This window comes from Coptis chinensis, chromosome 5 (assembly GCF_015680905.1).
Source record: "Coptis chinensis isolate HL-2020 chromosome 5, ASM1568090v1, whole genome shotgun sequence".
Classification (NCBI taxonomy): domain Eukaryota; kingdom Viridiplantae; phylum Streptophyta; class Magnoliopsida; order Ranunculales; family Ranunculaceae; genus Coptis; species Coptis chinensis.
In genome coordinates this window covers 59,294,231-59,366,319 of record NC_141460.1, presented here as the reverse complement: position 1 = coordinate 59,366,319, position 72,089 = coordinate 59,294,231, and the positions used below count along the sequence as shown (strand labels likewise).

Below are 72,089 nucleotides of genomic sequence, written 5' to 3'. Positions count from 1 at the left end.
TTTATTAAATTTAACTAAACAATAATTGAAATCTAAATTAGCAACTAAAAAATCATTCAATAACATGAATCGAAATTAATCTAAACAATAATTGAAATATAAATTAACAACTAAGAAATCATTCAATAATAAGAATCGAAATTAATCTAAACAATCATTAAATAACAAAGATCGAATTTAACAAGAACTAACTATTTTATTTATCTAATGAATGATAAACAATTATTCAAATAACTAATCTAAAACAAGGAATGGAAACTAATTAATTAATTGAAAAGCTAGATCTAGAACTAAGCTTTAATGGCTACCTTCTATCCTAATCTAATTGATACTTAAGAGCTAAGTCTTGTGTGTGGAAATGGAGGAGACCAGATCCACATTTTCGTGCATGGGCTGAGGGTCCATGTTTTGGGCCGGAAAATCGAGTCCAAAACCCAATTTCTTCAGTCCACAGGGTCCTTTTCAGCTGGCTTTGACTTCAATAGGCTTTTCATCCACTTTTGCACCTCTGATAGGCTCAAGGTTCAGACCATTGGAAAGCTCTTTCCGAGCCGGTCGTTTTGACATAAGGTACGCCCAATTCCGAGGCCTGAGTCCAAAGATACGATCTTCGGAAGTTCTGCTGACTTTTGTGTGCTATTTCTACCCGTCTTAGCTTTTAATCACAGAACTTCTTAGCAACCAACCCTTGCTCTTTTATATCGCCAAAGTGGTACATTTCTACACATAGTTTACTTTAATGCCTGAAATACATAAAAGCATGTAATTAGCATTAACTCTTATTTATTACTCGCATAATTGGTCTAAAAGTATTATTGTTAAGGGGTTAAAACTACATTTTTAGGCTCTTATCAGTACGCACAACAGGTGGGGTAACTATAGGCATAGTTACTTTGTTATCAATCACTCTCCCAGAATGGAGAGTGGTGATGGCATTTAGCTCACCTACGTTTGTATTTTCTGTACTAGTATTACCATTCACCTCAAAGGCTGTGTTTGTTGTTTTAGGATTAGCTATCGCTTGACCTGGAAACACACCTTTGGGTTGTACTTTCTCTTGAGTTAATTGTTGTAAGGAAATTTGGATGGCTTGTAAAATCTGTTGTTGAGATTGTATAAAGGTATCGAAATGATACAGTTGTGGAGGAGTGTTAGCTATAGGTTGTGTGACAGGAACTATGTCACGTTGATTATTAATTGGTGGATTTTGATAGTTATTATTATTAATCGAAACGATATCTCTATTAGCATTTTAATTATTATTGTTATAATTATTATAATTACCCTGACCTTGTTCTTGTTGTGGTTGAGCCTGGTTGTTATAATTATAATTACCCTGACCTTGTCCTTGACCTTGTCGTGGTTGGCCTTGGTTATAATTGTTTGCTGGCCTAACATTTTGATTATTAAACCCTGGAGGTGTTACTTGTTGATTATTTCTCCAACTGAAGTTGGGATGTTGTCTCCAAGGGGCATTAGGAATAGTATAGCTATTAATTGAGCAAACGTTATCTTGTTGTAATGTTTGTTATTCGTAAACGAGAGGACAATAAGAGTCGGGATGCTCTGGACTCAAACAGAAATTACATGGATTGGTGTTGACATTCATGACGGGAATAGGCTATTGTTGAACAAAAATAGCCTCTACCTTTTTAGTGAGAGATTCAATTAAATTTTTAAGTTCCGGATCGGGTTTCATCTCAAACATACCGGCGGCCTTAACTGTTGTAGAAGAATAGCGGAACGGGAGATATCGTCACTACCCCCCCCCCCCCCCAGTTATTATTACGCTTAGTTTGACCTTCTAAAAATTTATAAGCCTCTGAGGCTCCCTTACTGAGGAAACTACCTCCATTCATTATGTCAAGCACCTCCTTGTGGTGGTGTAACAATCCCTTGAAAAAGGCACGAACTAGCGTGTCTTTCGCGAGGTTATGGTGTAGACACTCTATAAGTAGATCGGTGAAACGATTCCAAGCCTCTGAAAATGATTCATGAGGATTCTGTCGAAAGAAATGAATCTTGGGAAGCATTTCATCGGTCTTCAGTGGTGGGTAAAAATGTTCCATAAACAGTTGAACAAGTTTAGCCCACGAGTCCATAGAATTAGGCGCTTGGGTAGTTAACCACGACGCCGACTTGTTGGCTAAAGTGAAGGGAAATACCCTCAGTTTAATTTGTTCAACACCAACCGTAGGATGGTGGAATGTAGTAAGGACTTGGTCAATCCTACGCATGTGCTGATAAGGATTTTCATGGTGTAATCCATGAAAAACGGGTAACAAATTAAATATATTTGGGGGGATTCGAAAATCCCCCACTTGGTCAGATAGAACGATGCAAGATTTAGGGCTATTGTTCAAGGCTTTGTAAAAGTCAGAGAGAGGAGAATCTCTTTCTTCAGCCATTATTTCAGATGGTGTGTGTGGTATATTAGCTAGAGGTGTAATGAGTGGTATACTAGAAAGACGTGTTTGTTGACGTTGCCGGTTGATTTCGTTAGGCGTTTTTCTTCGGCCTGACCTTAATCTCATACAAGGCTAAGCCAATCTTAACGAAACACAACAACACTCCAAACAATCCTGATATGCTAGAATGAACCTCTAACAGGAGATGCGAGGTGTGGAAGAAAAGATTACCTGAATGCCTCTTTGCTTCACTTATGAATATCATCTTGTTTACGCGTGCTCAGTGTGTATAACAAGTTAGAATACTGAAAACCTTGAAAGAAATGGAAGTTTGAAACAAACCTGTGGAAATCGGACAGTTTCAGCAGAGGGCGCCGGTTGTGCTCAGAATAGGCCTAGGTAGGGCGCAGGTCGAGCTCAGGTCAAGCTGGAGTTCCAGGCGTTTGGGCTCGGGTCGCGCTCAGGGAAAAACTCAAGGTCCAGGTGCTTTAGCACGGGGGGCGCTCGTGTTTTGCCTTGGCAAGGCGCGTGTCGCGCTCAGCCAAAAAGTGGAGTTCCAAGCGTTTGGGCGCGAGTCGCGCTCCGTGTAATTTTGCGAGGAAAATTTTCAGTGCTGAAACGGACAACCACAGTGAGAATCAAACAAAAGTGGGTGGGTTATGGGACTTTGGAAAACTAACAATTCTAAAGAAAACAATACTAAAGGGAACTAAGATGGCAGCGGCGCCATTTGATAACCCGTAAAAACTCAATTAGATTACTCTAACCTTATTCTTACGATATCAATTATTTTTTTCCTACTCTCACATATATATTCATGCAATATATAGAGTACGGAATCGTTCCACTCCTAAACTACCAAGACATAAAGAAATCAATTAATCAACACAAGGGAACAATGGTGAGAGCAATATTTATAGAGATGAATTTACACTATGAAACTAATTATATGAATTTACTTATAATAATTTAACTAACCAATTGAATAAAATGTAGAGAAGAATATGGAGAAAAGATTAGGGGGATTTGATTTCACTAAAATAAATTCCAAATATGCTAGTGTAGATTATTCCAATCATAACCAATCAAGATTAATTGTGATCCCTAATTATTCATGGCAATCTCTGCCAACTAATAATTAGCATGTGAGGAAGTTCAACCAATTCTCATGGCGAATCAATTAACCTACTAGAGTGAACTCTTAAATGCAATAATTCTAACTAACATATCAAGTCTTCATCCAAGCTTCCTCAAACCCCTCTAATGAAGGTTTAGCCTAGAATCATTATGCTATCATTTCCATATGAAATTGAATTACACATAATATAAAGATTCTAACTTTATTAAATTCAACTAAACAATAATTGAAATCTAAATTAACAACTAAGAAATCATTAAATATCAAGAATTGAAATTAGATCTAAGCAATTTTAAATAACAAAATCGAAATTATCAAGAACTAACTATTTTATTTATCTAATGAATGATAAACAATGATAAACAATAACTAATCTAAAACAAGGAATGAAACTAATTAATTAACTAATTCAAAAACTCAAAACTAGATCTAGCTATTCTCTAATGGCTACCTTCTATCCTAAGCTAATTGATACTTAAGAGCTAAGTCTTGTGTGTTGAAATGGAAGAGACCAGATCCACATTTTCGTACATGGGCTGAGGAGCCATGTTTTGGGTCGGGAAATCGAGCCCAAAGCCCAATTTCTTCAGTCCACAGATCCCTTTTCAGCTGGCTATGACTTCAATAGGTTTTCTGTCCACTTCAGCTCCTTTGATTGGGTCAAGGTTTGAAACATTGGAAAGCTCTTTCTGAGCAGGTCGTTTTGACATAAAGTACGCCCAATTCTGAGGCCTGAGTCCAAAGACACAGTCTTCGGAAGTTCTGCTGACTTTTGTGTGCTGTTTCTGCCCGCGTTGACTTTGACTTTTCAGCTTTTAACCGGGCTTTACAAAGGTTTTTTCTCCTTGAATCTTGGCCTTTAATCACAAAACTTCTTAGCAACCAACCCTTTTTCATTTATCTTGCCAAAGTGGCATATTTTTGCACATAATTGACTTCAATGTCTGAAATACATAAAAACACGTAATTAGCATTAACTCTTATTTATTACTCGCATAATTGGTCTAAAAGTATTATTGTTAAGGGGTTAAAACTACAATTTTGGGATCTTATCAAACCACCCCCAAACAAGCTAGATTGCCTAGAAATTAACGACATGCAGATCTGACCTTGGTAGAAGGAGATATGCTTATTTTACTAAGATGTGTAAAAACAAGCTAGATTGCTAGTGTCCCACCTGTGCACTTAAATATCTGAATTTCTATACCACTTTAATAAGAACGGTACTTTCTCCCATGTACTATTGGAAAGATGCTTGAATCTGATTTCTAAAACAATTAATGGCTTGCAAACCCGATCTGCGTGGAGAAAGATATGCCCGTTCTTGTGATATGTATCAAACTGGCTATCGAAGTTCTGAGTTCAGCCCACATTCACAGAAAAGATTCAACACCTCAAGGGAGGGCATCATACTGGTTTGTTTCTCCACATGTGTTAAAACTAACTAATTTCTCTGCCTTCGAAAGACTTGTATAACTAAAATAATTAAAGAAGTAATAGGTGCAGTGCCATTAGGAAGACAACTGAATGTAGTTTTTGGCACAAGAAACGGCTTCTACAACTGACCCCTAGAGAGAAAGTTATACCCATTTTTATGACTTGCACCACAAAAACCAATTTTCTAACCTTCTTACAAAGATGTATGTTACTGAATCAAATATTGGAAAAACAAGTGTGGTGCCTCATGTCTTCAGAAAGCCACTGTAACCTAGTTTCCAGCACAAGAAACGGCGTGCATAACCGACCTCCAGATAGAAAGATAAGCTTGTTTCTCTATCGCGTGCTGAAACTGTCAAGATTATGACTTCAGTCTGCAGTGCCCAAAGATTAGTGCTCCTGTGCAAACTGGTAGAGAAGTGGACACTGTACCATATACCATGAGGGAGCTAGCAAAATCTTCTCCCAATCCTGAAAAACCACTAGCAAAACCGAGATTTCTACAAAACAATATCGTACTTTTGCTAGCGCTTGTCGAAACTAAGTGCATGAATGGACCATTTCAATCAAGAAATTCCAAAGTTCATCATGAGCTCTTAACTGAATAGAGTGGCTGCACCACCCCCTGAGTGATATAATGCTCTTGGTGTTATACTAATGCATGGCAAAGATGACAAACCTGCATGATCATCTTTAGAAACCCTTTTCTGGCAGTGCCTTACAACGTCTCACTTTCGACCCCATCACTGAAATCTCAAATTTCATAGGTCATTGACGAATCACCATACTGAATCAAATACCATGTTGGCATGGCGGGACTGCACCAGTCTCCCGCCAAACAATGAAGTAAAGATGTCTCCAAGATTGGAAGTGGCCGAACGACCACCCTTATTGTTGCAAGACCAGCGAACTAGCTAGAGTCATCGTAGCATACTGCTCCAAGTTGTCATCACAATTGAAGCTAATATAAACATACTATTGGGGCGTGGATGGACAACGGGTGCCCCTCTCCCTACCAATTAATGATGTCCAGAAACCAAGTTGTAGCCAATGTTGGAAGTGATTGGACTACCATGCCCATTATGACAATACCACTAAACCAAATTCCACACAAGAAGTTTTTCTTTGTATAAACACAGCAATGCCATGTGCTGTACAAGCTCAAAGTTCAATTTGTCTTGGACGTCACCATTCCTTTTCCAAACTGAATACGAACTTATTAAGTTGTTATATTAATCTCCATCATCACATGTGCAATAGACATCTATTTATTATGTGCACTGATTTCCATGGGTCATGACATCCTAGCAATGAGAAGAACTTGTCCCTTGCTAGAATCGAAAGCGGTCGAACAACCATCCTCGGTGTTGCATAGAGCTAGAAAGTCAATACATCTCTGAAACTGGTAGAAACACTTCCTGATCAGAAGAGATGACTTCAACCACGATCTCAATCTCATGAAAGCTATTATGTTTTGATTTTTCATGTTGCTGAAAGATAATGAAGTAGATAATAACAGAAATAATCTACCAAAAATCTAGCCCAAATCGGACTCAGATTTACTTCCGAAATGGTAAAAATGAAAGAAAATCTAAAAATGTTAAATTTGGAAGGAAAAACAGTGGATTTTGACCTCAAAAACACCGACCACGAAGCATAACAGCGTATGCGCTACTGAGATCTTTCCGAATTGGGGTCACATGCGTTATTCTGACAACCGTAGCCTAAGTTATGGCCAAAATACCAAAACTCGTCCTAACGTACCCCAATTAGGAAAATATCACGATTATTTGCCATCTTTGGGCTGATCCACTAACTCATGATACTTTAGTGCCATCAATGTGCAACCTGTCAACTCAGCATCATCTGAGTCGGATCCTCCTGCATCAGAAGTGGATGCTACACCATACACCATGAGAAAACTTACTGAGTCATCTTTCAATCACGACAAACCATTTGCAAAACCGATCTTTGTACAAAAGATATCTCACTTGTACTATCATGTGTTGAAATAGAAAACTGGTTGGCATTAGTGAATTGCACACGCCCACTAAATAGATAGTGGTTGCACCACCCCCTTGTGTAGTAATTTTACCAAACTAAATTCTTCACAATACATGGACTGATATAATGCTCTTAGTGTCATACTAAAACATAGAAAAGATGACAAACTTGCATTATCATCTATTCATCTTAGAACCCCTTTTCTGGCGGGTCCTAACAACATCTCGCTTTCAATGAGGTGAGGATCACTAAAAGTTCGAATTTCATGTAAGCGTGTCTGGACTGCACCAGTCCCCCACCAAACAGTGGATAGAACTTGAGTTACCGCAAGATAGGCAGTGGTCTGGCAACCACCCCCTTGTGTTGTAGTACTACTCAATCAGCTTTTATACATGATAATTGTCCATATCCATATTAACTAAACAACCATTCCTTGTTGAAGCATGAACACTGTACAAAACAAGATTTGACAATAAACTTAAGAGAAGCTTGGCAGGCTTCTTCAGCACATGTCACCTTCATCACCAAGTTGTACAAACCATGAGGTTAGGAAAGGCTCACTTCCATTTCCACTCCATTCTCTAGCGTCACCACAAGTCAGAACTGTTCACAAATGAACCAAGCTTCCTCTAGTAGATCAACTCGATACTTTTACTCTGAAGAATTGATACCAACCAAAAGGTGAAGCTCGACTTTAAACCAATCGAGTGTTAAACCCCTCGATGGCTGACGAGTCACTTTTACCAGATTGATGTACCATATAGGTGTGACTGGACTTCAGGCATCTTTCACCAATCGATGAATATAAACCAAGTTGTCGTCTGGTTTGGAAGTGGTCGAACAACTAACCCTGGTACAGTTCGAAGATATTCAAAGAGCTGGTAAGTTTATCCATCTCTGAAACTGGTAGAAATATTCCCCAAAAGAAACGACTTCAACCATGAACTTGACTTTATGATAGAAGAGACAAAAAGTTGTAGCTTCTTTAGCATACATCTTCTAAGTCGGATTGCATCTCCCATGCGTACAAATCGTTAACTACAAAGGGTTCACAATATTACGCATATAGGAAACTCCATCCTTATGTAATTAGATGTCCCATGGAACGAACAAGTTCCTACCAACAAAACTGAAAGTTGCTAAAGAACTTATTGGTATAACTTAATCAATAGAATACTCAAGAAAGAAAGTGTTCCGTTTGCACAGCAACATACTTTCCAATTAACATGGATTGAATTCTCCAAGAGAATCTTCAATCCCGTTAGTCGTACATGAATTACGATCACTGAATCGATATCCTATTAAGATTATTGACAACTAATGAAATCTAGAAGTTCACATTATTACCAAAACTGAGGTCCTCAAAAGAGACGACCACCCCCAGCATAACACTTGGACTGCCCCGACTTCTATACTGATAAGACAAACTTCTTACTTATGACCTTGATCGCCATGTGATTTCAAAGATTTGTGATGATCTTTGATACCAATACACGATGTAACAGAGAAATTTTCAAATTGTAGATCATAGATTATTAAACCTAAGCAGATCTAACGCAGCACCATAAATAACCAAAAGGTGAAACTTCATCCAGCAAGATTTGGAATTTCCGATCACAATTATTTTTTACGTTGGGATCAGACAAAGAAAATTTAAATCAAGCATACAGATTTCTGACTTCTCACATCAAGAATTTAAATCTCATGCTCAGCTATAGCAAATAATAGCAAGAAGATGTGGCTGGACAATCAGCGTCCACCACCAAACTACTGCCTAAAGAAAGCGAATAAGCTTACCTCCGGTACGTGTTTTCTCTGTCAAGTGCAACACCAACAGGTACAGAGCAAGCAAAAGCCTTACTGCAGAGAAAGAGCGTGACCATGGCTACTGTAAGGGGGATTTCCCGTCATTGAACAGATGACACGTGTATGGAAAATAACCTAAGACTATAGATGTCCAGAATAAGACGAGGACCATCGGATTAGTTCTGTGAGTAAGTGATCTCGTGCTTAGCACGAGTGTTTAGTAGACATTTGCCACGAGTGTTTAGTAGACATGTGCTAGGCACGTGGCTGACCGCCTCTAAGTATGACAACTCTCCAAGTCATTAAGAACTGATACAAACAATTCCTGAACAGAAGAAAACTGAAGTGGGCGATCTCTGATGATAAAGAAAGAATCGTGATGACATATCTTAGGAGTTACCTTTTAGATATAATCTTCCCATACACGATAGGACATTACGATCAACAAGGAAACTTACCTCTCATAAGATATGGTCTAGATTCAGACTTCCATAAGGAGAGGAATCTTAAAAGGAAGGCAGAGTCCAATAATGGAAGGGAACTCACAAGCGGTGAGGACAGTCCTAACCCTAGGACTCTCGTAGCTCTTCCTATATAAACCAGAGGGATTCGCTCTTAGGAACTATGCAAAATAGGGTTTGATTCTCCTAAATAAACAAGGAGATACGTAGGCAGCCGCCAGGTGGTTCAACCCTGAACTCACAATCATCTTAGCTCTTCTCCACTGAGTAAAAGCTTCTAGATCACAAGGCACAGAGGAAGATCAGGGGATACTCGAAAACTCCCCTACATCTTTTGGCGCCGTCTGTGGGGATGAAAGCAGGTAAACATTCGTTCCAAATGACCTATGAAAACCATTACCATTGTGATGGCGGCGAGCAAAGAAAACAAAAGTGGTGTGCCACGGCGCCGTTGCCGGAGAGAAGAAACGCACAAGATACCCGCGTCAAGATGGTGAGAATGTTGTCCTCAACTAACCAACTCCCCGGTCCGCTTCAAGCATGCCGGTGAGAATAATGTTGTCCCTTAACCCGGCTACGGAATAGCAAAGAAGCAATCTTGAACGAGAAGTACAGCTGCTGAGGCATTTTTATCTATCTGACACAGGGAAGGTGCCACTCATCGATCTCGATGATGACGACCTTCCAAAAGGTGGTCGTGCAAGGAACCCAAGGCATGGGGGTTCAACTCGACACGAGACATCTGAGTCAAAATACAACAACTCAAATGAGAACTCAGACACTACATCTGAACAAGAGTCAACAGACCAAGATCGTGACGTCAACCCTCGACATGGGAAAATAGCTCAGACCAAGAAGCATTCTACCAAAGAAGCTACATGGGAAACTGAGAAGAATGACATGATTCGTTAGATGCATCGGATGACAGGCAAGGGGAGAAAAATGCAACACTCCCTTGTTCAATCCCCCATAATTGGGGCAGGTGATAAAACGATAAAATTTGAATAATTCTACTCACGAATAAACGATTAAATTTAAACGTAAGTAAAACTAAACCATTTACGAATACAATTCTTATCAAAGATTTCTACTCTCGATATTATTGAAATAGAGTTGAAATAGAAGATTTGTTCCACTCCTAGTTCTTTAGCATTCAATGTTTTCTAATATTGCAAATTTATCCAAAGTCTAATGAGAGTAATGGTGGGATTATACTACGATGCAAATTCAAATAACAAGATACTAACTATAATGATTCAACTACGAAATGCTACGGAATACTAAGGTTTGAATCTAGATAAAAAATTAGGGGGGATTGAATCCACCTTAACTCGACTTAATCAACTAACAAGATACGTCGTGATACAAATTTCAATGTTTTGCATGTCAAAATAGTAATTCTAATCCCTAATTATACATGACATCTCTACCAATTAATAACTAGCATATGAAGCAACCAAACCCATTCTCATGGTGAACTAATTACTTTCTAGAATTGAATAGATTATCACGACGATTTCTATGTTAACAAAGATCAAGCTTCATCAAGGCTTCTCTAATGGAGGTTTAGCCTAGAATCATTATGCTATCATTTCCATATGAAATTGAATTACACATAATATAAATATTCTAACTTTATTAAATTCAACTAAACAATAATTAAAATCTAAATTAACAACTAAGAAATCATTAAATTATATCTAAGCAATTTTAAATAACAAAATCGAAATGATCAAGAACTAACAATTTTATTTATCGAATAAATGATAAACAATGATTCCAATAACTAATCTAAAATAAGGAATGAAAACTAATTAATTAACTAATTCAAAAACTCAAAACTAGATCTAGCTATTCTCTAATGGCTACCTTCTATCCTAAGCTAATTGATACTGAAGAGCTAAGTCTTGTGTGTGGAAATGGAGGATACCAGATCCACATTTTCGTGCATGGGCTGAGGAGCCTTATTTTGGGCTGGAAAATCGAGCCCAAAGCCCAATTTCTTCAGTAAACAGGGCCTTTTTCAACTGGCTTTGACTTCAACAGGCTTTTTATCTACTTCTGCTTCTCTAATTGGGTTAAGGTTTAGGCCATTGTAAAGCTCTTTCCGAGCCAGTCATTTTGACATAATGTACGCCTAATTCCGAGCCCTGAGTCCAAAGATACGGTCTTCGGAAGTTCTGCTAACTTTTGTGTGCTGTTTCTGCCCGCGTTAACTTTGACTTTTCAGCTTTTGACCGGGCTTTACAAAGGCTCTTTCTCCTTGAATCTTTGCATTTAATCACATAACTTCTTATCAACCAACCCTTGCTCATTTATCTCGCCAAAGTGGCACATTTCTGCACATAATTGACTTCAATGCCTGAAATACATAAAAGCACGTAATTAGCATTAACTCTTATTTAGTACTCACATAATTGGTCTAAAAGTATTATTGTTAAAGGGTTAAAACTACAGTTTTGGGGTCTTATTAGCAGGCAAATCTCCTTTCACATCTCGAATAATGAGAAAGCCTTACCCCTACGGTTACCAACAACCAAAGTTTAGTGTCTTCAATGGCAAGTCAAATCCGGTGGATCACGTGTTCTGATATCGAGCTACTATGGGATTATATGAAAGGTATGACCACGTCATGTGTCAAGAGTTCAAAGCTTCCCTGTCTAGATCTACGCCCTAGTGGTACCACAGGTTACTTGAAGCGCGGTCAGGTCCTCAGAAGAAATGTTTAGGACCTTCATAGACAGGTACTCATGCAACAAGCATCAGTCAAAGTGGATCGATGCATTGGTCAACATAAAAAAAAGGACGGAGAAGCATTGAGGTCCTAACATGCAACAATTCATGGAGATTTCAATCCAGATAGAGTCTTGCAATGAACAGACTGCCATAATAACTTTTAAACAAAGGTTGGATAAAAACAACTCCTTATTCGAATCCCTCTGCAGGAAGCCACCCCGTGATTTAGAGGAACTCCTAGACAGGGTTGAGACTCGTGTAGGGTGGGAGGAGGATGTCCTAAACAGACGTCAGGAAACAAAAAAGGCTAGTCGGACAGCTCCTGTGGCCCCTCGAGAAGGGAACTTTTCCCCTAAAAAACCAAAAGGAGAACGTCATGGTGGCCGCCAAAGGGCTGAATCCCCATCAAATAGACGGATGCCCAGAGGACCGTAGGTACAAGAATGTAGCCAGTAGTGCAGATGGAAAACCACAGAAGAAGCCACGTGTGGAAGGAGTTGAAGAAGCTCTTCCCTCGATGGACAGAAACTTTGCCCCTTTGAACAAAATGCCAGATGAGGTTCTGGACTCGATCAAGAATCAGAGTTACCTCAAATGGCCAACTCCACTTAAGCCAGGCTCCTTGGGTACCAGAGACCAAAGTGTTAGTAGTATAGTAAAAAGCAATGTTTTAAGTATAAGTGGGAGATTGATAGGGTTATATACTAAAAGAATTACTTTTGTATTAACTCTAATTCTTTATATTTTGAATGAGAATCATATGGGCAAATGTTATCCATAGTATATATGTTATTAGTTATATGCATGCGTCTAATACTTTATGTTGTAGATGATATGGTGTGCGGTGACACACAGAAGATCATATCATCAGTACCTTATAATGTATAAGTAAACGTTCACAACCTAGATGGATTTGGACAAACCATTGGTACGGTTGTAGTATAATCTGGTATTAGTTTATCTTGACTACAGGATTACACTAGTACACTTTGTGTGTATTGAACAGGACCAAGTGAGGTTGTTTCTCTTTATACTTACTATAAAAGAGAACAAACACCTCTGCTATTATGGATGCTTGTCCTCTTAATCTGGATATAATAACGGGCACTTACGTGCATTGTACATTGCTTTAAATCATCAATGAGTGAGATTCATTTGTGAATCAACAAACTCGATGGATTGGGTAATGACATTGTATGTAAGGTGTGATGTTGATTATAGAAGGAATCTGTGATCCGTAGGAAGTCGGGCTGATGATGTCCCCTTGAGGAGCTCATAAAGATTGTCATGTAAACCCTGCAGGTGGATGTAAAAAAGATTATTCATGAAGATGCCACGGGCAAACAGTATGTAAGAATGTAACCAAGACATATGATTATTTTCTAATAAAATAGGGGTAAGGGACCTCTCAAACACCCTGCTTGCCTTTCAAAAAAAAAAAAAAACTTAGATTATAATGAATGCAAAACACATGATTGATTGAATGAACGTACCTACAAGCGAGCTTGCGTTAGAAAGAATGCAAAACACTTGGTTGAATGTACCTACGTGTGAGCTTGTATTATAATGAATGCAAAACACCTGATTGATTGATTGATTGTAGAAAACTCATGTTCTTATCGCTTTTTCAGGATACATCCCTATTCTGGAACAAATACCTCAAAAGACGTGTTATAGATCCAAAATGAGACAAAAGGACCCTAAAAGGGACCTCTTAGAACAATTGGGAAAAACTGCCAAAAAGTCAAGCTGTCAAAAGTCAACAGTCAACGATCAAAGCCATAGTCAACGGTCAAAGTGAACTCAAGGGTCCAAAAACTCAAAAGCTCAGGAAACACTCCAAGGTTTCAAGAATCAATGACTAAAACCTTTGTAAGACAAGGACTAAGCCTTTAAACCCTAAACCCTAGCCTAGATGTTATAAGTTATATCTAAGATGAACAACTTCCAAACCCAAACCCCCCCCCCCCCCACTATCAACACCAATAGAATGCGAAACACTTGATAAAAAGCATCTATATGTGAGTTTGCATTAGAATGAATGCAAAACACTTGACTGATTACACTTACGTGTGAGCTTGCATTACAATGAATGCAAAACACTTGATTAATTGAATGAACGTACCTACAAGCGAGCTTGCATTAAAAAGAATGCAAAACACTTGATTGAATGTACCTTCGCATGAGCTTGCATTATAATGAATGCAAAACACCTGATTGATTGATTGATTGTAAAAAGCTCATGTTCTTATCGCTTTTTCAGGATACAACACTATTCTGGAAAAATACCTCAAAAGACGAGTTATAGAGCCAAAATGAGACAAAAGGCCCTAAAAGGGACCCCAAGAACAACTGGGAAAAACTACCAAAAAGTCCAACTATCAAAAGTTAACAGTCAACAATCAACGCCATAGTCAACGGTCAAAGTGAACTCAAGGGTCAAAAACCTCAAAATCTCAGGAAACACTCCAAGGCTTCAAGAATCAATGACTAAACCCTTTGTAAGACAACGACTAAACCTCTAAACCCTAAACCCTCATCTAGATGTTATAAGTTATATCTAAGATGAACAACTTCCAAACCAAAAACCACACTATCTACACCAATAGGATGCAAAACACTTGATAAAATGCATCTACATGTGAGTTTGCATTAGAATGAATGCAAAGCACTTGACTGAATACACTTACGTGTGAGCTTGGATTATATTGAATGCAAAACACTTGATTGATTGAATGAACATACCTACAAGCGAGCTTGGATTATAATGAATGCAAAACACTTGATTGAATACACTTATGTACAAGTGTGAGCTTGCATTATTATGAATGGAAAACACTTGATGGATTGAATGAACGCACCTATGAGCGAGCTTGTGTTAGAAAGAATGCAAAACACTTGATGGAATGTACCTACGTGTGAGCTTGCATTATAATGAATGCGAAACACCTGATTGATTAATTGATTGTAGAAAACTCATATTCTTATCGCTTTTTCAGGATACAGCTCTATTCTGGAACTAATACCTAAAAATACCTGTTATATAACCAAAATGAGACAAAAGGATCCTAAAAGGGACCTCATGGAACAACTGGGAAAAAGTGCCAAAAAGTCAAACAGTCAAAAGTCAACAATTAGCGATCAAAGCCATAGTCAACGGTCAAAGTGAACTCAATGGTCCAAAAACTTAAAAGCTAAGGAAACACTCCAAAACATCAAGAATCAATGACTAAACCCGTTGTATGAAAACGACTAAGCTTCTAAACGCTAAACCCTAGCCAAGATCGTATAAGTTAGATCTAAGATGAACAACTTCCAAACCCCATAATCCCACTATCTACACCAATAGAATGCAAAACACTTGATAAAATTCATCTATGTGTGAGTTTGCATTAAAATGAATGCAAAATACTTGACTGATTGAATGAATGCAAAACACTTGACTGAATACACTTACGTGTGAGCTTGGATTATAATGAATGCAAAACACTTGATTGATTGAATGAACGTACCTACAAGCGAGCTTGCGTTAGAAAGAATGCAAAACACTTGGTTGAATGTACCTACGTGTGAGCTTGCATTATAATGAATGAAAAACACCTGATTGATCGATTGATTGCAAAAAACTCATGTTCTTATCACTTTTTCAGGATACAACCATATTCTGGAACAAATACCTCAAAAGGCGTGTTATAGAGCCAAAATGAGACAAAAGAACCCTCAAAGGGACCTCATGGAACAAGTGGGATAAACTGCCAAAAAGTCAAACTGTCAAAAGTCAACAGTCAACGATCAAAGCCATACTCAACGGACAAAGTGAACTCAAGGGTCCAAAAACTCAGAAGCTCAGGAAACACTCCAAGGCTTTAAGAATCACTGACTAAACCCTTTGTAAGACAAGGACTAAGCCTATAAACCCTAAATCCTAGCCTAGATGTTATAAGTGATATCTAAGATGAACAAGTTCCCAACCCAAAAACCCCACTATCTACACCAATAGAATGTTAAACACTTGATAAAATGCATCTACGTGTGAGTTTGCATTAGAATAAATATAAAACACTTGACTGAATACAGTTACGTGTCATCTTGCATTATAATGAATGTAAAATACTTGATTGATTGAATGAACGTACCTACAAGCGAGCTTGCGTTAGAAAGATTGCAAAACAATTGATTGAATGTAACTTCGCATGAGCTTAGATTATAACGAATGCAAAACACCTGATTGATTGATTGATTGTAGAAAACTCATGTTCTTATCGCCTTTTCAGGATACAGCCTTATTTTGGAACATATACCTCAAAAGACGTGTTATAGAGAAATAATGAGACAAAAGGACCCTGAAAGGGACCACATAGAACAACTGAGAAAAATTGCCGAAAAGTCAAACTTTCAAAAGTCAACAGTCAACGATCATAGCCATAGTCAACGGCCAAAGTGAAGTTAGAGGTCCAAAAACTCAAAAGCTAAGGAAATACTCCAAGGCTTCAAGAATCAATGACTAAATCCTTTGTAAGACAAGGACTAAGACTCTAAACCATATACCCTAGCCTAGATCATATAAGTTAGATCAAAGATGAACAACTTAAAAACCCCAAAACCCAACTATCTACACCAAATGAATGAAAAACACTTGATTAAATGCATCTACGGTTGAGTTTGCATTAGAATGAATGTAAAACACTTGATTGATTGAATGAATGCAAAACACTTGACTGAATACACTTACATACGAGTGTGACCTTGCATTATATGCAAAACACTTGATGGATTGAATGAACATACCTACTAGCGAACTTCCGTTAGAAAGAATGCAAAACACTTGATGGAATGTACCTACGTGTGATCTTACATTATAATGAATGCAAAACACCTCATTAATTGATTGCTTGTAGAAAACTCATGTTCTTATCGCTTTTTCAGGATACAACTCTATTATGGAACAAATACCTAAAAAGACGTGTTATAGAGCTAAAATGAGACAAAAGGACCCTAAAAGGGACATCATGGAACAACTGGGAAAAAGTGCCAAAAAGTCAAACAATCAAAAGTCAACAGTCAACGATCGAAGCCATAATCAACGGTCAAAGTGAACTCAAAGGTCCAAAAACTCAAAAGCTCAGGACACAGTCCAAGACTTCAAGAATCAATGAATAAATCATTTGTAAGATAAGGACTAAGCCTCTAAACCCTAAACCCTAGCCTAGATGTTATAAGTTATATCTAATATGAACAACTTCCAAACCCAAAATTAAAAGCCCACTATCTGCACCAATAGAATGCGAAACAGTTGATAAAATGCATCTACGTGTGAGTTTGCATTAGAGTGAATGCAAAAAACTTGACTGAATACATTTCCGTGTGAGCTTGCATTATAATGAATGCAAAACACTTGATTGATTGAATAAACATACCTACAAGTGAGCTTGCGTTAGAAAGAACGCAAATCACTTGGTTGAATGTACCTACGTGTGAGCTTGCATTCTAATGAATGCAAAACACCTGATTAATTGATTGAATGAATGAATGCAAAACACTTGATTGATTGAATGAATGCAAAACAGTTGACTGAAGACACTTACGTGTGAGCTTGGATTATAATGAATGCAAAACACTTGATTGATTGAATGAACGTACCTACAAGCGAGCTTGCGTTAGAAAGAATGCAAAACACTTTATGGAATGTACCTATGCGTGAGCTTGCATTATAGTGAATTCAAAATACCTGATTGATTGATTGATTGTGGAAAGCTCATGTTCTTATTGCTTTTTCAGGATACAACTCTATTATGGAACTAGTACCTCAAAAGACGTGTTATAGATCCAAAATGAGACAAAAGGACCCTCAAAGGGACCTCATGGAACAACTGGGAAAAAGTGCCAAAAAGTCAAACTGTCAAAAGTCAACAGTCAACGATCAAAGCCATAGTCAACGGTAAAAGTGAACTCAAGGGTCCAAAAACTCAAAAGCTCAGGAAACACTCCAAAGGCTTCAAGAATGAAAAAATAAACCCTTTGTAAAAAAAGGACTAAACCTCTAAACCCTAAACCCTATCCTAGATCAAATAAGTTCGATCTAAGATGAACAACTTCCAAACCCCAAAACCTCATTATCTACCCCCAATAGAATGCAAAACACTTGATTAATTGCATCTACCTTTGAGTTTGCATTAGAATGAATGCAAAACACTTGATTGACTAAATGAATGCAGAACACTTGACTGAATACACTTACGTACTAGTGTGAGCTTGCATTATTATGAATGCAAAACACTTGATGGATTGAATGAACGTACCTACAAGCGAGCTTGCGTTATAAAGAATGCAAAACACTTGATTTAATGTACCTACGCGTGAGCTTGCATTATAGTGAATGCAAAACACGATTGATTGATTGATTGATTGTAAAAAACTCAGGTTCTTATCACTTTTTCAGGATACAACTCTATTCTGGAACTAATACCACAAAAGACGTGTTATAGAGCCAAAATGAGACAAAAGGACCCTAAAAGGGACTTCATAAAATAACTGGGAAAAATTCCGAAAAAGTCAAACTATCAAAAGTCAACAGTCAACGACCAAGGCCATAGTCAACGGTCAAAGTGAATTCAAGGCTCCAAAAACTCAAAAGCTCAGGAAACACTCCTAGGCTTTCAGAATCAATGACAAAACCCTTTATAAGACAAGGACCAAGCCTCTAAACGCTAAACCCTAGCCAAGATCATATAAGTTAAATCTAAGATGAACAACTTCCAAACCCCATAACCCCACTATCTACACCAATAGAATGCAAAACACTTTATAAAATGCATCTACGTGTGAGTTTGCATTCGAATGAATGCAAAACACTTGATTGATTAAATGAATGTAAAACCCTAGACTGAAGACACTTACGTGTGAGCTTGGATTATAATGAATGCAAAACACATGATTGATTGAATGAACGTACCTACAATCGAGCTTGCGTTAGAAAGAATGCAAAACACTTGGTAGAATGTACCTACGTGTGAGCTTATCTTATAATGAATGCAAAACACCTGATTGATTGATTGATTGTGGAAAACTCATGTTCTTATTGCTTTTTCGGGATACAGCCCTATTCCGGAACAAATACCTCAAAAGACATGTTATAGAGCCTAAATGAGACAAAAGGACCCTAAAAGGGACCTCATGGAACAACTGGGAAAAAGTGCCAAAAAGACAAACTGTCAAAAATCAACTGTCAACAATCAACGATCAAAGCCATAGTCAATGGTGAAAGTGAACTCAAGGGTCCAAAAACTCAAAAGCTCAGGAAACACTCCAAGGCTTTAAGAATCAATGACTAAACCCGTTGTAATACAAGGACTAAGCCTCTAAAGGCTAAACCCTAGCCAAGATCATATAAGTTAGATCTAAGATTAACAACTTCCAACCCCCATAACCCCACTATCTACACCAATACAATGCAAAACACTTGATAAAATACATCTAAGTGTGAGTTTGCATTAGAATGAATGCAAAACACTTGATTGATTGAATGAATAAAAAACACTTGATTGATTGAATGAATGCAAAACACTTGACTGAAGACACTTACGTGTTAGCTTGGATTATAATGAATGCAAAACACTTGATTAATTGAATGAACGTACCTACAAACGAGCTTGTGTTAGAAAGAATGCAAAACACTTGGTTGAATGTACCTATGTGTGAGCTTGCTTTATAATGAATGCAAAACACCTGATTGATTGATTGATTGTGGAAAACTCATGTTCTTATCGCTTTTTCAAGATACAGCCCTATTCTGGAACAAATACCTCAAAAGACGTGCTATAGAGCCAAAATGAGACAAAAGGACCCAAAAAGGGCCATCAGGGAACAACTGGGAAAAAGTGCCAAAAAGTCAAACTGTCAAAACTCAACTGTCAACGATCAAAGCCATAGTCAATGGTGAAAGTGAACTCAAGGGTCCAAAAACTCAAAAGCTCAGGAAACACTCCATGGCTTCAAAAAATCAATGACTAAACCCTTTGTAAGAAAAGGACTAAGCCTCTAAACCCTAAACCCTAGCATAAATCAAATAAGTTCAATCTAAGATGAACAACTTCCAAACCCCAAAACCTAACTATCTACACCAATAGAATGCAAAACACTTGATTAAATCCATCTACCTTTGAGTTTGCATTAAAATGATTGCAAAACACTTGATTGACTGAAAGAATGCAAAACAGTTGACTGAATACACTTACGTACGAGTGTGAGCTTGCATTATTATGAATGCAAAACACTTGATGGATTGAATGAATGCACCTACAAGCGAGCTTGCGTTAGAAAGAATGCAAAACACTTGATGGAATGTACCTACGTGTGAGCATGCATTATAGTGAATGCAAAACACCTGATTGATTGATTGATTGTAGAAATCTCATGTCCTTATCGCTTTTTAAGGATACAACTCTATTCTGGAACTAATACCTAAAAATAGGTGTTATAGAGCCAAAATGAGACAAAAGGACCCTAAAAGGGACCTCATGGAACAACTGGGAAAAAGTGCCAAAAAGTCAAACAGTCAAAAGTTAACAGTCAACGATCAACTCAATGGTCAAAGTGAACTCAAGGGTCCAAAAACTCAAAAGCTCAGGAAACAGTCCAAGGCTTCAAGAATCAATGACTAAACAATTTGTAAGACAAGGACTAAGCCTGTAAACCCTAAACCCTAGCCTAGATCAAATAAGTTCGATCTAAGATGAACAACTTCCAAACCCCTATTTCCACTATCTATACCAATAGAATGCAAAACACTTGATTAAATGCATCTACCTTTGAGTTTGCATTTGAATTAATGAAAAAACACTTGATTGATTGAATAAATGCAAAACACTTGACTGAATACACTTACGTACCTGTGTGAGCTTGCATTATTATGAATGCAAAACACTTGATAGATTGAATGAACGTACCTACAAGCGAGCTTGTGTTAGAAAGAATGCAAAACACTTAATGGAATGTACCTATGCGTGAGCTTGCATTATAATGAATGCAAAACACCTGATTGATTGATTGATTGTAAAAAACTCATGTTCTTATCGCTTTTTCAGGATACAGATCTATTCTTGAACTAATACCTAAAAATACGTGTTATAGAGCCAAAATTAGACAAAAGGACCCTAAAAGAGATCTCATGGAACAACTAGAACAACTGGGAAAAATTGTCAAAAAGACAAACAGTCCAAAGTCAACAGTCAACGATGAAAGACATAGCCAATGGTCAAAGTTAACTCAAGGGTCTAAGAACTCAAAAGCTCAGGAAACACTCTTAGGCTTCAAGAATCAATGACTAAACCCTTTGTAAGACAAGGACTAAGCCTCTAAACCCTAAACCCTAGCCTAGATGTTATAAGTTATATCTAAGATGAACAACTTCCAAACCCAAAAACCCCACTATCTACACCAATAGAATACAAAACACTTGATATAATGCACATGTGAGTTTGCATTAGAATGAAGGCAAAACACTTGACTGAATACACTTACGTGTGAGCTTGCATTATAATGAATGCAAAACACTTGATTGACTGAATGAACGTACCTACAAGTGAGCTTGCATTAAAAAGAACGCAAAACACTTGATTGAATGTACCTCCGAATAAGCTTGCATTATAATTAATGCAAAACACCTGATTGATTGATTGATTGTAGAAATCTCATGTTCTTATCGCTTTTTCAGAATACAGCCTATTCTGGAAAAATACCTTAAAAGACGTGTTATAGAGCCAAAATGAGACAAAAGGACCCTAAAAGGGACCTCATGGAACAACTTAGAAAAACTGCCAAAAAGTCAAATTGTCAAAAGTCAACAGTCAACGATCAAAGCCATAGTCAATGGTCAAAGTGAACTCAAGGGTCCAAAAACTCAAAAGCTCAGGAAACACTCCTAGGCTTAAAGAATCAATGACTAAACTCTTTGTAAGACAAGGACTAAGCCTATAAACCCCAAACCCTAGCCTAGATGTTATAAGTTATATCTAAGATGAACAACTTCAAAACCCAAAAACCCCACTATATTCACCAATAGAATGTTAAACACTTGATAAAATGCTTCTACGTGTGAGTTTGCATTTGAATAAATGCAAAACACTTGAATGAATACACTTACGTGTGAGCTTGCATTATAATGAATGTAAAACACTTGATTGATTGAATGAACGTACCTACAAGCGAGCTTGTTTTAGAAAGAATGCAGAACACTTGATTGAATGTACCTTCGCATGAGCTTGCATTATAATGAATGCAAAATACCCGATTGATTGATTAATTGTAGAAAACTCATGTTCTTATCGCCTTTTCAGGTTACAGCCCTATTCTGGAACAAATACCTAAAAAGACGTGTTATAGAGAAAAAATGAGACAAAAGGATCCTGAAAGGGACCTCATGGAACAACTGGGAAAAACTGCCGAAAAGTCAAACTATCAAAAGTTAACAGTCAACGATCAAAGCCATAGTCAACGGCCAAAGTAAACTTAAAGGTCCAAAAACTCAAAAGCTAAGGAAACACTCCAAGGCTTCAAGAATCAATGGCTGAATACACTTACGTACGAGTGTGAGCTGGCATTATTATGAATGCAACACACTTGATGGATTGAATGAACGTACCTACAAGCGAGCATGCGTTAGAAAGAATGCAAAACACTTGATGGAATGTACCTACGCGTGAGCTTCCATTATTATTATTTTTTGGATGGCAAGCAGGGTTTTTGAGAGGTCCCTTACCCCTATTGTATAAATAAGATAAATTGGCTTTGTTACATTCTTATATGATTTTTGCCCGTAGCATCATCATATATGATTTTCTTTACATCTTCTGAAAAAGAGCTTGGAATCAGCTCTATAAAACTAACACTTGGAATATTAGATGCTAAGATATCTGCTAACTTATTTGACTCCCTATATACTTGCACTAAATTAAAATTTTCTATTTCGCTAATGAGTGCTTATATTTCGCTAATGGGTGCTGCCTCAGTTCTTTGAAATAACTGACTACAGTAGTTGAATACGTTTGGGCCCTTATCTTTTTGAATCCGTATCTTACCGCTAATCGCAGCCCATTCTCAAGCCCATTTAACTCGATCAAGTCTATTGTTTTATACCACGTCTTCCCGCATGTTGCTGCTAGTACAGTTCCTCTGCCATCGCGTATTGCCGCTGCCCATCCCCCTTCAGCTCCTTGCATCGTGCCATCAATATTTAACTTATGACTTCCCTCTTCCGCACTCTCCCATTTGCAAAGCTTCAGAGTCTTCATTTTTATTTTGATGTTTAAGCTCCAGAGTTGCATAAACCTCTCTCTCTCAGGCCCATCTTCCATCTTAATCGCCATAGCCTAGATCATATAAGTCAGATCTAAGATGAACAACTTAAAAACCCCAAACCCCAACTATCTACACCAAATGAATGCAAAACACTTGATTAAATGCATCTACGGTTGAGTTTGCATTAGAACGAATGGAAAACACTTGATTGATTGAATGAATGCAAAACACTTGATTGAATACACTTACGTACGAGTGTGAGCTTGCATTATAATGAATGCAAAACACTTGATGGATTGAATGAACGTACCTACTAGCGAGCTTCCGTTAGAAAGAATGCAAAACACTTGAAAGAATGTACCTACGCGTGAGCTTACATTATAATGAATGCAAAACACCTGATTAATTGATTGATTGTAGAAAACTCATGTTCTTATCGCTTTTTCAGGATACAACTCTATTCTGGAACTAATACCTAAAAATACAACTTATAGAGCCAAAATGAGACAAAAGGACCCTAAAAGGGACCTCATAAAACAACTGGGAAAAAGTGCCGAAAAGTCAAACTGTCCAAAGTCAACAGTCAACGATTAAAGCCATAGTCAACGGTCAAAGTGGACTCAATGGTCCAAAAACTCAAAAGCCCAGGAAACATTACAAGGCTTTAAGACTCATTGACTAAACCCGTTGTAAGACAAGGACTAAGCCACTAAACGCTATACCCTAGCCAAGATCATATAAGTTAGATCTAAGATGAACAACTTCCAAACCCCATAACCCCACTATCTACACTAATAGAATGCAAAACACTTGGTAAAATGCATCTACGTGTGAGTATGTATTAGAATGAATGCAAAACACTTAATTGATTGAATGAATGCAAAACACTTGACTGAATACAGTTACGTGTGAGCTTAGATTATAATGAATGCAAAACACTTGACTGAATACAGTTACGTGTGAGCTTAGATTATAATGAATGCAAAACACTTGATTGATTGAATAAATGTACCTACAAGCGAGCTTGCATTTGAAAGAATGCAAAACACTTGGTAGAATGTACCTACGTGTGAGCTTGCCTTATAATGAATGCAAAACACCTGATTGATTGATTGATTGTGGAAAACTCATGTTCTTATCGCTTTTTCAGGATACATCCCTATTATGGAACTAATACCTCAAAAGACGTGTTATAGAGCCTAAATGAGACAAAAGGACCCTAAAAGGGACCTCATGGAACAACTGGGAAAAAGTGCCAAAAAGACAAACTGTCAAAAGTTAACAGTCAATGATCAAAGCCATAGTCAATGGTGAAAGTGATCTCAAGGGTCCAAAAACTCAAAAGCTCAGGAAACACTCCAAGGCTTTAAGAATCAATGACTAAACCCGTTGTAATACAAGGACTAAACCTCTAAACGCTAAACCCTAGCCAAGATCATATAAGTTAGATCTAAGATGAACAACTTCCAAACCCCATAACCACACTATCTACACCAATACAATGCAAAACACTTGATAAAATACATATAAGTGTGAGTTTGCATTAGAATGAATGCAAAACACTTGATTGATTGAATGAATGAAAAACACTTGATTGATTGAATGAATGCAAAACACTTGAATGAAGACACTTACGTGTTAGCTTGGATTATAATGAATGCAAAACACTTGATTAATTGAATGAACGTACCTACAAGCGAGCTTGCATTAGAAAGAATGCAAAACACTTGGTTGAATATACCTACGTGTGAGCTTGCTTTATAATGAATGCAAAACACCTGATTGATTGATTGATTGTGGAAAACTCATGTTCTTATCGCTTTTTCAAGATACAGCCCTATTCTGGAACTAATACCTCAAAAGACGTATTATAGAGCCAAAATGAGACAAAAGGACCCTAAAAGGGCCCTTATGGAACAACTGGGAAAAAGAGCCAAAAAGTCAAACTGTCAAAACTCAATAGTCAACGATCAAATCCATAGTCAATGGTGAAAGTGAACTCAAGGGTCCAAAAACTCAAAAGCTCAGGAAACACTACATGGCTTCAAGAATCAATGAATAAACCCTTTGTAAGAAAAGGACTAAGCCTATAAACCCTAAACCCTAGCATAGATCAAATAAGTTCGATCTAAGATGAACAACTTCCAAACCCCAAACCTCATTATCTACACCAATAGAATGCAAAACACTTGATTAAATCCATCTAACTTTGAGTTTGCATTAGAATGAATGCAAAACACTTGATTGACTGAAAGAATGCAAAACACTTGACTGAATACACTTACGTACGAGTGTGAGCTTGTTTTATTATGAATGCAAAACACTTGATGGATTGAATGAAGGCACCTACAAGCGAGCTTGTGTTAGAAAGAATGTGAAACACTTGATATAATGTACCTACGTGTGAGCTTGCGTTATAGTGAATGCAAAACACCTGATTGATTGATTGATTGTAGAAAACTCATGTCCTTATTGCTTTTTCAGGATACAACTCTATTCTGGAACTAATACCTAAAAATATGTGTTATAGAGCCAAAATGAGACAAAAGGACCCTAAAAGGGACTTCATGGAACAACTGGGAAAAAGTGCCAAAAATTCAAACTGTCAAAAGTCAACAGTCAACGATCAAAGCCATAGTCAATGGTCAAAGTGAACTCAAGGGTCCAAAAACACAAAAGCTCAAGAAACAATCCAAGGCTTCAAAAATCAATGACTAAACAATTTGTAAGACAAGGACTAAGCCTCTAAACCCTAAACCCTAGCCTAGATCAAATAAGTTAGATCTAAGATGAACAACTTCCAAACCCCAATTTCCACTATCTATACCAATAGAATGCAAAACACTTGATTAAATGCATCTACCTTTGAGTTTGCATTTGAATTAATGAAAAAACACTTGATTGATTGAATAAATGCAAAACACTTGACTGAATACACTTACGTACGTGTGTGAGCTTGTATTATTATGAATGCAAAACACTTTATAGATTGAATGAACGTACCTACAAGCGAGCTTGCGTTAGAAAGAATGCAAAACACTTGATGGAATGTACCTACGCGCGAGCTTGCATTATAATGAATGCAAAACACCTGATTGATTGATTGATTGTAAAAAAACTCATGTTCTTATCGCTTTTTCATAATACAGTTCTATTCTTGAACTAATACGTCAAAAGAGGTGTTATAGAGCCAACGGTGAAAGTGAACTCAAATGTCCAAAAACTCAAAAGCTCAGGAAACACTCCAAGGCTTCAAGAATCAATGATTAAACCCTTTGTAAGACAAGGACTAAGCCTCTAAACCCTAAACCCTAGCCTAGATCAAATAAGTTCGATCTAATATAAACAACTTCCAAACCCCAAAACCTCACTATCTACACCAATAGAATGCAAAACACTTAATTAAATGCATCTACCTTTGAGTTTGCATTATAATGAATGCAAAACTCTTGATTGATTGAATGAATGACAAACACTTGACTGAATACACTTACGTACGTGTGTGAGCTTGCATTATTATGAATGCAAAACACTTGATGGATTGAATGAGCGTACCTACAAGCGAGCTTCCATTAGAAAGAATACAAAACACTTGGTTGAATGTACCTACGTGTGAGCTTGCATTATAATGAATGCAAAACACATGATTGATTGATTGATTGTTGAAAACTCATATTTTTACTGCTTTTTCAGGATACAACCCTATTCTGGAACTAATACCTCAAAAGACGTGTTATAGAGCCAAAATGAGACAAAATGACCCTAAAAGGGACCTCATGGAACAACTGAGAAAAATTGCCAAAAAGTCAAACTGTCAAAAGTCAATAGTCAACGACCAAAGCCATAGTCAACGGTCAAAGTGAACAAAAGGGTCCAAAAACTTAAAAGCTCAGGAAACACTCTAAGGCTTCAAGAATCAATGACTAAACCCGTTGTAAGACAACGATAAGTGCCCAAAACTATAGTTTTAACCCCTTAACAATATAGCTGTTAGACCAATTATGTGATTAATAATATAGGTTTATCACTAATTACGTGTTTTTGGGTATTTCAGGCTTTGGAGTTGAATAAATGTAAATTTGTTACTAATTATGTGCTAAAAGGAGCTAAAGGGATTGCTATGAAAGTTCTATGAAGAAAGCCCAAATTTAATGGAGAAAAAGCTCTTAAAAAGCCCAAGTCAAAGCTATTAAGTAAAAGTCAAACCGGATTAGAAAGTTGAAGAAAAGTCAACAGAATTTCAAATGGCCATATCTTTGGACTCATACCTCAAATTTGGGCCCATTTTATTTCAAAATGACCGTCTCAAAAAGCTCTTTCCAATGGTCCAGACCTTGACTCGATCATAGCAATATAAATTGGTGAAAACTCGTGCTACAGTAACACGACCAGAATGGGAAGTCTTGGATTCACCAAATTGGGTTTTGGGCTCAATTTTTCGGCCCAAAACATGACTCCTCAGCCCTTGCACGAATTTGGGGATCTATCTCTTCTATATCAAGAGACAAAAGCTTAGCTCTTAAGCTATCTAGATCTAAACCTAGTTCTAGTTCATAAAATTTAGTTTTTTGTAAAATAGAATTAGTTTTAATTCATTAAATTAGTTTATATAGATTAATCTAGTTTGCTGTCAATTTTATTAGTTGTTAGAACAAGTTTTGAATCTTATAATAAAATACTTAGTTTATATTTCAATCTTAAATTTCAAATTCAATCTTGCATTCATGGATTTAGTTGTTTTAAATTGATAATTAGTATTCATAATCTTAATTCTAAATTAGTTTAAATTTCAATTGTAATCCATTTTTGAATCTTAGATTATTGTTAATTTAGATTAAGAAAGTTTAATTAATTATTCAATAATGACTTGTTTTTACTGTTCTTCGTTTAGAAATGATAGTATGATGATTCAAGGCTAAAACCTCCATTAGAGGTGAGGAAGCCTTGATGAAAACTTGATTTTGTTAACTTAAAATCGTCGTGATAATCAATTCAATTCTAGAAAGTAATTAGTTCACCATGAAAATGGGTTTGATTGCTTCACATGCTAGTTATTATTTGGTAGAGATTGCCATGAATAACTAGGGATTAGAATACCAGTTGTTATGCGAAAGCATTGTCATTTGGATTACGACATTTCTTTGTTAGTTGATTAAGTCGAATCAAGGTGGAATCGAATTCCCCTAATTAATTTTCTATTGTCAAGTTAGTATTTGAATTCCATCATTTTGTTATTTGCTTATTGTTTTTTAGTTTTCCATCATAGTATAAATCCACATCTATAAATATTGCTCTCACCATTGTTCATTTGTGTTGATCAATTGATTTTTTTATGTCTTGGTAGTTTAGGAGTGGAACGATTCTGTACTCTATATATTGCATAAATCTATATGTGAGAGTAGGAAATAAATAATTGATACCCTAAGAGTAAGGTTAGAGTAAATCTAATTGAGTATTTACGGGTTATCAGACAAGGACTAAGCATCTAAACACTAAACCTTAGCGAAGATCATATAAGTTATATCAAAGATGAACAACTTCCAAACCCCATAACCCCACTATCTACAGCAATAGAATGCAAAACACCTGATAAAATGCATCTACGTGTGAGTTTGCATTAGAATTAATGCAAAACACTTGACTGAATACACTTACGTATGAGCTTGCATTATAATGAATGCAAAACACTTGATTGATTCAATGAACGTACCTACAAGCGAGCTTGCGTTAGAAATAATGCAAAACACTTGATTGAATGTACCTTCGCATCAGCTTGCATTATAATGAATGCAAAACACCTAATTGATTGATTGATTGAATGCAAATACGAGGGCCACGTACCAGCGTTCGGTGAACAAAATGTTTGAAAGATTGATAGGTGACATTGTGGAAGACTCTATTAAACGTGCATTTTACGTTCTCCGAGAGTATCGCATGAAACTCAACCCTGCGAAATGTGCTTTCGCTCTCTCATCATGGAAGTTTTTAGGGTATCTGGTTACTAAGCGAGGAATTGAGGAAAACCCAAATCAAATTCGGGGGCTCATAGAAATGCCTTCACCTAAAAATATGAAAGAGGTTCAAAAATTTAGAGGCAGGCTAGCAGCTCTGAACAAGTTCATCTCCAAGAGTCTAGATAAGTGCAAACCTTTGTTTAAGTTACTGCGAAAGAATACCTCATTTTACATGGACAAAAGAATGCCAAAAAGCATTCGATCAGCTCAAAACGTACTTGGGAGCACCCCCAATCCTTTCCAAACCAATTGAGGGAGAAGTTTTGGGTCTTTATCTCTGTTCATTTGACTACAGTATCAGTTATGTATTGATACGTGTGGATGAAAAGAAGGTTGAAAAACCTGTCTATTCCTTGAGTCGAACATTTCTACCAGTAAAAACAAGATATCCTAAACTAGAAATAGTCACTTTAGCCCTTGTTTTTACAGCAGAGAAGTTACGATCGTACTTCCAGTCCCACACTATTTGGGTAATCACAGAATACCAATTAAGATCAGTTCTGGAAAGGCCGAACCAGTCAGGGAGGTTAGCTAAATGGTCCGTGCAACTGTCAGAGTATGACATTATCTATGTCCCACAAATCTCATAAAAGGGTCAGGCACTAGTAGAATTCTTGGGAGATTTCCCAATAACCTACACTGGGTACGACTCAACCACCCCCAGTTCAGATGATGGCATCCTGCCTGAATCTCCAAATACCAGTCCAAACCTATGGGAGTCGAGCTCTGGGTGGGCGACTGTTAATCGCTGTGGATGGATCTTCAAATAATAGAGGCGCCAGAGTGGGAGCTATGTTAGTTACTCCTGACAATATGCGGCTGGAGAAGTCCATCCGATTAAGTTGGAACACCTCTAACTATGAGGCAGAGTATGAGGCGACACTTGCTGGTCTCACAATGGCTCTCGACTTAGGCCTAACACACCTCATAGTTTTTAGTGACTCACAGCTAGTTGTGTTCCAAATTGATGGAGGAAATGAGGCCAGGGACGAGCGAATGGCCAAATATCTAGAACTAGTGAGGGGTATTCAGGACAAGTTTGAGAACATTCAGTTTTATCAGCTGCCTCGATCCGAAAATTGGCACGCAGACGCTTTAGTGTATGTTGCCTCAATGTTGGGCAATAGCGAGTCTCGCTCCATCCCTATAGAGTTCCAAGAGAAATCCATCATCCAAGCACTCACAGTTACAACAGTTTGTGTTATTCCAGCCACCACTCCAAATTGAATGGATCCATACAAGTCCTACCTTAAAGACAGGACACTCCCTCAGGATAAGAATATAGCCAGGTGTCTGCTTGCAAAGATACATAGATTCACCCTCCTTGAAGATGATTTGTACAAGAAGTCCTTTTTGGGACCTCATCTCAGATGTCTCTCCCTAGACCTCGCTAAACAGGTTATGCGAGAGGTTCATGAATGAATTTGTGGCAACCACGTTGGGGGCAGAATACTAGCTCTCAAGATCCTAAGGCAAGGATACTTTTGGCATTACATGCAAAAGGATGCACAAGTTTTTGCCCACAAATGTGAAAAGTGACAAAGATATACGCCGCTTATCCATGCTCCGACAATAGAGTTGCACCCATTAGCCAGCCCATAATCATTTGCACAGTGGGGAACTGACATTGTAGGACCTTTACCACCCGCTCCTGGTAATGTTAGATTTTTACTGGTTGCAACAGATTCCTTCACCAAATGGATAGAAGCAATTCCCCTTATCTTCATTCAAGAACTGGACGTCAGAAAGTTCATTTGGAACAACATTGTATGCAGGTTTAGCATACTGACACGCGCTCTTTTTGTGTGTGAGATGGTATATGGATGATGTAGATAGATGATGGTTGTTGAACAAAATAGAAGCGTATCAAAACCTAATTATCCCTCAATAAGTAAAGGATGAGTAGGGTATCGTTCCACTTTTAAGTGTATGTTTATATGAAGGACATGACTAGAAAGGGGGTTTGAGGGATTAAAAATTATTATTATAGATTTTAGATTCTAATGTTAAACTAAACTACCTAAATTATTGAGAATTTATAAGAGAGGGAATTCAAGATATTAGAATCCACCAATACTTTTGATTCAATGATCTTTTGCTTCATGGTTGTTCTCACAAATAGACTACAATTAGACAATCGAGCGAGTGTCGATGCCCTCTTGGACGAAACATTGTTAACGAATAACTCTACTTAAGGCTATTCCTATGTTTATGCTATTAATTTCTTCTTTCCTTTTATGTGAGCCTGGGCAGCTATTCAATGAATCACCATTTAAGGCAAACACAAGAAATACTTTCCTTACTCTAAAACACTACACAACTAGAATAAAAGTAAAGAATAATAGTATAATATTCAATTACAATAAATAAAACTATATTCTAGCATTATATTTAATTGCAATAAATAAAAGCATGTCACTAGCAAATATTCAATTGCAATAAATAAAACCCTAAACTAGCATGATATTCGATTGCAATAAATAAAAACCTTAATCTATACTTCTATCCCCTGGTCTGGGCAATGGAACTAATAACTAAAGACATAAATAACTAACCTGATTAGAGAATAACATGAACCAGAAGAATCAACGAACCCTAAGCACCGGCTTCATCTTCTCCCTTGAAGGAGAAGATTACTCTTCCATAAAGAAGGAAGAACACGAAGAACGAGAAGAAAAAGAGTCGAATAACATAAGACTAGAAAAACTAATTTATTAAGACTCGACTAGTTAAAACCGAATCTTTTATTATTAATCTCTCTCTGCCTCAAGTTCTGGAGACAAGAGTATAAGTGAATTGTCAAATTACATGAGGCACTTAGGTCCTTTATTTATAGGGGTCACAATGAGTTCTAGAAGCATTCCAAACCGCCATTTGTTTCCTAATACAAATCAACTTCTTTCAAAGTCCAACTTCGTCTCCAAAACTGAGAAGGAAGTGGCTACAGTATCGGTTCATGCGACTGGACGCACGATCCTTGCGTCTCAGACGCGAGCATTGCGTCTGGATGCACGATCCTTGTGTCCCAGACGCGGAAGTCTATTTTTCCTCTTTTGCTCTATCCTTCTTTTCTCTTTTGCAGGCTTTGGTTCAAGCAACGAATCTTTTTGCCTTGGGCTTCCAAATAGGCTTTAAAATAGGTCCAAGTCGCATCTTTCATAGCTTCAATTCCTTGGCCTTCTCCATGATTGTGCACATGCTTCCCATGTGATCCTTAATCTCCGAATTGCTCAGTTTTACCCCTTTTTCTCTAATATTCTACAAAACTCTCTTTTTCACCTGTAGAATCATAAAACAAAGCAACCGATAAAACCAATCGCTCACCCCTTTCCTTCAAACTTGCAGAAAAAAGCATACACCACAGACCATTGAATTTTTCTTCTTGCCATAATGCCAATTGTTTATGAAAGTGCTTGATTGAGGTGGTGTATTGGGTCTCTTACTTGTAGATTTGGTTCCTTCTCCACTTCCTTTCCATTTTCATGCTGCCACGGTTCCTCTTTTAAATCCTCTTCTTCCGACCCTTCTTCCACCTCATTTTCTTCTCTCTTTACCCCTACCTCCTCTTTCTTTCTTCTAAATCTTTCACTTGGTCTCTTCTCTTAATCAATCCATCTCAACCTCCATCTCCCTCATCTTGTCCGCCGCTATCAAATCTGCATCCCCTTCTACTATGTCCACTTGATCTACTTCTTCTCCTAAGTCTGCCGCTATGACCTCCGTTTCTGCTTCTCCTCATATCTTGACTTTTGGTGGTGCCATCTCTTCTCTTATACGGTTATACCACGTTGGTCGTGGGTTCAATCTCGTTGAACGACGCCAATTGTTATGACCTAAATTTCTCGTGTTATCTGTGTTATCTATGTGACTACCCTCCCCCTTTTCTAGGGTTCTCATCTATTTATATTTGGTTCCTCCACGATACACGCTCAGCCCTCGATTTGTTTTCTCATCCATCCATTCTGTTATATACCCACGTGTTAATCAATTAACTGCATTTAACCTTTTATCTTATATATACACCCACTAATAGCCCACTTCTATATCACAGACGTGCCACATGCATATCACTGCCCCTCTCAATTATTACGTGCATCTCTGCCTTATACCCTTGCACTCCTGGTCCATGGACTTCGATCTCTTGACCATAACATATTTTGCCTACTCCAGCTCCGTGGACTCCCTTAGGCCTAAAATGTGCTATAACAAATTAACAATGGTAATAATGATTTTTTATTTATTAACTCATTAATTCCATTTCCAAATCTTATCAAATTCAAAATCTTCTGAAAAGTGACGGCCAATATAAACCAAAGTACCAAACTAAATTGAAGCAAATTGAGAGTATGTGGTACTAATATGCGAGAAAAAAAAGTCAAGAAATGAGGCTCAAATTTTGGTTCTAACTTCGGTTGAGTATAAACTCCCTCCCATCGACCCATATCACATAACCTCCCTATTATTTAGGTCTCGTTAAATAACCTCCCTATTTTCCAAAAAAGAGATAAAATTTGGTCTGTTTTTATTTCTCATTTTATTTTATTTCCTTTTTTATCCTATTGGGATTGAAAATTTCCCGACTATATGTAAATGTATTTTTACATAGTCATATATATATATATATATATATATATATATATATATATATATATATATATATATATATATATATATATATATATGTAAAACTATATTTGCATAGTCATTGGAGCGATAAAAACTTAAATTTACATAGTAACTTTTGGGATTGAAAATTTCTCCCGACACCTGACATAATATATGTAAATGTATTTTTACATGGTCATATATATGTACAACTATATTTATATAGTCATTGGAGCTATGAAAACTTAAATTCACATAATAACTTTTGGAATTGAAAATTTTCCGACACCTGACAAAATATATGTAAATGTATTTTTACAGTCATATATATGTAAAACTATATTTACATAGTTACTAGAGCTATGAAAACTTATATTTTACATAGTAACTTGATCTATGAAAATTTAAATTTAGAAGAGTGTGTTTACAAGTCTGCAAAAAAATAAAAAATTATGCATGATAAATTGTTTTCACATAACATTTCTTTGAAATTGACCAATCTAACATCTGACATAACGAACTCATGTAATTTTATACGACCTGTTAAAATATATTTTTATACAGTAGATTACTACAACTGATATCCACATAATTGATCTATGTAAATTTAAATTTACACAGTAACTTTACCTATAAAAATTAAATTTTCATAGAGAAATTAGGTCGATCATAACTTATGCAAAATTATTTGAAATGAACAACAGCCCAAAAAGATTTCATCTTTAAATTGAAAAAAACTTGACTTTCATATTCAAAATATTCAAAGAGATTTCATCTTTGAATTGAAAAAGTAGACAATTATCAGATCCGATTTTGAATGGAAGAAACAAAATTTCCAAGTCTTGATATTGTTTCTCAAATCTAATTTGTTTGGTTGGAGAACAACAAATTTCAAGAAAAATTGATTGAGAGAAAGAAAAGAAGAATTTCGTATTTGAAAAAAATGAAAGAATGAGAGAAAGTGAGAAAGGAAAAAGAAAGAGGGTAGTGGAGAAAGAGGAGAAGAATAAGAGTTTGTTTTCTGCCATTAAAGCAGTTTCGGGGGCATTTTCGTCCATATTGTGGGGTTTTCAAAAACAGGGAGTTTTAGTGGGTTGGTCCATTGAGAGGGAGGTTTTATGAACCGAAAATTGGATTAGTGAGATTTTTCCCAAAACCTAGAAAAAAAAGTACAGGTACCATTTAGGGAAAAAAAAATAAAAGTTTGTGGTACTAAATAGTTACAAACTCATCCACTTTTTTATCTGTAATTTGTTTTGTTTATTTAAATTTTTATTGTAAGAGTTCATCCCCCTTGGATGTAATGTTTTAATGATATGAAGAATTTCATAAAAAAAAATTTCATAATAACATTTGATCATATATATATATATATATAAGTAATTCTCTAAAAAGTAACTACTTAAGTTAACGTAAAATAAGTCCGTATGTAAAACTTTACCTACAAAGTGAGTTCAAATATAATTTTTTGTGGTTATAAAGCACTCATCATAATGATTATTTTCCCAAAATTTCAGCTCATTTGGAAACCTCTAACATAGATAAAATTTGTTGGCATCTTTATGCATTCATATTGAGATACGCACATTCAATGTTCGTACTTATTCCGGTATGCACATAGTTAGCAATTCTTAATGCCCAAAAATTTGATACGAAAAGTATTCGAATAAATTTGGAGCCTCGACAAGAATTCATTTTTTCAATTCGGATTAAAAAAAAACATAAACGACAAAAGTTCAGTTCGTGAGTAACTCAAGTATAATACGAAGCTAAAAGTAAAAAAAAATACAAAAAAAATTCGACAGTAGAGTTACAGTGAAAATTCGACAAATGGCACCCATTGTTGTGCCAAATTGACATGGAAAGGCAGTAATCAAATCAAAATTATCAATTACATACATAATTGAAATCCACTAGCTAGAATCAACACATAAGAAAATGTCATTCAAATTCAAAGAAAAAGAGAAAAGACAAATTCTAACTTCTAAACAAAAAACTTCCCATGCAATTATCACATGGACCAAGTAGGTCGTCAAACATCAGGAGTAGGAGCACTTGCACTTTGGTTCTTCTTCAATGTTGGTGGGAACGATTTTTTCAATCAATAAATATAAAAATTGTTGGCATCTTTAAAAAAAGGAAATTAAAAATATTTTCTATGGCGTTCTCTGATTTCTCTCGACTGATTGATCTTTTCAATCTATAAATGTAAAGTTTCTCATCCGATGTTCCCACGCACCATATTTAGTTTGCCCACTTTTTGACCTTCCTTTTTAGTTCCACTTATTTCTTCATCTTTAATTCTTTTATAATGAATCTCTTTTTTAAGGATTTCAATTAATGCGGGATTATTATTCGAGAGAATACTTAATGCACGACTGAATTCACGAATTAATCCATATTTTTGAAAAATTCCACCATATTAAACGTTTGTTGATTTAACGATAGATTCGCAAATTATTCGCCGAAGTGCTAACTATGGGTATACACAATAATTATTTTGAATACCTAAAATAAATAACCTGTGTGCATACCTACTGTTTGAATACCTAAAATAGGTAATCAGTGTGCATACTTGTTTAAGTATGTACATTCACATACCATGTATATACAATAATTAGTTTGAATACCTAAAATAGGTAATCAGTGTGCATACCTGTTTAAGTATGTACATTCACGCAGAGTACAAAATATCCCGATATATCGCGATATTTGGGGATATCTATCCAGATTTCAGATTTCAGATATATAAATATCACGATATATTTAGAGATATATATGACTGCAAATATCGGTGATATTTCGATGATATTTGCGATATTTGCAATATTTAGGGGTATTTTGTGATATTTGGTAATATTTTGTGTATATAACAATTTTATTTAATATTTACCATTATATTTCAAATAAATATAAATAATGTATCATTATATATCAAGAAATATCCACAATATCCATGATATTTGTCGATATTTTGGATATATCCACGATATTTACATGTGAAACAATGTCAAATATCCCCAAAGAGGGGATATATCCACGATACATATCCGAAAATATCGAAAATACCCATATCCCGATCTTGACTATAAATATGCACATATATCTTGTTATGTTTATTAAATTGATATCCCATGGAATCCAATTCAAAACCGGTATGTGATTTTAACCCGAAAATTGGCCATTATACTAATTTATTGTGCTTTAAAAATATATAAAGATAAGATGGTAATAATAATAATTTTGGATACCTCTTTAATCCCATTTCCAAATCTGGTAAAATTCAAAATCTAAAAAATAACTTTTTATTTTAACCTTTTCATCTTAATAACTAAAATAAAACCGCCCATTTTTTCCCATCAGTTAAAAATTTATCTCTTTCTCTCTCTCTCTCTCTTTGACATCTGTTAAAAAAAAAATTCCTTTTCCTTTTTTCTCCCATTTTCAATCATCATCACTTTCAAGTCTGAAGCTCCAACACCCAATTAGCCGTTACTTTCATTTAAGGTAAATAATTTGTTTACATTTTACTTTATTGACTTGATTTTGTTTAGTTGAATTTACAGTTAATAAACCCTAAATTGAAATGGTTCAAATCGAAGCCCACTTGTGATCCAATAATAAAAGCCCAAACCGCGTGATTCATCATTTCATCACACCAAGTCAGACGTGTTTGCGGGGTAAAGAAAAGTAGCGCGAACGGCATGGCTTCATCATCATCAATGTTGTTGAATGGAGAAAGAGGCGTTGTATTTGTCTTCATAACTCGCGTTCTCTTCTCCGTCCCAATTTCTCTTCTCTACGAAGCACTCTCTCTCTCTCTCCTCTCTTTCGCCGGCCTCTTGGTTGAAATCTTCCTCGAAAATTCCAAATCCCATTTCAAAGCCAGACCTGCCGCTTCTTCTGGGATACTACTCGGAAGTGTTACACTTCCTACCGTTATGTTATCCCGGTTAATTCAGTTATCAAGAGCACCCATTTCTCCTCCCCAAGGTATTTTTTTTATTCATTTTCTTTTCTTTTTTTGGTTTTGAAAATAAAATGTTTTTGGACAGATGTCGGGTATCTAGTTGTGCAGTATTGGGTTGTATCAGCTAGCTGTTTCAGTGTTCTTGTGTTCCTTACTTTGGCATTAAGACGACATTCAGTGAACAGAAGAATACTTGGTGGCTTATTATCATATGTAGTTTTGTACACGTCGCTGTGTTTTTTATCTCTTGCTACAAATGATCAAGGATGGGAAGTTGCTGTTGTAGTGAAGTTGTTTTGGATATTCTCTCATGGATTGGCTGCGGTGAAACTAATTCAGCATATTCTTTCTACTTTTCCTTCATGTGCTTCAATAGGTGTGTCTGTGTGTGATATGATACAACACTAATTCTACTTACTCCTTTGTCTAATATATAACACTCATCTCAGGTGAAGCACTTCTTGTTACAGCTGGTATTATTCTCTATCTAGGTGACATGTTAGCTTATACACTTTTGAAGGTCAGTGGTTATCGTTTTAAATCATCTGCTTTATTTGTATTCTTCGTTTTAAGTACAACAGGATTAAATAATTTTGGTGATGTCCTTGTTTTTACAGATCAATACGTCTTTCAGCTCACCCAAGTTGGTTTCTTCACCATATGGAATGTCAACAACTGAAATTAGTACCACTATTCAGGTATGAACTTGTAAACAAGGAAATGAGGTTTTTTGTGGCTCCAGTGTTATAACTATTCTATTTCATATAGGGGTTCCTGGTTGGCCTTCTCCTTTTTCCCATGTGCTACAAATTTATTCTTCAAATTCGGGGCCACTTAACAAATTCAATTCGACGTGAAGATTTTGCAACTGATGAGAATACATCCCAAGGAATACAAACATCTCTTGTTTTCTATGGTTCGTTGGTTATCATTTTGATTGTGATCGTTCCAGCATGGATGCAATTTGTTCATGATTTTCACATGCACCCTTTTTTATGGTAGGAGTTCTTTTTAAATTCTTTTAGTTATTTGTTGTGTATTTTTTTTTTTTTTTTTGGAACTTTAATGTTTGGTTGGCATTACTGAGGAGGTAATAAAACCTTGTATATGGTATTATGTAGAATTTGTGTACTTCAATCATGTAAGTGCACATCAGCCTGCCTACTGCATAAGGGTGTGCCTTGCAGGTATAGATAACTTGCTTATCTATCAAGCTACAGGACCCATCCTTGCAACCATATCCTATCATGGATTGTTTTGTTTGTAGCATGAATTTGGAATCGTAGGTCCGTGAGTATCATACCGCTTGTCTTACGCAATAGAAGAGTGGTTTATTGTGATAGTATTAACATGGTCAGCTTATATACTTTAACTTCCAAATGATAATTCCTTCACTTCTGAAAAAAGACAATTATGTCATTCTTTTGTTATATTACATGGGGATAGCTAGAAAACAACCTAAATGATTCATGGAGACGGCATTTTCAGTTAAAAAGTTGTGTTTGGCAGGAATGCACCTATTTGAAGTGTCCATGAATATACTATAATGTTTGGTTGGCGTTACTGAGGAGGTAATAAAACCTAGTATATGGTATATTTGAACTTTAATGTTTGGTTGGCGTTACTTGATCCATTTGACGTGTATCAGTCATTATCCTTGATTGTGCTACTGCAAATTTGTTATGGATATGGTACACACTTCTCTTGCTTCCAATCGGTGTAAATATGAAATATATTTGATTGTGTCAGAATGATTTATTATATGGGTTTTGGCAGGGTATTTAATTTTGTGTTCTCGGAGCCACTTAGAAGACTTCCACTGTGTGTTTACTGGATAGCTGTTATATCTGCATCAGTTTTGCGATTCTACAATATTTCGAAGCATAGTAAGATTGAGAGGATTTTGCTTAGAAAATATTACCATCTGGTGGCAGTTCTAATGTTTTCACCTGCCCTTATATTTCAGGTAGTTCAAAAAAATATGCACCTCTTCTACTTTTTCCTTGTGTATGCATTATGCAACATACTGATTGTCTTTTTTGATATCTTGCTCAATGCATTTTTTCTGTTTGTTTTTGCAGCCAAGTTTTCTAGATTTAGCGTTTGGTGCTGCTTTGGCTGTTTTCTTAATCTTAGAATTCATTCGAGTAAGTCATACTCATGAGACCATTACCTTTTATGCAAGTTTCTTTCGCATGGTCCGAACTTCCAACAGAATATCTCTAAAAAGGAATAGGGTATTGGTTTTTCCAACACATTTAAGTTGGTGATTATTTATCATCAGGATTTTCTAGTCGTCTTCATTCTCATTCTAAGTGACGTGGATTCCAAGTTAATCGGGAATCGGTCTTATGTGTTGGGAAATTGAAGTAACGCTGCTAACTTCACCGTTTTTTAAATGACGTGTCATACAAATCGGTTGCATTTGTTCTTGTAGTCAGTGATGCTAAACCACCAAATGGCAGGAAAAGAAAGAAATAAGGAAGAGGTGAACTTAATTGTGCAACTTTACCTATAAAGTTTTGAACATAATCAAGGTGTGGAATAATCTGTGGGATTTCTAAGTACAAATTTAGCTGCCTTGAACTGCAATCTTATCTAATGTCATGCACATTACAAGAAAGAAACCAGATGATAAGAATTGACACCTTTGCTCATAGAGTTGGCTTAGTGGGCAAAATGGTAACAATGGAAGAAGGATAACCATCTTATATTTGTCAACTGTTTTACTGGAAGTCGTAGAATAGACTTGAGGAAGTGAACAAGAAATCATCATCATTTTCCGAGACTTTCTTAGCGAAGCAGTAGTTTGCCATACAAGCGTCTTTTCTGCTCTAAAATTGGACTATGAGTGAATATAGCTTGGTCGTCAATATGTTGTATTATAGTTTTAGTGCAATCTTTTCACCCTGAGCTGTTCTACTGTAAAAAGGTGCAATCTTGTATGTCCTTTAGGGAAGCATACACTGTAATATTGGTGAACGTGTTTGATTTTATTGCCCTTGATAAATCTTGCATAACCACAACTTCTGTAGGCAGGTATGGAAAATTTGGCCTTTGGGGAAGCATATTCATCAGTTCATGAGTGCATTTACTGACCATCGTGATTCAGATCTTCTTATCGTCAGGTGCCGTTTCGTTTCCCATATTGCATGAGGTTACTGAATATGCATTTGGTTCAAGCTATTTTTGGTCCTGATTCTGTTTCTCCATGCAGCCATTTTTCACTGTTGATGGGCTGTGCACTTCCTAAATGGATGTCATTTGGATTCAATGATCGTCCACTTGCCCCTTTTGCGGGAATTTTGAGTCTAGGAATTGGAGATACAATGGTGAGTTCTACTTTTAGCATCTGGGTTTGTAAAACGAAATGATGACTTCAAAGTTCATTATTTCAACTAGGCTAAATCAAATTAATGATTTTGTCAAAATAGTTAAATCATTGTCATTTGTCTAATTTATTATTGTTGCATCTCTCAAATAACAGACGCAATCCTCTTTGTTAGGTGGAAATATGTTTAGTAGTATGATCTAAGTGACTCATGGCTTTGAGTTCAGTGTGTCCCATGTCCTAAGGAAAGGCTTGGTTTTTGTATTTCTGGTAACTCTGAATAATGCAAGTTGAGTGTTATTGTATTTCTCAACTTGGTAAAGGGAAAACCCTGTCCTAAAAGTAAACCCTAGTATCAGTTTGCCTTTTAGAGAGTTTTTTTAGGCTAATTGATGAGCATGTAGATGACATGGGAAGGTTTAAAGATGATGGGTAAACCGATTTGGTACAGGATGCCCCTCTTGGACATGGTAACAATAACCACTTGGATGGAGTCTTTGATGCCAATGCCGATGCCGATGCCGATGATTAGTATTATTAGTATTAGGAGGGTTTATGAGTATGTATGTTTGTTTTTTAAAATATTAGGTATTGTTTTAGAGAATTTTTACTAACTTTTGTTAAGGAAAAGGAAAAAAATGTGTGCCAAACATACAATTTTGCGCCATGAGCCTCATGGAAATAGTAGATTTTGTACCCTAAGTACGCCATATCTTACAGTGGTTTGTTTGAAGAATGTGTTTGAGCACATTTAATGCAATGTGGAGTATTGATGTTCTTTATTGTTCTTCAAGGTGGACATGCAGAGTTTGTATGTTCAACGTGGAGGGAAGTGTTGGAGTAGATAATAGCAGTGTAGTAGTCATAGTTTATGTGGGCTTTGTTATTTAGTTCCACATTGCCTACGCTTTTAGTGTGTCTCACGCCCCTCGCTGTAAAGAGAGGTTTGGTTTTTTATTCTCGATATCTGTGAATAATACAAGTTGAGTCTTATTTTACTTTTCGAAAAATGATTAAAAAGGGTATCGAACTTTACAAGTTTTGACAATATGGGGACTAAACTTTTTTTTCGGTCAAATTGGGGACCAAATTTTTTAATTTTTACAATGTGGGGACTAGTTACACATGTAGTCTATATTTCTCACACGGTGTTTCATAATTCACAAGTTACATACATTGTTATACACTTTCTTATCAAAGTATATCCATACTACAACCTCATGACTATAGAAATTAATTTGAATTGTGAAACACATGAGAAATTTAGATGTCATGTTACACATGTCCCCACATTGCAAAAATTAAAAAGTTTGGTCCCCAATTTGATTGAAAAAAAAGTTTAGTCCCCATATTGTCAAAACTTGTAAAGTTCGATACCCTTTTTAGTGGATTTTCGTTTACTTTTCAACTATCTTGCTAGTTTGAAAATATGTGTAGTCTATCATTATTTCATGTAAAAATGAAGTAAACAAGATACTTCTTCCCATCGTATACTTGTACTTCATTGAGTTGCAGTATGCCTCCTTGTTGTTGCTGCTGTTTTAAATTGCAGTCCTGATGGTTTTGTTTTGTGTTCAGGCCTCAATGGTGGGCCACAAGTATGGAGTCCTCAGGTGGAGCAAAACTGGCAGTGAGTGACAATACAACCTATCAATTTATTTGTATAATGACACTGCCTTTTTTGACTAACCATGTATGTGATGTCTTTTAAATTGCTAGAGAAAACAATTGAAGGAACTGCGGCTGGTATAACGTCTGTCCTGGTGGCTTGCTCGGTTCTCCTTCCACTTCTAGCATCAACTGGTTATGTACTCTCTCAGGTATTTATCTTGCTCTACTCCAAAAAGAGAAAAAGGAAAAATTTGTAAATGGGTCTTCTTATTTTATGCTTCTATGGATCGGTAATGTTTAATTTAGTAATTAGAGAGCTAAGGCACCCATGCCTCCTTCCTTAGCTTTGTAAAACATAGTTTGCTGTGTTCTCATCATCTGAGGGTAAAATCAGTGAACTTGATTGTATTCCAATGATGGTCAATGTTTCACTGAAATGCCATACTGGATGGGTCACTTGGAACCAGAGTTACCAGCTTATATATCGATTGAGACTCAAAAAAGCTGTGTGATAGAGTCGACATAGAACCATGTCAGATAATATAACCATTGACCTTGACCTGTTGATCCCGTTGACTAACCATTACCAATCCCTTTATTGTCACATTGTTTCCTTACAAATATGTCTAATTTTTACTTTTGTTCATCGTATATGCAGCACTGGCTCTCTCTTCTCTTTGCTGTCACGACAAGTGGTTTGCTGGAGGCGTATACAGCACAACTTGATAACGCCTTCATTCCTCTAGTGTTTTATAGCCTTCTCTGCCTGTAACGTAATGTCTCACTTCAACTAACACTGTAAACTATCATATAGAAATTTTTTGCACTAACATCCAATTTTCCCCATACCCAGTTACCCAATTCTCAATTCTGTGCTTCCCTCATGTGCTGTTTTTCTACACAACACATACTCCAGAAGTTATGATCCTTCGGCCTGTAATATAGATTGTACAGAGCAAACAGAAGTTTGTTGTATCTCATTGTTTCCTTCTAATATAAGGTATATTCCCCCTTTTATTTGCTTTTGTCTCACTTGGTTCTTTGTTATTCTGAGACCGAGTGGCGATGTGGCCTGGCACCCGGGACCGGATTCAGGATATATCGACTATGTGCGTTACTGAAACATATATTAGTAAATGTATAATAGTTTTCAGGTGTCCTGACTCCTAGTGCCAGTATACGGACAAACTGATTATGCCCGTCTTATATCCTCTTCGTCAAATTTTGCCTTGCCCTTTGGACATATTTAACAATATTTTGGAAATGGGTGTTTAAGAAACACCTCTGTAGGGTTTTAGTCAAAAACTTACGATTATTACTCCTAAATTCCTAATTCAATGAGCTCGAAGTTACATGGAAATTGTTATAGGCAAACCAACCACACCATAAGAACTTCACTGAAAAAAAGCACCCCAAGGAAAACTTATTTATGAAACTAGCCCCACACACAGGGTTTAGGTGCAAACCAACAACTACTAAAGCAGATTAGCATTCTATTCTGAAGAACGCACTAAAAACAAATGCCATTGTAGAATTTAGACAGGAGACGATCGTTGTTTTGCATCCATTGGTGAGTGATCTTAGACCTGGCTCAATAAATACTTTGACGAGGTGCAAAACAAAATTTACTAAAAGTTTCACAAGCAATTTATTATTGCGAGAGTAGCATCCAAATCATGTAAATCAATTTTACATTATATATTCGATAGATTAGAAAACATTTTCAGAAAATACTGCAAAACAAACGTTGCTACTTTTATTTTCCAGAAATAGATTTGCAACAGTACCTTACATCCAAAACACAGTGATGTATCAGCAAAATAGTCATCTGAGGCGCCAAGTTTTTGACTGGCCCTTCTCTTGCGTTTTGATTCTCTCTTGTTACCATTGTCTCAATTGTCAAAATGAAAAAAGTAAAATTGTGGGGGCAAAAGAAATGGATGTCAGGAGGACTGTCAGTAATACATGCCCGTCTTGAAGAGGACAAGAAAGCATGTATTGATATAGATGACAGGAACCTATATTAGTTATTTTCTGTACAGTGATGCCTCAAATTTTCTCATCAGGCAAATTGCAAGTTACAGACATCCTGAAATCTATTTACACCAAGCTCTCGCAGGACCCATAATCAGCCCGCGTCGTCATAGAGACCAGACACAATCTTCTCCAGTCAACAAAACCCAGTTAATCAACTTGTACAGCAGTTGGAATATTATCTTTGTTTCCAAACAGTAACTCTCAAGCCTCGCCACCAATTTTACAATCCAAAACTGGAGCACTTTCACGGCCTTCACTTTGCACCTTGTCCGAGGCAAAGAAGGAGCAATTCTGGAACGCATCTAGACTGTTGGCTATCAAACGGTTCAGGCCACTGAGGCTAATACTATCACCAAATATTAGATCTTGGCCTTGGTATCGTGATGAAGGTATATCCAAATCTAAGGGTCCTAAAGAGTCTGGCTGTAGGATCATTAAAAACAAAAACCTAGGTTATTGATCCAGCATTCCTCAAACTCAGCATAAAAAATTATAATGTGAAAGAGGTAGTAAGTACCCAGTATATGTCTGGAAGTCCATCAAGATCCTTGGTGGAATCACCAGGTTTATTAGTGTTTGAGTCGCAGTTATTCGTTGAAGATCCTTCGCAAACAAGATTCTCTGTGGTCCTTGTTTCCCGTAATTCCTAAAGAAAATAATGAGTTTCAAAGTGGAATTGTGACCTACTCACTTCAAGCAGTAAGAGATGCACAAGAATGGAGTAAGAAGTAATACCTCAATCAAACCCCTGAAGCACGTTGAAGGTGTAGAAGAAATCTGTTTACAGGTCCCTAAAGAAACAGCTCTTAACGAGCTTGGTCCGCCGTCATGGTTCGGAGGTGGAACCTTTCTAAATGAGAAGGCATCACATGTTTCTTCGGCATCCCAGATGGATGATGCATGTGATACTTGAACAGAAGGCAGGTCCAACCTTTCTTGGCGACCAGCTATATGAGCAGCAATGGCAGCATCAAATGAATCACAGCTGAATGGGATCTGCTGAAGACATGCATCACTTTCAAAAACAGGTGGTTCACTTCCATCAGTCTCCATTTGAGATGCTTCTGTCAGTAGTTCTCCCATGCTTATATTTGTTAGGCTATCGGCCCAATCTCCAGCAGACAATGGAGCACCACTGGTAGTTTGCAGATTGTCCTAAAAGAATCAGTTTTAATGGAATTTAAGTCACTGAATAACATATTTTGACCATAAAGTACCTTTGTTTCATGGCTATAGATTTTTATAGTTGTTCAATTCTATAGACAATTGTTATAATAAACATTACACGCATGCATGTAAACGTAATTTGTGAGTGCGTGCTTCCATACCCCGAAATTTTAAACATGCTTTTCTAGGAACAGTATTTACACAGAACATAAAGAACCATTCTCCAGAATCAATTATGTACCAATTTTCAAAAAGTTAAACATTAGGAGTGAGAAAGAGAAATACCACATCTGCCCATTGTCTCCTGACAATCCCATCTCCGATGTGCTTCCTTAGCCATGGCGATTTAGCCACACGCTCAGTGGATTTCAGAATATTGTTCTCAGGACCAACACCAGCATAACCACTCCTATCCTCTCGAATATCAGTATAAGGTGTTATCTTAATGCCTTCTGTCACTGATGTTGGTTGATCCCCAAATGGACCAATTACTTGTTGAGAGTCATGACTGGTATGCTTATTGGGCATTGGTGCTGCTGGTATATCCACATTCTGCTCCTTACCATTCCAGATGATCATGCTCACACTCTCTTCCTGAGGGTAGAGCGGCATCAAAGGTAACCCACAGCCTACTGACACATGTTCTACACTTGAAAACCATCCATACCTTAAAGGAGAAATACAAATCATAACTTAAGCTGTATTCATTGTCACAAGATAAAATAAGACCAACAAAAACAAAATTGAAAAGAGAAAAAAAAAAACAGCATAAATTAAATAAAAACCTCAAACGGAAAACAAGGGGGCTTCCAACGCTTGCATACACTTCTGCTGCACTGGCAACAGTTTCCTGTGTCCATCTTTGGGAATTCCCTAGGTATTCTCTCTGAGCACTGTAAGGAAAAAGAATTAGCTCTCCGGACACTATGCTTGACTTGCCCCATTTACGATTGAGATGTTCCATAACTGATTTTATCTTCTTTGTGGCTCTTAAAGTGAGCTCCAAGTGTGGATTATGTTCATCCTACAATAAAAATTTAGTCTTAAAACATCTGGTGCTCAAAATACAAGATTAAAGTTTATACTTATTTGTATTTCGTTTACCTTCTCTAGAGCTTTTCGAGTAGCTTCATCAATTGGGAACAACTGAAGCTTGAGTTTCATAGAAGGCTGCACATTGGGTTCTGCAATCTGATCTTGTGGGGATGTTGGAAGGGAAAGATTAGGCAAATTGTTCCCTAAAGAGCTTGCAACCTTTTCCACTGAAAGAATTAAACCAGATAGCATCATGTAAGTACTTAAGTTCACATTATAGATCTGCTTTCCTTTACTTCTGTAACCTTACCCGCTGTGGCCTTTATAGTAACTAATGTACTAGGAGATTCGTCCGGAGTGCCTTGCTCAGGGAACCCCTTTTTATCAATCGTTGTCCGTTCCAAATGCTCAGCTCGTCCATACCAATGAAACCCCAGCAATTGCAGCTTTTTCCCATTTCTTGTATGCAGCAGATGAGGCAGGACCTGCTAGACATGGAGTAACAAACAGCTAGTGACTTGATAAAAGAATTGGTCGAACATGTTAAAACAAAGTTTACAGTAACTAATATTTTCAAAGTTCGTCGATCAGATGTTTTTCATGATGAAATTTGCAAAGCGACGAATGAAATATAATGATAAAAGTTTCTCATGCTGCAAATGCTGTTTAAAAAGGACGACAAAGTGACCAAATATATGTGTCTTCAGTAGAGTGTACAACCCACATTTTACCTAGTGTAAGACAAATATTCAACATTCCAGACGACATCCAATAAATCTTCCGAAAGTAGTACAAAACCCTGCAATGTTGTGCAGAATGTATTACCATTCCATGAGTGTGGTATGAGTGTGGTGAAGAAGCTTGAACAGCTCAAGAGGAACTTTTTGGGACACCAAAGTGACAAACACAAATTTCATTTACTGACTTGGGAGAAGGCTTTCACACCCATGGCGAGGCAGTGGTAAGGACCTAAGGATGCGTCGTTTATCTACAAAATGTTCCATGGTCTCCGTGTGGGCAGTATAATCTCCCAATGACCAGGATTTGGAGGAAGGAATGCCCTCAAAGGTAACCTCCTTTATAATTTATATAGACTGTTGTTTTTGTAAGAGGATGCCATTTCTTACCATTCAGGGGGAATGAGCACTTTGGAATATGAATACAAGGCCACTAGGCATGTAATACTTAAAAAATTGATGATCTTTACAAAGCTCTTTACAACATTAATAATGCTACTGTTTCAACCTTTAAACAAACAGACGTATTACCTCTTTTTCGTCGCTGCCGTGTTGTTTTCACTGTCGACAAGTCACTTTTGCTGCTACTGCAATTAGTGCTATTATTCACAGTACGCTTTAGTAAAGGTCCTTTACCAGAAGCTACTTTCTGGATGTTTTGGCTATCAACAAGGACCTGTTTAACTGAGCGAGTATCATGTCCTGATGGTTTACTCTCACACGGAGTTGCTAGAGATGAAGAAGCAGAATTTTCATTCTGGGAAGGTCGTTTCCTTGTGTTCTTTTTGCGATCTTTCAAAAGTTGGTGCTCCTACAGGAATGGTAGAATATATTGGAAAATTTGATGCAAACAGCTACCAATAAGATGGAATAACAGGAAGTAGAATCAATAACTAACCAAAGCCTCAATGAAAATTTTGAACCTCCTAGGCTTCAAGTGAAGCTTTGAGGCTTTGCAGCTATACTTTTCCAGCAAGGACCACCTGCGTATATGAAATCAAAAGAGAGTTTAACACATGGATGTAATTTCATGCCCTTTTTGAGTTGATGCTTATATTATTGTATACAAAGTTGTATACAAAGTATAATGTGCAGCATACCAGCGGATAAAAAAAGCAGAACATAGCAATAGCAAGGAAAAGATTTAGAGTTACATCAGATCCCTATATAATCAAGTTCAATAGCAACCGCCAATATAGATATAACTAGCTCAAGTAGCAGTGATCATACAAATTGTACGCAATACAGCTCCTGCATTTCTATAAACATGCCTTGTTAAATTTGAAAAAAAAATTGAGTTGGCATAAATGCCAACACGCATACATTTTTCGTATGAAACTAATATAAAAACACATGTAACCAACTAGTATAACAATAAATATTTTAGTATCTGGAGCACATTGTCAGGAAAGCCGTTGCAAGACTAGTTTTTCTGGACCTTGTTTCCTTGTGTTGTCTTGCTTTTTAGGTAATATCCACCTCAGTCAGAGCGGTTTGACAAAATTTCTGCCTAAATAACTGAAAGTTCAAAGATGAACAATATCTACAGATGGGTCCTATGAAAACTGAAACATTACAATCAAAACCCTATATGCTGAAAAACTGACATTAGGTCTCTAGATAGTGTTTTCACAAATCCAACTTCCAAACCACTTATTACGGAATCAGAAAAAAAAAATTATCCACATGTTTCCAATATATGCACATTTGACAGATAAACAGGATTATGTGATTGATCTAGCTCAGAAAAGAATAACAAAAGGGATAAAGTAAAAAACAGCAAGGAAACAAGTACCCTATAGTTGATGATACACCCCTCACCCCCAGCACACATAGACACACACAAGCCCGCACGCGCACACACACACACACAGAGAAAGAAAGAAAAAGAAAACGGAAAGATTCATGATTCTTAGAGGTTACCATCGAAGCATTGCAGCATTAGTATCTTTTGAGTTTGTTGCATCTAAACTAAATCCAGGCCCCAAGAGTTTGTTCATTCTTCTTACAAGACGATAGTAATAATGCCTGACCTGCAAAACAAGAAAATTCAAATATATGATGGCTTCTTACAAAAACAATGACAGACACATAATAGCCTATATGTTAAACTTAAACCACTAGACATGTAAACGTGATATGAAAAGAAACAAAGCTGTTCTTAACACCGCATCCTAGCCCTTTGATAGCCTTGGACAAAGTGGCTTTTTTTTTGTTTCCTTCTTCAACCTTTGTCCCCTTCGTTTTTCTAACATGAGTTAATCAATCACTTTTCATTTTTTTTTGTACTTAAAACATCTGGAGTTATCTTTCTCGAGATGTACCATGTTTTCGGGCATACCAGAGCTGGTGAGAGCTCTCCTAGCTTCTTGGCAATCCCTGAAATTCTGTACAGCAGGTGGTCAAAAATGACATTCTGTACGCATCCCAAGGTTAGTGCAACCTCACAACCTTGCAATCACCTCCCTCAGTATTAAATGGAAAAGGAATTTACTTTCCCCGGAGACTCCAGCATCCTTACTCAAATCGCAACATCCATTTCCACCAATTATCGGTTATTATCCCAACTGAAGGTTCAATTTCCCAGTTATGCATGCGTGTGTTCAATTTTGATTCTCTCAGAGATAAACACATGATCCTCTCAAATAATATATTGGTAAACATAACAAATTACTCTTCATGACAAAGCAACATCCTCAATGAGATGCATATCCAAACATACCAAATTCCACCAACATCCTCAATGAGAAGCATATCCAAACTCAAATGTTCGTTCTTTCTGAGGCTGATCTTGACACTGAGACCACCTTGAATGTCACAGCACAACCCTCAAAACCTAGCACACACCATATGAGCCCCAGACAACAGTGCAAGCCACAAATTAAAAGTATAAGAACAACTAGGTAAGGCCTTCCTATAGAAAAGTTTTCCAAATACTCCTTAATCCACAACTCTTGACCAACCTCCTAAACACTTTTTGCAGCAATATATAAAGGCGCCCACTAATACTCACCGAAAAAGTCAAGAGAAAGTAAGAAACTATGTTGGAAGAGTGAATGGAAACACATTTCTACATCCTTTCCTGCAATGTGTTTAATCCATAGATCCGCATAAATCCAATCCTACACTTTCTCAAGAATGACTTTGCACGTGAAGACAAGCTCACCAGACCTTTGGCGGGAGTTGAAGGCACTCAAGCTCCACGAACACCGAGGAAATCATCTCACAAGGACAAAAGCATTTCACCTGCATATATGGTGCACAGAGCACCCATTGTACTCTCTTTTGCATGAGTTTCAGCTCTTGTTTTTCCTTCAATGGGTAACAGATATTTCATTAAAATGAAATTGAAAAGATAAGTGTGAGTAAGAATCTTACTAAAGATAATGCCAAAGAATTACAGGCCGAAAGGCCCCAAATCCCACAATGTTACCCAACTAAGCTTCAAATATAAGCCTTTTCATCTCTATGGCATCTCAAATCCAAGTGCTCACGAATTAGGCACATGGGATGACAATCAACCAGGTCCTTCATTTTGCTAGAATTGTAAATATTGTTTTATCAATGAAACGTATCTAAATTCAGTCACACTTGGCATATGTTCCAAATGCCACAATGTTACCCAACTAAACTTCAAATATAAGCTTTTTCATCTCTATGGCATCTCAAATCCAAGTGCTCATGAATTCGGAAAATGGGTTGACAATTAACCAAGTCCTTCATTTTGCTATAATTGTAAATATTGTTTTATCAATGAATAGTGTCTAAATTCAGTAACACTTGGCATATGTTTCTTCTTTTGATGATTAGAAATTACAACTGGTTTCCACTGGAAGATGAAGACAACTGCAAACAGAAAAATGTTCTTTCACTTTAGTCTTTCTACACAGTAAGACTTGAAAACATCTTTAGCACATCTTTGTAAGAGATCTTCATCCCAAAGATACAGTGGCAAAGACCCCGTTATACATAAATACAAACACATATAAACATACACGTGTAAGCTACCCTTGGTGTGTGTGTGTGATAAGTAAAGTCTATTGAATAGGATTTAGATGGGACACAAATATGAGAGAGAAGCTCACTTACAGGGTGCAACCAGTTATACACTGGAGTACCAGACACCTCCCAAGTCCTAATGCCCATTCTAAGAACTCCTTTAATAAATTTACGCACCTATGACGACCCAGTTACACGCTCCCGACTAACTACCATTTAGATTTGTTGTGCTCCTTGTATTCTCGTTTTGTATATCTTCTTACACGTAGAACATCTTTATCTCTGATTGGATACGTATACACTTCATTTACCAGTCAGAATAATAAATACTTACCTTCAATTTTCACTGGTAAAGAACTATAATTGTAAATCCACAAGTTCAAAGGAATAAAGAAAGAAGAAAAAGCACATTTCTTAGTCTAGCTTTATCTTCTTCTCCCGAATTCACCACAAAATGCTTTAGATTTTCTATTTAAATTCAATTACCGGGAAAAAAGTTTCAAATAGGATAAGCATGTGCTACCAAATGTAACCTCTACCTTACTTTTATTTTTTTAATTTGCAGAACTGCTGAAACGAGAATCTCAATAAACATCTACAAAACTTTAATAAAAAAAGGTTAAAAAGGCAATAAGTCGATAGAAAATCTGGTAGATGGAAACACTCATATAACTCAAAATAAACAGCATGCTAGAGCCCAGCAGTACCTGATCCTTATTTTTACTTTGGACACGGCATTTGATTTTCTCAAAATTCTGCAGCCATAGCAATAAATTTCTCTTAGAAGAACTCAGTATATACAACTTAACTGCTAAATACATCTCCAAAATGACATACTTTGCCAACTTGTCGGAGTGCGTTGAAGAACTTTTCTTCCTCTTGACGTGTCCAAGCAGCCCATTGTCTTGTTTGTTTTTTCACTGCAATAGAGAACTTACCATGATAAAGAAGTGCCACTCTAGTTTACTATTTGATCTCATCATATAATCTCTCTACAGAATCTATCAGGTAAAGTAGGTTAATTAGAAGAACCATTACTAGAGCATACTAGATTTCAAAACCTGTCCCAACTCCCAAGCGCACGCCCTTTTGGGGACTACTAAATTACCTTAAAAGACTACCATAAACGGATTTTCCGACGATTTTCCGACTCAGTAATTTTTTCTTTTTAATGGGTTTGTTTTTAAATAGCAGCTTCAAGATTTAATAAGTGGCTTGTTTCGGCTGAGATTGTTACCGAATTTTAAAAGGACATTTCTTAAATTTTAGGGATTCATTTATTGATAAAAGACAAATTTTACTAATATCAAGTGATTAATATGTGCTCTTACCAAACATGTTAAAGGATATTTCCAAAGGTTTAGGATTTTCAGTTATAAATAGAAAAGAAATTAACAAAAAATGAGATCATCATTTGTAATTTTACTTTTTAGAGGGACTTAAAAAGAATATTGCTTATCTAGCTTCTTACAATCTCAAAGCTGCATGCTCTCACAGCCAACTTTAACATATAAAGATATGAACAAGAAACCTAAAGACAAGAAAAAAAAAAAAAAAACCTAAAGACATACCAGGCTGATGAGAATCGACGACATCTGGTAAAGAAGTAAGACCAGCACCTCCATCCTTGTTTGAAATAACATCAAATGGAAGAGGAGCCTCATATCCCAAAGTCATTACTGACTCCATATTAGTACCGGGACATCACAAGCACTGGAGTTCGATAATTCTGCAATTTGTCGACTGATGCTTCTCAAAAGTCCCGTATCGGCATTCAATTCAAGCTAGGTTAAAATAAAAGAAAAGAAAGATTAGTACAATTATTAACCAAGAACTCTAAATATGATGAGACTATACCAAGATAACTGCAGCTACAAATATTAGGGCCCCATACCCACATACATGCCAGAGAAACAATTAGAAAATGTAAGCATTAGTATTTCTTATCTGCAGTTGAAATAGCCTGAAGTAAATCATTTTAACCTTTTGCAGAAGCAGTTAAATAAATGAATACTAATGAAAATTGATTATCTAGGGTTCTAAATAAACCCCAACAAAAAAATATCATGACTTCCTTAAGAAAAAAAGTACACACCAGTTTTATTACACACCAAAAAGCAATACTGGGGCTGCAGGCCAAATTTATAGATAGGTTTCCTTGCAAATCAAGGAACCAACTCCTAGTTGGACTTAATTACTTGAATTGCAAGTCAACCCAAACAAGTTTGACTAGGACTCAACTTGGCCAACTAATAATAAATAAAGTAAAATAAAAACATAAATAAAGTTGCTTGGCCAACTTGGACTCTTGGGGCACTGGATGCTAGGGATGCCTATGATGTATGAAGATGACGTGAACACGACCCATCATACATTAACTAATATACAGATAAATGAGCTATATGTTTTATCCAGAAGGTGTGAACATATATCGCATATTAAAACAAGGGTTGTAGGATGAGATAGCCTACTATATATAAATGATACATATCACAACAGTGATGAATAAAGTTAAGCAAATAAGGGAAAATAAAATGCATTGCAAGCCAGAGGCTACCCCCACATATAGAAATAAACTCCTACCTACACGTATACCAGTTACCAACAAAGTTTGCATCAGACAAAAAAACTCGGAAAGGTTATCCCTTGACTTCCTTCACATCTTCGACCAAAGGATGATGAACCCTTCGATCTATAATCTTTTCTAAATTTCCCACTCTAAACCGTCTCTTGCATCTCTTCAACCAGTTCTCAGGGAATAGAACTGTCATGTAGTTCTCTCCTATATGCATCTTATAAATCCATAACGCAGTCAATACCTTAAACAAGTTATTGGATAATGCTCCAGAGTTTCCAGAACAAGAATATTCCTTGATTAAACTTGGGATGGACCACCCAGACTAAACCTTAAATTAACTTTTACAGCTATAAAGTGGTCTGGTTTAACTTATAAAGAGAACATCGAACAAAGAATCATCATTTCAGACATCTAATCTTCCAAGCATCTAGCAAGGACCAAAGAACAGCTATACCAGACAAAGTTACCACCCAAGGCAGTTATATTGGCAATGTTTTGCATGAACTTTAGGTGAAGCTGGAACAATTAGGGACCATAAAGAATTTTCTTCCTCAAAGGACCTCAATATTGTTGTTGTTGTTGTTGTTATTGTTGTTGTTGTTGTTTATTTTTAAAAGTTGATAAAAGTTGACACAAAAGGTAAAGAACATCTTGCTACAAATTAATTACACTAATCCTTTCTTCATATATAGGTAAATGACATGTATTGATACATCAACTCTAACCTGATAAGCCAGAAGCTAGGAGAGCCCCCAACCCCATACACACAAACTAGAATAATATGTTTGTCTGTCTCGTTTAACTAAATGCTATCTACAAACGCACCCCTCCCAACAGTAGTAAAGACCATGAACGTCCCACAATCCCCTAGCATTCAGCCCTTTACTACCGCCACGTAATCCTCTTCTTCCTCCTCCCCCAACTTACTTCTTTGTCCAAGCAGCTAAAGCTGAGATAGTCATGTTCATCGTCTTCATCATCAGGCTTCAAAGACCTTGCTGCCTTCCATGGTCCCACTACCCTCCTTCGCCCTTCGTTATTTGGTGTCTTCCATCATATCTGTAATTCTATACCTATGGTAAGTGATGATGTCAAGAAAATCGGTGATACAACCAAATTGAGCAAGTATGCTGATTAGGAGTGTTATTAACCATTCAATAAGTAAAAAATGATAAATGTGTACTCAAGCACTAGTACTCCTAAAATATCTTATACAACTAGTCAACTTACACGTCACAATGTCTCGATAAAGAAGTTCTTAAGGAGAATGGAACCTGGTCGTGTCTCCTTCTTAAGAGTTCTCATACTCCTAAAACACAGATCTCCTTCAAGAGTAGATCAGAAGGGTACACTAATGTCACCAGGAATAGTGGTACGAATTAATTAGTTTCTTAGAGGTACAATTGCAGTTGCACGTGTTTCTATTGAAAACAGTAAAAACAAGTAACAAAGATCTGTAATTACTATATACTCAAAAAAGAAATCTCTTTCCTCCACCAATTATAACCTAGTCATAACCTAGTAAAGACGATGGACTCTTTCTAATGCTTCCTAACTAACCTAATCAACAACTTCAACTTTTCCAATTCTCCCTAAATAATAATAATGTAATACTAAACAAATGCATCAAATTCTATAAAACAACGTCTTGAATTAACCAATTTAGGGTTTATTAACTGTAAATTCAACGAAACAAAATCAAGTCAATAAAGTAAAATGTAAACAAATTTTACCTTAAATGAAAGTAACGGCTAATTGGGTGTTGGAGCTTCAGACTTGAAAGTGATGATGATTGAAAATGGGAGAAAAGAGGAAAAGGAATTTTTTTTTAACAGATGTCAGAGAGAGAGAGAGAGAGAAATTTTTAACTGATGGGAAAAAATGGGCGGTTTTATTTTAGTTATTAAGATGAAAAGGTTAAAATAAAAAGTTATTTTTTAGATTTTGAATTTTACCAGATTTGGAAATGGGATTAAAGAGGTATCCAAAATTATTATTATTACCATCTTATCTTATATATTTTTTAAAGCACAATAAATTAGTCTAATGGCCAATTTTCGGGTTAAAATTAGGGCTGGAAATGGTGCGGGTTTTGACCCAAATCCGACCCGATCCAAACCCATTCCAACGGGTTTGGACCTTAATAATGAGTCCAAATAAGAAAATGGATCGGATATGGATTATCCATTTTTAATTCGGATTCAAATATGGTTTTACTCTAAATGGTTCGGATCCTCCTAGATCCGAATCCAAAATATAAAATTTTGTTAATATATCTTCCAAATAATAATAGGTCTCTCTTGTTTGTAGACACGTGGGTGATTGAGAACTTGTGGTTCGCAATTCGGGTCGGGTCGGATCCGATTATCCCATTTACAAAAATGGTTCGAATATGGTATGCTATTTTGGATCCATTCGGGTCATGAATCCGGATCTGGTTTTGTATTGAAAAAATGGATCTGGGCATGGATATAGTCTGATCCGACCCGAACCCGCTCCATTTACAGCCCTAGTCACGCGGAGTGAGAATAACCAATTGGAGCTTGCCATATAATCAATGTCCACGAAATTCAGCTTACGTGGCAGTTTTTTATTGGCTACTGTGACCCATTGTTACGAAAGACAATTTCTCCGTTCAGGAGAATCATCATTAGGATCTAATGGGAACAGTGATTCTAAATTATTTTTCTTCGTTTGGTTTGACTCAGTTGTTTTCTCACCTGACTTACTCAAATGTTAAGAAAAAACAAATACAATATATACATCTACTCAAAATGCATACCATAAGTTCAAGCATAGTCTCTTTTCAATAACCCCCTTCATAATTCATATATTAGTTTATGGTGGACTAAACCCTGCAGCTCTACTCACTCGTGCACTTGATTATCAAAGGTCTTATTCATTCTACAGGTCACCCAATCTACGCTACCAAACAGAGCCTATCTAAAACTTGAAAACTAAATAAACAATTTTTGTCAACTTACATTGTTGTCATTTTTTGTCGATCAAGTAAAGCTTGCGAAGAAATATCATCCAATCCCCTTCAACAGTATAATGACCTCCAAAGTAGCTTAAGCTATAAAAGGCACCATATCTTCAAGGTGGTCCAAGCATCCAAGGTTTAAATTGACACCCTCCAAGGCTCTCATTGGTGCTCAAAATACATTATTCCATGCACTGGAGGCTATAGCAATTTTAACCTTGACTAAACATGAAGGCAAACTTCCAAACACGTATCATGCAACAAATTAACAATTGTATCAGGCAGATTTCTAAACTTTCACTGCAAGGCAAAATCCCCGACTTGAAAGTGAAGAGCTAAAAGTACGAAGCTAGCTATAGCCAGTCAGAATGACCGGCAAGATACTATATTCATCTCCCTTGTTTGTATTTACTTTACATGCATAGAACCAACAGATTACTATGTTCTTGCTTACACGGAAATATAGCAAAATAAACAACACAATCGCGGTACCCAACCGCCATCACAAACAACACCATAGAATTTGCCCACTTCGCATTAGTATCGGGAGAGATGTCGTAGCAATCGTGAAGAGCTTGAATCCCGAAATTGTCCTCACCTGCCCAACAAATGAAGGAGGTGCCAACATACTCATTCTCCAAAAGCCCCGCAACACTAGCATGGCAACATTAGTAATAGTAAGATAAAATGAACAAATGGGATGGGAAAACGCTATCTACTTTAGAAAACACAATTTACGGGAATAGATGGTCTTGCCCTAATTGAGTAAGTATGAAACGCAAGGTAGGACAATGGATATGTCCAGACAGTCCGTGCAATTCATCTCGGATTCTGGTACCCACTGCGGCGAAGCATCATTACCACTGAGAATATGATAGCATTAGCAAATTATAAAACCGAAAAATTTATTCAATCCAACGTTGTAAAATACTTTCGGGTGAAGGCAAAAGAAACCAACGGAAAATAGAGGCCACCACTAACTTCGAAACACCCACAGATTTCGGACTCTAAATCAACTGTTGGCATTGAATATATTTATAACAAATCATTTTGTAAATAGACAGTGAAATTAAAAATTCCATTTGTCCAAAAAACAAACAACCGTTAATGCCAAGTGAACTCAGTTTTGTACGAATTACAACGCAATAATATTGAGGATAAGACACTGGCACAGCGAAGATTAAATAGCAAAAAGTGGGGGCTAGCTATCTATGTAAAATGAGTGTTTTGAAGGAGGTTAATTGTGTCTCGATGGAGGCCCCAGTATGAAATCAAAGATATCACCTCCATTCCTAAGTTTGAGTGTCCTTCAAAGACACAACTAGACTACCTCAAAACACTTGCAAGCACCATTATTACACTTCCGCATGGCAGGGCAGGGCGCCAACCAAACATTATAGTATATTCATGGACACTTCAAATAGGTGCATTCCTGCCAAACACAACTTTTTAACTGAAAATGCCGTCTCCATGAATCATTTAGGTTGTTTTCTAGCTATCCCCATGTAATATAACAAAAGAATGACATAATTGTCTTTTTTCCAGAAGTGAAGGAATTATCATTTGGAAGTTAAAGTATATAAGCTGACCATGTTACTACTATCACAATAAACCACTCTTCTATTGCGTAAGACAAGCGGTATGATACTCACGGACCTACGATTCCAAATTCATGCCACAAACAAAACAATCCATGATAGGATATGGTTGCAAGGATGGGTCCTCAGAGCTTGATAGATAAGCAAGTTATCTATATCTGCAAGGCACACCCTTATGCAAGAGGGTGATGTGCACTTACATGATTGAAGTACACAAATTCTACATAATACCATATACTAGGTTTTATTACCTCCTCAGTAACGCCAACCAAACATTAAAGTTCCAAAAAAAAAAAAAAAATACACAACAAATAACTAAAAGAATTTAAAAAGAACTCCTACCATAAAAAAGGGTGCATGTGAAAATCATGAACAAATTGGATCCATGCTGGAACGATCACAATCAAAATGATAACCAACGAACCATAGAAAACAAGAGATGTTTGTATTCCTTGGGATGTATTCTCATCAGTTGCAAAATCTTCACTTCGAATTGTATTTGTTAAGTGGCCCCGAATTTGAAGAATAAATTTGTAGCACATGGGAAAAAGGAGAAGGCCAACCAGGAACCCCTACATGAAATAGAATAGTTATAACACTGGAGCCATAAAAAACCTCATTTCCTTGTTTACAAGTTCAATTCATACCTGAATAGTGGTACTAATTTCAGTTGTTGACATTCCATATGGTGAAGAAACCAACTTGGGTGAGCTGAAGACATATTGATCTCAGAAAACAAGGACATCACCAAAATTATTTAATCTGTTGTACTTAAAACGAAGAATACAAATAAAGCGATGATTTAAAACGATAACCACTGACCTTCAAAAGTGTATAAGCTAACATGTCACCTAGATAGAGAATAATACCAAATTGTAACAAGAAGTGTTTCACCCGAGATGAGTGTTATATATTAGACAAAGGAGTAAGTAGAATTAGTGTTGTATCATATCACACAATGCACACACCTATTGAAGCACATGAAGGAAAAGTAGAAAGAATATGCTGAATTAGTTTCACCGCAGCCAATCCATGAGAGAATATCCACATCAACTTCACTACAACAAAGAACTTCCCATCCTTGATCATTTGTAGCAAGAGATAAAAACACAAATGACGTGTACAAAACTACATATGATAATAAGCCACCAAGTATTCTTCGTTTCACTGAATGTCGCCTTAATGCCAAAGTAAGGAACACAAGAACACTTAAACAAATAGCCGATACAACCCAATACTTGCACAACTAGATACCCGACATCCGTCAAAAAACATTTTATTTTCAAAACCAAAAAAGAAAAGAAAATGAATAAAAAAAATACCTTGGGGAGGAGAAATGGGTGCTCTTGATAACTGAATTAACCGGATAACATAACGGTAGGAAGTGTAACACTTCCGAGTAGTATCCCGAAAAAGCGGCAGTCCGGCTTTGAAATGGGATTTGGAATTTTCGAGGAAGATTTCAACCAAGAGGCCGGGCAAAGAGAGAGAGAGAGAGAGAGAGAGAGAGAGTGCTTCAGAGAGAAGAGAAATTGGGACGGAGAAGAGAACGCGAAGTTATGAAGACAAATACAACACCTCTTTCTCCATTCAACAACATTGATGATGATGAAGCCATGCCGTTAGCTACTTTTCTTTGCCCCGCAAAACACGCCCCGACTTGGTGTGATGAAATGATGAATCACGCGGTTTGGGCTATTATTATTGGATCACAAGTGGGCTTCGATTTGAACCATTTCAATTTAGGGTTTATTAACTGTAAATTCAACGAAACAAAATCAAGTCAATAAAGTAAAATGTAAACAAATTATTTACCTTAAATGAAAGTAACGGCTAATTGGGTGTTGGAGCTTCAGACTTGAAAGTGATGATGATTGAAAATGGGAGAAAAGAGGAAAAGGAATTTTTTTTTTACAGATGTCAAAGAGAGAGAGAGAGAGAAAGAGATAAATTTTTAACTGATGGGAAAAAATGGGCGGTTTTATTTTAGTTATTAAGATGAAAAGGTTAAAATAAAAAGTTATTTTTTAGATTTTGAATTTTACCAGATTTGGAAATGGGATTAAAGAGGTATCCAAAATTATTATTATTACCATCTTATTTTATATATTTTTTAAAGCACAATAAATTAGTATAATGGCCAATTTTCGGGTTAAAATCACATACCCGGTTTTGAATTGGATTCCATGGGATATACCTCAATTTAATAAACATAACAAGATATATGTGCATGGTATGTGAATGCATAGTACAAAATATCAGGATATGGGTATTTATCGATATTCAATTTCTAGATATGTATCGTGGATATATCCCCTCTTTGGGGATATTTGACATTGTTTCACATATAAATATCGTGGATATATCCAAAATATCAACAAATATCATGGATATTGTGGATATTTCTTGATATATAATGATACATTATTTATATTTATTTGAAATATAATGGTAAATATTAAATAAAATTGTTATATACACAAAATATTACCAAATATCACAAAATACCCCTAAATATTGCAAATATCGCAAATATCATCGAAATATCACCGATATTTGCAGTCATATATATCTCTAAATATATCGTGATATTTATATATCCGAAATTTGAAATCGATAGATATCCCCAAATATCGCGATATATCGATATTTTGTACTCAAGAATGTACATACTTAAACAGTATGCACACTGATTACCTATTTTAGGTATTCAAACTAATTATTGTATATACATGGTATGTGAATGTACATACTTAAACAAGTATGCACACTGATTACCTATTTTAGGTATTCAAACAGTAGGTATGCACACAGGTTATTTATTTTAGGTATTCAAAATAATTATTGTGTATACCCATAGTTAGCACTTCGGCGAATAATTTGCGAATCTATCGTTAAATCAACAAATGTTTAATATGGTGGAATTTTTCAAAAATATGGATTAATTCGTGAATTCAGTCGTGCATTAAGTATTCTCTCGAATAATAATCCCGTATTAATTGAAATCCTTAAAAAAGAGATTCATTATAAAAGAATTAAAGATGAAGAAATAAGTGGAACTAAAAAGGAAGGTCAAAAAGTGGGCAAACTAAATATGGTGCGTGGGAACATCGGATGAGAAACTTTACATTTATAGATTGAAAAGATCAATCAGTCGAGAGAAATCAGAGAACGCCATAGAAAATATTTTTAATTTCCTTTTTTAAAGATGCCAACAATTTTTATATTTATTGATTGAAAAAATCGCTCCCACCAACATTGAAGAAGAACCAAAGTGCAAGTGCTCCTACTCCCGATGTTTGACGACCTACTTGGTCCATATGATAATTGCATGGGAAGTTTTTGTTTAGAAGTTAGAATTTGTCTTTTCTCTTTTTCTTTGAATTTGAATGACATTTTCTTATGTGTTGATTCTAGCTAGTGGATTTCAATTATGTATGTAATTGATAATTTTGATTTGATTACTGCCTTTTCATGTCAATTTGGCAAACAATGGGTGCCATTTGTCTAATTTTCACCGAACTCTCACCGTCCGAATTTTTTTTTGTATTTTTTTTTACTTTTAGCTTCAGATTATACTTGAGTTACTCACTTAACCTAACTTTTGTCGCTTATGTTTTTTTTAATCCGAATTGAAAAAATGAATTCTTGTCGAGGCTCCAAATTTATTCGAATACTTTTCGTATCAAATTTTTGGGCATTAAGAATTGCTAACTATGTGCATACCGGAATAAGTATGAACATTGAATGTGCGTATCTTAATATGTATGCGTATCTCAATATGTATGCATAAAGATGCCAACAAATTTTATCTATGTTAGAGGTTTCCAAATGAGCTGAAATTTTGGGAAGATAATCATTATGGTGAGTGCTTTATAACCACAAAAAATAATATTTGAACTCATTATGTAGGTAAAGTTTTACATACGTACTTATTTTACGTTAACTTAAGTAGTTACTTTTTAGAGAATTACTATATATATATATATATATATATATATATGATCAAATGTTATTATGAAATTTTTTTATGAAATTCTTCATATCATTAAAACATTACATCCAAGGGGGATGAACTCTTACAATAAAATTTTAAATAAACAAAACAAATTACAGATAAAAAAGTGGATGAGTTTGTAACTATTTAGTACCACAAACTTTTATTTTTTTTCCCTACATGGTACCTGTACTTTTTTTCTAGGTTTTGGGAAAAATCTCACTAATCCAATTTTCGGTTCATAAAACCTCCCTCTCAACGGACCAACCCACTAAAACTCCCTGTTTTTGAAAACCCCACAATATGGATGAAAATGCCCCCAAAACTACTTTAATGGCAGAAAACAAACTCTTATTCTTCTCCTCTTTCTCCACTACCCTCTTTCTTTTTCCTTTCTAACTTTCTCTCATTCTTTCATTTTTTTCAAATACGAAATTCTTCTTTTTTTTCTCTCAATCAATTTTTCTTGAAATTTGTTGTTTTCCAACCAAACAAATTAGATTTGAGAAACAATATCAAGACTTGGAAATTTTGTTTCTTCCATTCAAAATCGGATCTGATAATTGTCTACTTTTTCAATTCAAAGATGAAATCTCTTTGAATATTTTGAATATGAAAGTCAAGTTTTTTCAATTTAAAGATGAAATCTTTTTGGGCATTGTTCATTTCAAATAATTTTGCATAAGTTATGATCGACCTAATTTCTCTATGAAAATTTAATTTTTATAGGTCAAGTTACTGTGTAAATTTAAATTTACATAGATCAGCTTATGTGGATATCAGGCTGTAGTAATCTATCAGATAAAAATATATTTTAACAGGTCGTATAAAATTACATGAGTTCGTTATGTTAGATGTTAGATTGGTCAATTTCAAAGAAATGTTATGTGAAAACAATTTATCATGCATAATTTTTTATTTTTTTGCAGACTTGTAAACACACTCTTCTAAATTTAAATTTTCATAGATCAAGTTACTATGTAAAATATAAGTTTTCATAGCTCTAGTAACTATGTAAATATAGTTATATATATATATATATATATGACTATGTAAAAATACATTTACATATATTTTGTCAGGTGTCGGAAAATTTTCAATTCCAAAAGTTATTATGTGAATTTAAGTTTTCATAGCTCCAATGACTATATAAATATAGTTGTACATATATATGACCATGTAAAAATACATTTACATATATTATGTCGTGTCGGGGAAATTTTCAATCCCAAAAGTTACTATGTAAATTTAAGTTTTTATCGCTCCAATGACTATGCAAATATAGACTATATATATATATATATATATATATATTTATATATATATATATATATATATATATATATATATATATATATATGTAAAAATACATTTACGATAGTCGGGAAATTTTCAATCCCAATAGGGTAAAAAAGGAAATAAAATAAAATGAGAAATAAAAACAGACCAAATTTTATCCCTTTTTTGGAAAATAGGGAGGTTATTTAATGAGACCTAAATAATATGGAGGTTATGTGATATGGGTCGATGGGAGGGAGTTTATACTCAATCAAGTTAGAACCAAGGGGCTGAGCCTCATTTCTTGAATTTTTTTTCTCGCATATTAGTACCACATACTCTCAATTTGCTTCAATTTAGTTTGGTACTTTGGTTTATATTGGCCGTCACTTTTAAGAAGATTTTGAATTTGATAAGATTTGGAAATGGAATTAATGAGTTAATAAATAAAAAATAAAAAATCATTATTACCATTTTTTAATTTGTTATAGCACATTTTAGGCCTAAGGGAGTCCACGGAGCTGGAGTAGGCAAAATATGTTATGGTCAAGAGATCGAAGTCCATGGACCAGGAGTGCAAGGGTATAAAGCAGAGATGCACGTAATAATTGAGAGGGGCAGTGATATGTATGTGGCACGTCTGTGATATAGAAGTGGACTATTAGTGGGTGTATATATAAGATAAAAGGTTAAATGCAGTTGATTGATTAACACGGGTATATATAATGAATGGATGGATGAGAAAACAAATCGAGGGTCGAGCGTGTATCGTGGAGGAACCAAATATAAATAGATGAGAACCCTAGAAAAGGGGGGAGGGTAGTCACATAGATAACACAGATAACACGAGAAATTTAGGTCATAACAATTGGCGTCGTTCAACGAGATTGAACCCACGACCAACGTGGTATAACCGTATAAGAGAAGAGATGGCACCACCAAAAGTAAAGATATGAGGAGAAGCAGAAACGGAGGTCATAGCGGCAGACTTAGGAGAAGAAGTAGATCAAGTGGACATAGTAGAAGGGGATGCAGATTTTACAGCAGTGGACAAGATGAGGGAGATGGAGGTTGAGATGGATTGATTAAGAGAAGAGACCAAGTGAAAGATTTAGAAGAAAGAAAGAGGAGGTAGGGGTAAAGAGAGAAGAAAATGAGGTGGAAGAAGGGTCGGAAGAAGAAGATTTAAAAGAGGAACCGTCGCAGCATGAAAATGGAAAGGAAGTGGAGAAGGAACCAAATCTACAAGTAAGAGACCCAATACACCACCTCAATCAAGCACTTTCATCAACAATTGGCATTATGGCAAGAAGAAAAATTCAATGGTCTGTGGTGTATGCTTTTTTCTGCAAGTTTGAAGGAAAGGGGCGAGCGATTGGTTTTATCGGTTGCTTTGTTTTATGATTCTACAGGTGAAAAAGAGAGTTTTGTAGAATATTAGAGAAAAAGGGGTAAAACGGAGCAATTCGGAGATTAAGGATCACATGGGAAGCACGTGCACAATCATGGAGAAGGCCAAGGAATTGAAGCTATGAAAGATGCGACTTGGACCTATTTTAAAGCCTATTTGGAAGCCCAAGGCAAAAAGATTCGTTGCTTGAACCAAAGCTTGCAAAAGAGAAAAGAAGGATAGAGCAAAAGGGGAAAAATAGACTTCCACGTCTGGGACACAAGGATCGTGCATCCATTGCTTCCACGCCGCGACATGATCGCGGCATCCAGGATCGCGTTTGAGACGCTAGGATCGTGGCGCCTAGTCGCATGAACCGACACTGTAGCCACTTCCTTCTCAATTTTGGATACGAAGTTGGACTTTGAAAGAAGTTGATTTGTATTAGGAAACAAATGGCGGTTTGGAATGCTTCTAGAACTCCCCCTATAAATAAAGGACCTAAGTGCCTCATGTAATTTGACAATTCACTTATACTCTTGTCTCCAGAACTTAAGGCAGAGAGAGATTAATAATAAAAGATTCGGTTTTAACTAGTCGAGTCTTAATAAATTAGTTTTTCTAGTCTTATGTTCTTCGACTATTTTTCTTCTCGTTCTTCGTGTTCTTCCTTCTTTATGGAAGAGTAATCTTCTCCTTCAAGGGAGAAGATGAAGCCGGTGCTTAGGGTTCGTTGATTCTTCTGGTTCATGTTATTCTCTAATCAGGTTAGTTATTTATGTTTTTAGTTATTAGTTCCATTGCCCGCACTGTGGGGATAGAAGTATAGATTAAGGTTTTTTATTTATTGCAATCGAATATCATGCTAGTTTAGGGTTTTATTTATTGCAATTGAATATTTGCTAGTGACATGCTTTTTTATTTATTACAATTGAATATAATGCTAGAATATAGTTTTTTATTTATTGTAATTGAATATTATACTATTATTCTTTACTTTTATTCTAGTTGTGTAGTGTTTTAGAGTAAGGAAAGTATTTCTTGTGTTTGCCTTAAATGGTGATTCATTGAATAGCTGCCTGTGCTCACATAAAAGGAAAGAAGATATTAATAGCATAAACATAGGAATAGCCTTAAGTAGAGTTATTCGCTAACAATGTTTCGGTCCAAGAGGCATCGACACTTTCGCCGATTGTCTAATTGTAGTCTATTTGTGAGAACAACCATGAAGCAAAAGATCATTGAATCAAAAGTATTGGTGGATTCTAATCTCTTGAATTCCCTCTCTTATAAATTCTCAATAATTTAGGTAGTTTAGTTTAACATTAGAATCTAAAATCTATAATAATAATTTTTAATCCCTCAAACCCCCTTTCTAGTCCTGTCCTTCATATAAACATACACTTAAAAGTGGAACGATACCCTACTCATCCTTTACTTATTGAGGGATAATTAGGTTTTGATACGCTTCTATTTTGTTCAACAACCATCATCTATCTACATCATCCATATACCATCTCACACACAAAAAGAGCGCGTGTCAGTATGCTAAACCTGCATACAATGTTGTTCCAAATGAACTTTCTGACGTCCAGTTCTTGAATGAAGATAAGGGGAACTGCTTCTATCCATTTGGTGAAGTAATCTGTTGCAACCAGTAAAAATCTAACATTACCAGGAGCGGGTGGTAAAGGTCCTACAATGTCAGTTCCCCACTGTGCAAATGATTATGGGCTGGCCAATGGGTTCAACTCTATTGTCGGAGCATGGATAAGCGGCGTATATCTTTGTCACTTTTCACATTTGTGGGCAAAAACTTGTGCATCCTTTTGCATGTAATGCCAAAAGTATCCTTGCCTTAGGATCTTGAGAGCTAGTATTCTGCCCCCAACGTGGTTGCCACAAATTCATTCATGAACCTCTCGCATAACCTGTTTAGCGAGGTCTGGGGAGAGACATCTGAGATGAGGTCCCAAAAAGGACTTCTTGTACAGATCATCTTCAAGGAGGGTGAATCTATGTATCTTTGCAAGCAGACACCTGGCTATATTCTTATCCTGAGGGAGTGTCCTGTCTTTAAGGTAGGACTTGTATGGATCCATTCAATTTGGAGTGGTGGCTGGAATAACACAAACTGTTGTAACTGTGAGTGCTTGGATGATGGATTTCTCTTGGAACTCTATAGGGATGGAGCGAGACTCGCTATTGCCCAACATTGAGGCAACATACGCTAAAGCGTCTGCGTGCCAATTTTCGGATCGAGGCAAAACCGATAAAACCGAATGTTCTCAAACTTGTCCCGAATACCCCTCACTAGTTCTAGATATTTGGCCATTCGCCGCCCCGGCCTCATTTCCTCCATCAATTTGGAACACAACTAGTCGTGAGTCACTAAAACTATGAGGTGTGTTAGGCCTAAGTCGAGCCATTGTGGAGACCATTCCGACAAGTGTCGCCTCATACTCACTATAGTCATAGTTAGAGGTGTTCCAACTTAATCGGATGGATCTCCAAAACCCATATTGTTAGGAGTAACTAACATAGCTCCCTCTGGCCTCTATTATTTGAAGATCCATCCACAAATCTTCAACTCCCATTTAGTTTGGTTAAAAGGTATTTGGATTCAGGCCTTCACCCGGTTTAGTCGACTCCATAGGTTTGAAATTCCCAAGTATTTGGAGATTCCAGCAGGGATGCCATCATCCGAAACCCGCTAAAACCCTTGAAAACTCAGTCGTAGTCACCTAGTGTAGTTATTGGGAAATCTCCCAAGAATTCTACTAGTGCCCCATTCACCCACTTTTATGAGATTTGTGGGACATAGATAATGTCATACTCCCAACCCGAACTTGCATGGACCATTTAGCTAACCTCCTTCGAACTTTTAGTTAATTTCCCTTTCCAAAACTTTTGAGATCATCGAATTGGTATTTTCTATTTCTCCAACGTGATTACCCGAATAGTGTGGGATTGAAGTACGGTCAGAATCAAAAGCTCCCAAAAGCAAAACAAAGGGCTAAAGTGACTCTTTCTAGTTTAGGATATCTTGTTTTGCTAGTAGAAATGTTCGACTCAAGGAATAGACAGATTTTTTTGTTCGAATAGATGTGTTTTCCTTCGATTTATCATTTTCATCCACACGATTCAATACATAACCGATATCGTAGTCAAATGAACAGAGATAAAGACCCAAAACTTCTCCCTCAATTGGTTTGGAAAGGATCGGGGTGCTCCTGGCACGTTTTTGAGTCGATCAATGCTTTTTGGCATTCTTCATCCATTAAAATGAGGTATTCTTTTTTGCTAGAACTTTAAACAAAGGTTTGCACTTATCCGAACTCTTGAGATGAACTTGTTCAATTGTTTGTCGCTAGCCCGCCTCTAAATTTTTTGAACCTCTTTCATATTTTTTAGGTGAAGGCATTTCTATGAGCCCCGGATTTGATTTGGGTTTTCCTCAATTCCTTCTACGAGCCCCTAGTAACCCGGATACCCTAAAAACTTCCTCGATGAGAGAGCCCGAAAGCACATTTCAAAAGGTTGAGTTTCATCGCGATACTTTTCGGAGAGAACGAAAATGCACGTTTAATAGAGTCTTCCACAATGTCACCTATCAATCTTTCAAACATTTTGTTCACCGAACGCTGGTACGTGGCCCTCGTATTTTTCAATCCAAACAGCATGACCTGATAAGAGTTGTATCCTGAAAAAGCGATAAGAACATGAGTTTTCTACAATCAATCAATCAATCAATTAGGTGTTTTGCATTCATTATAATGCAAGCTGATGCGAAGGTATATTCAATCAAGTGTTTTGCATTATTTCTAACGCAAGCTCGCTTGTAGGTACGTTCATTGAATCAATCAAGTGTTTTGCATTCATTATAATGCAAGCTCATACGTAAGTGTATTCAGTCAAGTGTTTTGCATTAATTCTAATGCAAACTCACACGTAGATGCATTTTATCAGGTGTTTTGCATTCTATTGCTGTAGATAGTGGGGTTATGGGGTTTGGAAGTTGTTTATCTTTGATATAACTTATATGATCTTCGCTAGGGTTTAGTGTTTAGAGGCTTAGTCCTTGTCTGATAACCCGTAAATACTCAATTAGATTTACTCTAACCTTACTCTTAGGGTATCAATTATTTATTTCCTACTCTCACATATAGATTTATGCAATATATAGAGTACGGAATCGTTCCACTCCTAAACTACCAAGACATAAAGAAATCAATTGATCAACACAAAGGAACAATGGTGAGAGCAATATTTATAGATGTGAATTTATACTATGATGGAAAACTAAAAAACAATAAGCAAATAACAAAATGATGGAATTTAAATACTAACTTGACAATAGAGAATTAATTAGGGGAATTCGATTCCACCTTGATTCGACTTAATCAACTAACAAAGAAATGTCGTAATCCAAATGACAATGCTTTCGCATAACAACTGGTATTCTAATCCCTAGTTATTCATGGCAATCTCTACCAAATAATAACTAGCATGTCAAGCAATCAAACCCATTCTCATGGTGAACTAATTACTTTCTAGAATTGAATTGATTATCACGACGATTTCTAAGCTAACAAAATCAAGTTTTCATCAAGGCTTCCTCACCTCTAATAGAAGTTTTAGCCTTGAATCATCATACTATCATTTCTAAACGAAGAACAGTAAAAACAAGTCATTATTGAATAACTAACTAAACTTTCTTAATCTAAATTAACAATAATCTAAGATTAAAAAATGGATTACAATTGAAATTTAAACTAATTTAGAATTAAGATTATGAATACTAATTATCAATTTAAAACAACTAAATCCATGAATGCAAGATTGAATTCGAAATTAAAGATTGAAATATAAACTAAGTATTTTATTCTAAGATTCAAAACTTGTTCTAACAACTAATAAAATTGATAGCTAACTAGATTAATCTATATAAACTAATTTAATGAATTAAAACTAATTCTATCTTACAAAAAACTAAATTTTATGAACTAGAACTAGGTTTAGATCTAGATAGCTTAAGAGCTAAGCTTTTGTCTCTTGATATAGAAGAGATAGATCCCCAAATTCGTGCAAGGGCTGAGGAGTCATGTTTTGGGCTGAAAAATCGAGCCCAAAACCCAATTTGTTGAATCCAAGACTTCCCATTATGATCGTGTTACTGTAGCACGAGTTTTCACCAATTTATATTGCTCTGATCGAGTCAATGTCTGGACCATTGGAAAGAGCTTTCTGAGACGGTAATTTTGAAATAAAATGGGCCCAAATTTGAGGTATGAGTCCAAAGATATGGCCTTTTGAAATTCTGTTGACTTTTCTTCAACTTTCTAATCCGGTTTGACTTTTACTTAATGGCTTTGACTTGGGCTTTTTAAGAGCTTTTTCTCTATTAAATTTGGGCTTTCTTCATAGAACTTTCATAACAATCCCTTTAGCTCCTTTTAGCACATAATTAGTAACAAATTTACATTTATTCAACTCCAAAGCCTGAAATACCCAAAAACACGTAATTAGTGATAAACCTATATTATTAATCACATAATTGGTCTAACAGCTATATTATTAAGGGGTTAAAACTATAGTTTTGGGCACTTATCATTGTCTTACAACGGGTTTAGTAATTGATTCTTAAAGCCTTAGAGTGTTTCCTGAGCTTTTAAGTTTTGGAACCTTTTAGTTCACTTTGACCGTTGACTATGACTTTGGTCGTTGACTGTTGACTTTTGACAGTTTAACTTTTTGGCAATTTTTCTCAGTTGTTCCATGAGGTCCCTTTTAGGGTCATTTTGTCTCATTTTGGCTCTATAACACGTCTTTTGAGGTATTAGTTCCAGAATAGGGTTGTATCCTGAAAAAGCGATAAAAATATGAGTTTTCAACAATCAATCAATCAATCAGGTGTTTTGCATTCATTATAATGCAAGCTCACACGTAGGTACATTCAACCAAGTGTTTTGCATTCTTTCTAATGGAAGCTTGCTTGTAGGTACGCTAATTCAATCCATCAAGTGTTTTGCATTCATAATAATGCAAGCTCACACACGTACGTAAGTGTATTCAGTCAAGTGTTTGGCATTCATTCAATCAATCAAGAGTTTTGCATTCATTATAATGCAAACTCAAAGGTAGATGCATTTAATTAAGTGTTTTCCATTCTATTGGTGTAGATAGTGAGGTTTTGGGGTTTGGAAGTTGTTTATATTAGATCGAACTTATTTGATCTAGGCTAGGGTTTAGGGTTTAGAGGCTTAGTCCTTGTCTTACAAAGGGTTTAGTCGTTGATTCTTGAAGCCTTGGAGTGTTTCCTGAGCTTTTGAGTTTTTGGACCCTTGAGTTCACTTTCACCGTTGGCTCTATAACACCTCTTTTGACGTATTAGTTCAAGAATAGAACTTCATCCTGAAAAAGCGATAAGAACATGAGTTTTTTACAATCGATCAATCAATCAGGTGTTTTGCA

The 72,089-nt window shown here is 36.2% G+C and overlaps 2 protein-coding genes across 2 annotated transcripts; one reads left to right on the top strand and one right to left on the bottom strand.

Moving 5' to 3' along the window:
* Window positions 1-37,561: 37,561 nt before the first annotated feature.
* Window positions 37,562-43,833, top strand: LOC147498160 (dolichol kinase EVAN-like). Its single transcript, XM_086560279.1, has 12 exons — window positions 37,562-37,897; window positions 37,960-38,250; window positions 38,324-38,394; window positions 38,492-38,572; window positions 38,643-38,872; window positions 39,651-39,840; window positions 39,956-40,021; window positions 40,914-41,002; window positions 41,092-41,206; window positions 42,784-42,835; window positions 42,925-43,025; window positions 43,475-43,833. The coding sequence occupies exons 1-12, from the start codon at window positions 37,609-37,611 to the stop codon at window positions 43,586-43,588; spliced, it is 1,689 nt and encodes a 562-aa protein (XP_086416405.1). The 5' UTR covers window positions 37,562-37,608; the 3' UTR covers window positions 43,589-43,833.
* A 703-nt stretch (window positions 43,834-44,536) lies between these two features.
* Window positions 44,537-56,387, bottom strand: LOC147498159 (TSL-kinase interacting protein 1-like). The gene is given in 16 exon segments (XM_086560278.1): window positions 44,537-45,276; window positions 45,371-45,499; window positions 45,589-46,008; window positions 46,306-46,687; window positions 46,806-47,044; window positions 47,125-47,282; window positions 47,366-47,475; window positions 47,477-47,540; window positions 48,324-48,603; window positions 48,691-48,775; window positions 49,716-49,825; window positions 50,964-51,104; window positions 52,499-52,546; window positions 52,629-52,711; window positions 53,363-53,575; window positions 56,103-56,387. Coding segments are annotated over 15 exon segments (2,589 nt in total). The 5' UTR covers window positions 53,481-53,575; window positions 56,103-56,387; the 3' UTR covers window positions 44,537-45,054.
* Between the last annotated feature and the right edge of the window lie 15,702 nt (window positions 56,388-72,089).

Bases quoted from the DNA above. Each gene is read 5' to 3' on its own strand.
- LOC147498160 (XM_086560279.1), top strand. From the start codon at position 37,609: ATGGCTTCATCATCATCAATGTTGTTGAATGGAGAAAGAGGCGTTGTA. The intron at 39,841-39,955 runs GTAGTTCAAAAA...TTGTTTTTGCAG, and splicing joins CACCTGCCCTTATATTTCAG to CCAAGTTTTCTAGATTTAGC. The intron at 42,836-42,924 runs GTGAGTGACAAT...TTAAATTGCTAG, and splicing joins CAGGTGGAGCAAAACTGGCA to AGAAAACAATTGAAGGAACT.